Raw genomic sequence first — 72,089 nt, 5'->3', positions numbered from 1 at the left:
TTTTGAGTTCTCCCAAAAAGGTTGGCCTGTTTCTCATGTCAATTCATTGATCATCATAATATCTATGTGAATCTTATCAAAAAAAAAAAATTGTTGAATAATTAATTAGTTTGACTGCATATGTTTTCCAGTCAGCTTTACTTGCTCTAGCAGCTCATTCTTCTGATCCCAGTGAAGCAGATCGATTGAGACATCTTGCATCTCCTGCTGGAAAGGTTTTGAATCTTCTTCTGGAGCTTTCATATTAAACTATTCTTGTCTCATACTTCTTATGGTAATTTATCTTTTTCCTTCTACAGGATGAATATGCACAATGGGTTGTTGCAAGTCAGAGAAGCCTTCTTGAGGTCATGGCAGCATTCCCATCAGCGAAGCCCCCCATAGGAGTTTTCTTTGCGTCTGTTGCCCCACGCTTGCAGCCCAGATACTATTCAATTTCTTCCTCCCCAAAGTACTTCCTACTTCTTTCCTCATTCTTCATTGTACTTTCCCAGCAATATCTTGGAGCAAGAGGGGGTAAACCTCATTGTTCTTTTTCTACAATTTTGTTGTTCTTACTACCTGCAACTATGTTTGACAGGATGGCACCATCTAGAATTCATGTTACTTGTGCATTAGTTTATGAAAAAACACCAACGGGACGAATTCATAAAGGGGTGTGTTCAACTTGGATGAAGGTACTACTATATATGTATATTTATTCTTTTTCTAAATCTCGGTAATAAGGTCATATACTAAGAGGTAGGAAAATGCTGTGCTGTGGTCTTGGCATTATGGCAAAGAAATTGCACATTAGAAATAGAAAGTATTCCAGGACACTATTAGATACCCATTATTCCTGGAATTGCCATGATACATGGGTCATTTAGATTTTCTAATTCTATCTTGACTTCCTACATTAGATGAATGAGAAGGCCTTTTCTGCCTTTATATTCACATTTAATATTACCAGATTGTTATGAAGTTTCCATTGCTGTAGCTTGCACAACCTCTTATGTGTCGCGTGTTTCTTTGGTCATATTTCAGAGTGCTGTGCCATTAGAGGAAAGCCGTGATTGCAGCTGGGCACCCATTTTTGTCAGGCAATCTAACTTCAAACTTCCTGCTGATACTAAGGTGCCTATTATCATGATTGGCCCTGGTACCGGATTGGCTCCTTTTAGGGGTTTCCTGCAGGTTTGAACTGCATACTGTATTGTTCAAGGACTTGGTCATTGCCACACTTAATATTGTGTCAAGGACGTCAAATACCAAGCTAATAAATGTATATATCGTATTTCAGGAAAGATTAGCTCTGAAAGAAGCAGGAGCAGAACTGGGTACTGCTGTATTATTCTTTGGATGCAGGAACCGTAATATGGTAAGTGATTCACTAATCAGTGATCTTCTTTTTTTTTTTTTCCTTATCAGCGATCAGTTTATTTGAATTTTCTGTAAATATTATTATTCTTAAATGATAAACTATTTCATCAACGTGTTTTATATTTGTAGGATTTTATCTATGAGGATGAGCTTAACCACTTCGTTCAAACTGGTGCACTTTCTGAGCTGATTATTGCTTTCTCACGTGAGGGGCCCACGAAGGAATATGTGCAACACAAAATGACGGAGAAAGTATGGAACCCATTGCACAAACCACCATTTGTAGAAAATGAGGTTTTCTTTATAAGAAATTACTACATATTTCGGGATGCTAATCCTTTTTTCTTTATTTTATTGGTGCATCCAGGCTTCGGATATATGGAACATGATATCTCAAGGAGCATACCTATACGTTTGTGGTGATGCCAAAGGCATGGCCAGGGATGTCCACCGAACTCTCCACACCATTGCGCAGGAACAGGTATTGTTCATTGGTATTGGATCTGTGGCTAGAATCATTGAAACGTGCATGCAATGTCTGTGTCCACCTTACCTAATTACAAAACACAAGTGCAACCACCAATCACACCCTTTTTGTGATTTTGAATCAACCACGTAGGCCAGATTGCTTCCTGAACCAAGAGCTGTGCCAGTTAGGCTTGGCATTTGCATGTCCGCAACTTTTCTATGATTGTGATGTTGAACATAATGACAAAACATTATGGAATTGTCAACCTGTTAGGGCCACATTCCTAAACTAGAACTGTCAATTTCTTTTTAGTTGAGAAGAATTAGAAGCTATGTATTGAATGAAAATTTGGGAGACTTAACTAATGAAGTGCATCGACGTATTTTCAGGGATCTCTCGACAGCTCAAAAGCAGAGAGCATGGTGAAGAATCTGCAAATGACCAATAGGTACTTGCGGGACGTGTGGTGATCATTCTTTCAGTTTAGCCCTTGGTAAATACGAGAAGGAAGAAACTTATAATTATACTTTGCTGAGGCCAACTTTTTGGGATAAAAAAGTGGGAAGGCAAAGTGGGAAGACGGCCTTCCACTGCTAATCGTAAGAAGGGAAGTGTGAGTGTTGTCATTGTAATTGTTGGTTGTGTACTCGTGTAATTCTTTTTACTTGTCCTATTTAAAGGATTTTTTGGTCATGTAATTTTTATCTACACAATATTTAGAAATAATAGCGCAATAAGGTGAAATTGTTCTAATGAATTATTTTTATTGATTTATTTGTATGTGCGTGTGGATTAGCCGTGTCATGGACTCTTTCTTGTAAACTTACGCCGTGAACTTACTATGTTGATGTTTGCTTGGTGGTACAACTTTCTCTGCAGCGGACGCTACCAAATTTGAAGTTTCGTGCAGGTTTAATTAAATTTTTAAAGGTTGATCAACGGTTTTGGTGTGAATAAACGAACGTACTTAACCATTTTATTACGTAAGCAATTGGAGTGATCGCATCACTGCCATCCATTTGAAAGTGAAAATTGGTTATTGGAGTGATAACTGTTGCTGAAGTACCATTTGAAAGTGAAAAATGGTTGAACAATTGACTCATCTAATCTGTGTTTTGATTTGAACTTCAGATAACGAAAGAGCCTTCAATGAGGTACGAGGAAATAAGAAATTTCCAGAGTGAAAGCTTGACACGGTAAATCAGGGTTATATTTATATTTGGAGATTAGATGAGTACTAATTAAAAAAAAATTATCATTAATTGAGGGTACAGTTCAATCTATTGATAACTAATTCACTTTTCAACTCGATCTATGTAGGACAAAACTCATTTATAACATTCTCTTTTACCTAAACTTACAACGCCCTCCCCTCCCTATGAGACCAATGTTTCATTTAAATTGGAAATGAAAAAAAGTAAAGAAAATGTCTCTGTCTATGTGTAGTGTTTTTATTTATTTTTATTATTTATTTATTATTTATATATTTTTTATCGTAATCAATGAAAATTTAGTGTAGGTTGTCTCCTACATCACGCAGCTCATATAATATTTTTCTATGACTCGTGTATTGCATGCTTTTCTATTTTATTTTTAAAAAAGTAATAAAAAACGGAATGAGTAGCATAATTAACCAAAAAAAGATTGTCTAGGAATTCAAGATCTTAGTTGAAAACATTCTATAAAAATTAATTTGTAGATTATGGTAGGGTGGGTCACTTTTAAAAAAAAAAAAAAACAAAAATGGTTGTAGACTTGTATTTCTTTGCTTGAAGCAAGTAACAATTTCGTGAACCATCAAAAACAAGAAAACAGAAAAAAGGAAAGTCGCAGAGGTTGAGAGGTGGTTTTAATCTGTTACTGTCTGGAAAAGACACTGCAAATTTTCACATTCACTCATAAGACTTAATGAGGGAAAATTATGAAACAAACAACAAAGGAAGTTAATGTTCTTCAAAGACATTTAAAGCCAAAAAAAAAAAAAAAAACTATTACAGAACTTAGAACTTTCCATTGATGGGGTAGGAATAAATCACATTCACTTCTTATATAAGCAATTTGACACCACTACTCTGTGTTATGTTATTGTTGTTGTTGGATTTCATAGAACACCGCTAAAGTGGTTGAACAAAAGTTTCACACCAACCCGAATTCTTAACAGATTGACTTTTTGCTTCTCCACTCACTACCTATAATGTATACTTTCATTAAAATCAAACAACAAAGTAAGTTATTGCTGAAATAGTTGGGGGAATGTTTAAGGGCTCACAATTTTAGAAGCTTGGTTGGAATTGGGTTGGAAATTCTCAACCTGAGCCCAATTCGGGTTGGCCATGGATTAGAACTGTTTTAACCTGATCCCAACCCTTCCAATCCGAATTTAATTTTTAAACTCTTTTTTTTTTTTTTTTACAGTAGATTTGCAACCAAAAAAAAAAATCATTATGTTCAAACAAAAAGCCGTCACCAGTCCACCGTTGCCGCCTACCAAGTACCACCTCTGGCGCCGCCTTCCTCCATTGTTGCCGTTTTCTTCCTCCTCCATCTCTGCCTCCTGATGTGTTTGGGAGTGGGTGTTGGAAAAAAAAATGATGTAGAGAAACGGTGTTGTTTGGTTGTGATATATATTTTTTTAATTTAATTTTTCATTTTTTTATAACAGATCTTTAAATTGATTGATGCCGACGATAATTGAACGATGCAGAGAAGTGGTTGTGTTGTTTGGGGGTGGGTGGTGAAAAAATAAAAATTTTGATTTGGTCAATTGTTTTTGAAACCCAAATTGAAGATTTCAAGTCTTTTTATTTTTTTGGGAGAGAAGAAAGAGGGGCTTAATGTTTCTAGGGTTTGATGAGAACCTTTAGATGTTAGACTGGACAGTTAGGATTAAGCTATAATTTTATTTGAATGATCAATTGTGGTGGATAGGTAAATCTGCCAATATATATATATATATATAACACTGCCTTTCAATATTTAAAAAATATTAGTAATATATACATATTCAGCATTTGATGATATTTTAAAAATCTTTTTGAAATTAAATTCAAATAGTAAAAAAAGAAAAAAAAAAAAAATAGACCTATTGTTTTGAAAAAAAAAAAAAAAGAAAGAAAAAAAAACAACAAAGAAAGAAAGAAAACGGGTTGATCTGGATAATTCATCCAACCCGTGAATATTCGGGTTGAAATCCAAATTTGTGTTACTCGAGTAGGCCCAACCCAACCCGAAATCGGATTGAGGTTGAATTCGGTCTGGGTTTGGGCTAAGCCGGGCAGACCCAAGTTGCACCCCTAACTCTATTGACCCTCTCTTCAAACAAACACTAGAAGTACGTGTGAATTTGTCAAACCATATACAGTTCTGCATAAATACAATGGTAATATCTAACTTTGATTTTGCTATAAAAATATGGGAAAATATGCCCTGAGACTCACGTCTAACTTTGATTTTGCCTGGACAAATTTGGTATTGATAAAATTTTATTAAAAATATTAGTTTTTCCTTTCATTTCCTCCCATTTTTGGGAGGATAAAAAAATCAACTCATCAAATTTTTTTAATCTATCCTCCAAATCCTTCCATTTCCTTTCTTATAGTTCCAAAATTTTATACATCACTCCATTTCCTTTCTTTTCTTTTCCTTCCACTTCTTTCCAGCCAAACTGGGCCTAACAGAGAAATTCTCTTCAGGTTGTCTTTGCCATAAATAGTCTGAAGCTTGTATCCACCTTGGATGGAAATGAAACTTCTCCTCCTGCATCACCCAACGGGATTTCACCCTTCCACTGTCTGTAGACACCACATGAGTAACTGATGGATCGAGCTCTGTGCTGCATGTGGCTCCCAACTGCTCTGCCATCTTCCATAGGGGGTGATTTTCAGCTTGAAATTTAGTTGGGAAAAGCCAGGTGAAGACAACTTTACACCCCCCTAGAACTTCCTTCCGTAATGTTTTCAACACCTGCCAGGAATCATCAAACAATTTATGTGGTAAGATCACACAATTAGTTGGTCCTCAGCTTGATCACCAAGTCTTATATTTGAAGATTCACCATGCAAAAGATAATACTCACTTGTCAAAAGACAATTTGGCTCCATATCATGATAATTTTTGGCATACAACAAATTATCACCACGAACCATCAGAAAATTGGCTTTGCTCCATCTATTAGTGAACAGTAAGAAAACCTTCTGATATAAAAAATAAAACTTAAAACATTTCAAAAAAGCCAATAAATTTTGCGGAACTCCAACGGCGAATGGTGGGAATAGCTGAGAGAAACGGTTGGTGGAATACTGTGCCATGAAGGATAACAAATTTTCATTGAATTACAGTCTTATCCTATGGTCATATCACGTATGAAGTTCCAATACCTTCAAAGTGACCACAAAAATGGATGGTGAAGCAAGAGGAGCAAGAGACACATAGATAGTGCTTTGACTCTATGATACATGTATGTATCTATGTATCCATTCATGCAAACCATTAACAACCCAACCCTCAATGAATGGCAACACTGAAACTCAAACCTGCTCCCAACCAGATAAGCACCAAAAAATAAAAAAATTATGAAACTCTTGAACCAAAAGAAAAATGAAATAAAATAATAATAATAAAAATAAATAATGCAAGAGAGCAATTCTAGTTGTTGTAAGAAACATTTACCTGCCTTGCGTCTCTGTTCTCGAGATTGTCCCCAAGTTCCTACTAAGGGCTCCATCAGCCTCACTTTCATCCCTTTAGTCCCTTAAGCTCAGAAAGAGAATTATAATTGAGGCCAAATTGTCGAAAACTCGAAGCAAAGAAATGATATCTGTCCACCAGTTTCAGATTCTCCTTATGCTTCACCCAAACCTAAAATAAAGGACAGTGGCCAATATTTTTAGCTTTGTAATTGGTATAGATCAACTCCAAATGTGGGTCACTACCCACTGTAGTCCCCAATAATTGAGGACAGACCAAACATTTGGCATTATTTGCAAAAAAAGGCTGCTTTCAGGGTTTTGAACTCATATTCATATGCTTGAGAGCCTCAGTATTTACCAGTGAGTATGCAACGTATTTATATAATACTAACTACATGCATTGATACAGATTAAGAAGTCTGCGGATACTGGGGAAAGGAAATGTATATTTTGGATATATTCAACCAAAGTTCAGGCCATTTAAAGAGGTTAAAATGGACCATTACCCAGTAGTCCCCATTAATTGAGAGCACTGGGAGGGTGGACTGGGGTACAGACAGACATTGGTTTTATTTGTACAAAATGGCTGTTCTTAGAGTCAAACCCACAATTCTCATACTTACAGCCCAAGCTTTTATCACTCTCTAAGAAATCAGCCCTACTTATTTAAGGAGGTAAACGTCCACAACGAGTTGAAAAAACAGGAAATGATCTCCATAAAAACAGATATGACCTCCAAGTGATATGGAACGATGACAAACTACTAGATGAATCCTGTAGTGTACTGAATACCACTCAAAATGGCTAGTACTGAATGCCACTCAAAGGTTAATTGACGCAATAATGAACCAGACAAGTGTCGCATGTCATCTTGTTTAAAGCATTCCGTAGCATCCTTGCCAGGAAGTACAATTGCAGGCAAAGATAATAAACAATCAAAAATTCAAACACGGGGAAAAAGGAACAACTGACACAAGTGAATAATAGGATTCCAACTCAACATTCTTTGCTAATAACTACAAATGCATGAATATGAACCACATGATACAGGTACACAAGCCAACAACTAAATATTTAAGCATATATGAAGTTTAGCTGATAACAGATTTACTTACTGGCTCTGTATCATCAAGGATCAGCACAACGCTTTCTGGACCCAACACCACATCAAGACTTTTCTGATGTATCTGTGTGCAATCATCTTTTGCAATGACTCTAGAATGGAAGTACACATTTTCAGGGTCAAGCAGCTTTGCCATTTCCATTGCATAGGACCGGTCACCCATTGTGTATATGTACATCTCAAACAAGTTGCTTGCTTCTTTTAGGAAGGTGCGAACGAAATGCCGCAACTTGGTCAACATGTGCATGGAGTCTAATCTGAACAGGCTACCTTTTGAAACACCACCTGTTCCACATTTTGAATTCCATAAAGTAACATGTACACAGTCAAAATTGTGAGATTACAAGTGCTTACCATGAACACGACCAGATAAAATAAAAAAGAACCAGAACTCATTAGGCATTTCCCATATTAGCATGACAACACCAAGATAAAAGCTTAAACAAACTGATACGTAACTAATCATATGAAAACCCATAATAAGTACCAAAGATTCTCCAGGAAAAAAGAACTGCACTGAAAAGAACTACCCAAAAAAGAAATGAAAAAAATTACACATTTTCCATACTGGCGCAGCACCACGCAGATAAAAGTTTAAACAAATTGGTGGGAAATCAATCCATTGATAAAAAATTCGAACATGTAAATGGAGTCCCAATTCAATGGCATAGCTTTTACAACTCGCAATGAGGCAAATAATGCAGATCTAGCTCTATGAAGAGAGCCCAAAATACAGGTGTAGCATCTTATTAATTAAAAAAATTTGTCTCGGAAAGACATAGCCACTTATTATTCTTTTCTTAATTTTGTTGGGCGTCCATGGTTAGGAAGAGGGGAGAACACCAGCTACCAGCATTGAACGAGTGATGAATGCTCTACACAGCATATGCATCACTCCTTGCCTACTATCTTTTCCATTTAGCACTAATCAAGAAAACAAATGATTCCAAGTTTCACAATATACATTATGCCAATAATATATACACGACTCTAGCACAATGACATTCTACATTTTTTTCACTTCTGCCTAAATTTTGTTAAACCCAAATGCTATAAAGCAAAGGAGAAGGATTATCCAAGAATATTCCAAAAAGTTTCCATTCGCAGAAGATTATAAATATTTTTCACAAAACCATGCCTTGGTAGACGGTTTATAACATCTATAAAAGATTATGAAGATACCAGAATTTATCTCGTTTACAGCAGAGGTACTGTGCCTCACAAAATTTTCAACTTAAGCAAAAGCACATAACACATAAACATATCATACCTTGCAAAGGTACCATCTGGCTCTTTAAATATTCTTCTTCTGGTGTTACAGCAACAAATTGCAGAGGTACTGTGCCTCACAAAATTTTCAACTAAAGCAAAAGCACATAACACATGAACATATCATACCTTGCAAAGATACCATCTGGCTCTTCAAATATTCTTCTTCTGGTGTTACAGCAACGAATTGAGTTGAATTAAGTAGTGTGTGATCTAAATCAAGCACCAAACATAGCTTCTTACGACGTAATAAATTCTTCAGATATCTGCTGCGTAATCGAGCAATTTCATCATAATCGAGCATTAAACACTGCAAATACAAATGCACTTATAAAAAGTACAAATTAAATCAATAGGGAGTAGCTACGGAGAATATACTACTTATGCCCAGAGTAGTCACATTCTTGTGAAATACATTGTATTTTTAGATGATGTCCTGAAATCTCTAAAAGCTGATTTGAAACTCTCCTTTTTAACTAAAGAGTGTGTTCCAAAACTGGGTGGCACTATATAACTCAAATCCATTATTGGGTTATTGGAGGATTATTTCAATTTTACAATAAACTCTGAGATAGAGGAGACTTTAGGATATTTTGCCAGACAACATCCATGCATGTCTCCATTAAACACTGTTTTCAAAAAATTTGACATCCATGTTATTGTGCAAGCAAGCAAATTAAACTGTCTTAACCTTAGATTGTATTTAAAAATTATCTTGGTTTCTTTCATTAGTAAATTTTTTGTTTCAGAATTATAAATTTAGGTTCTATAAGCATAAGCAAATGGAAATGCCTGATTCAAACCTTGAACACCTCATGTACAAACTTGCAAACTGAAATGTTGAGCTACATACTCGAATTATCTGGGTGAAATTGTGGATACATACATGTTCCATATGTTAGTGATAATATCTCAACATTTTTATGTATTTTAAGCTCTTTGTCTACTTTAAAGAATTCTTTATTTATACATATACCTTCTTTATTTCTTCTTCCCTCATTTGTAGAATCCTATGATCCTCAAAACAATCATTTGTACCTTGCCCTGATTCTAGCAACTTTGGTTCAAGCCTAAATAGAGGAATAGGTATTTAGAGGAGCCCAGTCTATTGAAAAACTGTCCAGAAGAAATGAGATTTACATATTTAACAACATACACTATCATGTTAGTTCATTTATGATGCATGTTAGATCAATAGGACTCAAGTTGGCTAATTTAGTTACAAAAGCTTGTCTATAATTTTATTTAACTTTTAGATAGTTTTTAAAAGTTAGTTAAAATTAGTTGTGTTGTCCAAGGGCGTATTCAGTGGTTAAAGCTACAATCAAGAGCAAAATGGAAAATTCAATAATCATCCATGCACTCACCATTAGGTTTCATTTTTCAAGCATTAATTCAATAAGGGCTTAACATAAATCATATATTTTTTTTTTGGAATCATTTTATTAACCAAAAAAGAGCTGCAGCCCAAACCCAACAGCCCACAAGCCCAAAGGCAAACACAAACCCGAAGACAAAACAATGCCCAACAAACAACTCAAAATGTCACATGCATCAACAGAAATTCAGAAAGAACTGTTGAGGCAGCGGACATTAAGAACAGGGACGAGTTACTCATCTACTAATACTGTGCTTGGAAGACTCCAAGCAGCAGCGGTTGTTCTAGTATCCTCACAGTCACGAAGCTTACACGACATCAACCTACTACGAACACAATTGTAGATGATCTTCTTAACCGTAGCTGGGGAAGCTTGCTTGTTGGAAAAATGGAGCCTGTTTCTTTTACTCCACAGAAAGTATAAGCAACTAGCAGGGCAAAATTTGTACACATATGCCTATCGCTAGAAAGACAGGACATTTCAACTGATCAACAGGTCCATCAAAAACTATTGACCATGTGTCGATTGATACACACTTGGCTCAATCGATCATGAAAAATTCAATCCTAAATAGAATTGAATCTCTTTTTAATCTAGTCTCTATAAGCTTCTAAACTCTATTGAAAGACCAAGACCACCCATGTTTAGAAAACCTAACCATACATGTTTAGAGATTGCTTGCAATTATAGAGAATGTCAGAGTGCAATCTAACAATTCTCTGCTAGAATTTTTTTCTTTCATACTTCATCATTGCATAAGATGGCGAGCATATGTTCTTGGAGTGATGGTCATCAACCATCATTGTGCTAAAAGAAAATTCAACACCAAAATGTTTCTACACAAAAACACGTGGTCTGGATGTTACTTGTCATACGGATCAATGTGCTTATGGAGAAACAGATCGCGTGAGCAGATATATCGAATGCAGAATTTGGCGTTAGTCTGTGCCAAAAGGTAACTAAGAATTTTTTAGGATTTGAGAAACTGGTCAACCTAGTTGTGGTACCACTTTCTCATAATGGATTTGATCTGCTTGTACTAGGCCCAGTTGTGTTTACCATTGGGTTTTCCACATAAAAATTTGCATGTTCATCGAATCATCGCGTGATAGCTTATTTTATTTTACTTGTTTTTATATGCTTTTAAACATAATGAAAGATTCGATTTACATACTATTTAGTTAGTTTATTTTTTAATTTTTATTCATCATCAGCATTATCATCCTTGCCTTATTCCTATAAGAACAGTGTTGGCCACATGAATTTTCTATCTCCATTCTTTTTTATTAGCCGCCATTTCACCTAAAATGCTTAGCCTTTTAAAATCTTTTCTAATAAGTTCATCCCACGTTTGAATTTTCATTCTCTGTTAAAATTCAAAAATTAGTTACAATCAGTTAATTGGGAAATCAAAACCTATTCAAACCAATCTAGGGCTAGATTATGACCTCGCGCCTAGGATTACGGTCTGAATCACTCATCGCACAGAAATATAAACCAATAACCAAAAAAATTGAAAACAAGGAAAAAAAAATGATGTATTAACCAAAAGCAACATGGTCAAGTGGTCAACAACCAGAATACGGTATCTATCAACAGCCTGAAGTTATTATGCCGTCAAAATGAACTTAAAATTTTCATGGTAAATCTACAAGGCAATATTGAAGGAACAAGTACCCACCAGGCATGATGAGTGTAGTACCTCCTTCCTCAGCTGATGTGTCAAAAGTAGAATCTAACTCTGCATCAAGAAATGCAGGAAAGTCGTCATTGTCGTCCGAAAAATAGGCCACAAGACTCATCTGAAATGCCATCCATGCAATAAAAAACACACACCATATTACATATCAACGACCATGCACCAAATAAGATATACACTAAGGAGGTTGGGATAGAGTGCAGAAGGAAAGAAAAATACTATAATCACAGATTAACCAGATAAAAGAAGCATTTTCAACTCTCTTTTTTTTTTTTTTACTAAGAATTGACAAGAAAAGCAGCTGAGTTGCACCAATTTTTTTCGAATACTACCAAACTGACCATGGTAAAATCCCCGAGTTTTCATGGAGTTACTAATCCACGGTTACACCATGTTTAATTTTAAACGATCTAGTATCAATTTGGCCACACCCAAAACCTAATTGTTAAACAAGGCCACATGTGTATGAGAGAGAGCAATGACCGAGCCAGAATTTCATTTCAGGGGCACAGTGAACATCATTAAAAAACAAAAAAATATGAACTAACATGACAAACATAGGTTGTTCTGTCCACAAAACAAAAGGCAAACAAAAGATAACAAAATGCTAATCAAGGAGTAGTATAAGAAAAAACAATTAAACAAATGAAGACAAAAGAAATTAAAAAGTCGGGAAGAATGGGGATAGTATACTTAATTTAATTTCATATCAATACCCATCTACAGTAGAACAAAGAATTACCAATCCCTACTGAGATATTTATAAAAACAATGACTCCTGCTAAAGCAAGCATACTCTCTCAGAGAGCTTAGTGAATCTTGACAGCCAAAGCAAACAAGTATTTTTATTATTTCTATCTTAAACTGATAACTAAAAATAAAATCAACACCATATTTCACAGCCTTATAGAGTCACCATTCTCCTTCCTTTTCTATTATATGATATGAAAAATAAAATGTACTGTAGTAGAGTAGCTTGAAAAGGGTCCTCAAAAATCAAAGGATATAAGAAAAGTGAAAAAAACAGAAGAAAGTAGAGTGGACTAGAACACTTCCTCTTCTGCAACCATAGTTGAAGGCTTCTTATCCGTTGCTTGAAAAGAAAGAGGAAGGTTACTAACAATCTTTCAAGTTTTTAACAAGTTGTAGTCCTGCTACTTTGTTCTGATTTTCACTTTTGTCATAATGCTTAATTGGGTTAAACCAAACACAACTTTACTTAACAGGCCTCATTTATACAAAATTTTCAAATTATTAAAGCCAATTTGTTCAATTTTGAAAATTCACCAATTCTGTGCTATAAGCCATTGAATCTGTCCTTTTAGTTTCTGTTTGTAGCCCCAAATAAATAAATAAATAAATTACTTAAATTCGAAGCATGAAACCCAGCCAATTAATGCAATTTTACTTGACAGGCCACAATAATACCAAAGCACCTTGAAAACTACCCAATTCTGAAAATCTAATTTAGCGATATTACATAAACCGGAGAAAGAGGGGCTAAGTTCATACATACGATTAGGGTTTACATCATGTCTGACATTTTATTAAATCCTAGATCAATTAGAATGATAGAGAATTAGATGAAAGGAAGAACATTATCAGTTCGCAAGCAGAACCTTCACGTTTACGATCGCAAGCACAACCTTGGTAGCTTCTGATGTGGTGTGGTGGTTGAGTGAAAGAGAAGTAGAAGAGTGAGTGTCTGAGTAGAACGAGTGAGAGTCTGAGTGAGGGACACAAGAGGAAATCGATAATCTTAAAGGAGTCGGAGAGGGCGGGCCCCGAGCCAAACCCAAGGTTGTAAAAACAATTTGCATTGTAATCGTCCGGTCGATTTAAAAATATTTTATAAAATAATTCATTCAAATACAACTCATTTAATAATAATATCAAAATCGTCAATATTAACCCGATTTATTTACTAAACGAGTTACACAAGTAGCCCGTTTAATAACCTGTTTAATAAAATTAAATATTTTATTATTTAAATTATTAATAATACTCAATCAAACATTAAATACTAGAAAAATATAACTTTCATTCTAACTAAATTACTAAATAATCTCTAATTTACAAAAGAATAAATTATAAGATACAAATTTAGATAATTATTTTGAAACTTAAATAGAAATTTGCTCATGACACGTATAGCTAAACGGATATAAATGAGTTACTCAACTTGAACCCTTCAACTCAAACACGACACAGTTAACTAAATGGGTTAATCGTGTCGACACTTTTATAATCTGAACCCGTTTAAAGTCAATCCAAACCTGTTTAACTCGTGCCGTGTTCAAGTCGTATTGACAAATCATATCAAATTTTGCCACTCCTAGTAAAATGTACTAAGTTTTTTTTGGATATCTCCATAAGTCACATCATTCAAATGTCGATCTCACGCTTAAAGGTGCTTCAATTTTTATTTTGTGTAACTTCAAATTTATCGTTTTCATGCTTATATTCTCAAATTTGGTCTCACTCGCCCTTTGTGTGATTTAAATTTATCCACTCCTTTAAATTTTTAATAACTTAGTAATTAATAAACATCACAAAAAATAAAATGTAAAATATATAACTACATTCACTTTCACTTGAGAATCTATATCTATATATCTATATATTTATATATACTATTCTAAAAGTGTGGAGAATTTCTTAACATTTTTTATTTTTTTTCTCACATAAAAAAGTTCATTAAAGCATAATAATTCATGCCTCATTAGTAATATAGATTATATTAAAAGGATATTAAAAGTATTTTTAAATCAAATTAATTATACTTTTTATTCTTCATATTCTTCGGTATAAAAAGTAAAAAAACTTAAAATCTATTCAATACTGTTCTAAAAGTGTAAAGAGTTTCTTAACAATTTTTTTTTTTTTCTCACATAAAAAGTTCATTAAAGCATAATAATTCATGCCTCATTAATAATATAGATTATATTAAAAGGATATTAAAAGTATTTTAAAATCAAATTAATTATACTTTTTATTCTTCATATTCTTCGGCATAAAAAAGGAAAAAAAAAAACTTAAAAGGAAAACAAATTATAATATTCCCACTATTTAAAAGTAAACCCGTCCCTTTCCAAAAAATTTCTCCCCAAAAATTGTAGAGCCTAATTCACATTATTTCAAACAGGAAAAAAAATAAATAAATAAATTGTAAAAGGCAAAAAAAATCATACCAACTTTGTTTTAAAAAAAAAAACGCACACACACACACAACAAACAAAAAAAGTAAAAGTAAAAGGAAAAAGAAAAAATGTACCATTTTTTTGTTTTTAAAACACAAATCCAGCTAACTTAAGTCATTTTCTTTATTTCCAAATATTTTTTCTTATTTTAAATTTAGAAATTTTATTTACATAAACATTTTTTCTTATTTTAAATTCCTTTAGTTTTTTGTTATTAGTGTAATGATTATGTCTCTTTAAATGTTACGGTACAATGGTTCTTATCTAATATCTATAAAAAGTGTAATGACATCTCATTAAATTACATTATTTAACTCTCACAAATAAAATAAAAAGAAAAGTAAAGTAAAGAAAAAAAATAATACTATTTAAAAAGGAACGGTTCCTTCCGAAAATGTTTCTCCCTAAAAATTCTAGAGCTTAATTCACATTATTCCAAACAAATAAAAAAAATGTAAAAAGAAAAAAAAGAGTACTATTTTTGTTTAAAAATATTACTAATAGTATTTTTAAATTACGTGACTGTTCATTGTTCACAAAGTTTCTTAATAGATATTTTTAAATTATGTGATGGCCCATTGTCACAAGGTATGTCTTGTGAGCTACCCTAAATCTAAATAGTTATTTCAGCCCTTACTAAGGTGATGAAACACATCTATTTAATCCGATTAAAAGTGCAATGGTACCCTTGAAATTTTCAACCTTAAATTTTATTAAAACTGTATTATTTTTATTTTGATTCTTGAAATCTCCAACCAAGGTATTTCATAACTCTTTTTTTTTTCTCACTTTAAATTAAATCCAATTTCATTAAAAGTATTGGTGGACATTAATTACTTGAATTTCATTTCCTTTTTTTTTAATAGTAGACAACCTTTGGGATTTTCAATCTAAAAAAATGTCATTAAAAGTGGACTACAAAACGTATATAACCACTTAGAATTCTAAACCTTAAAATTTCATTAAAAGTTTATTATTTTTATGTTTAATACAAAACTTTTGTAAGTCTTGAAATTTCCAACCTTTAATAGTATTTGATGTTTCTTAAAATTTTGAAAAATAACATAAAGATCTATTATATAAAATAGAGATAAAAATTATAAGATCAAGCACCAATATTGAGGGAGCAGAAAGATTAGAGGTCAACAAGAGCATTACAAGTAGGGATCCCAGGAAGAAGTAGTATCAAGGAGCATTTTTCATCAATTGGCTTTGGTAGTGAGGATAAGAATTCATGTGCAACAAGTCAGGAGCATCAATTAGCTTTATTAAGTTATTTGCTTGTTTTGAATCCTCTACTCAGTTTAACTCATAGTGATGAATTCATATTAAATTGTTTTAATATTAGGTGTAGTAAAGATTGTTAGATTTCATTCAACAAATTAATAATTATTGAGTTTTCTTGTACTCATATTGAAGTACTTATTTGAACAAGTATTTTGTTGTATTCTTCCTTTGAATTAACCACTATTTATTTTTTTTTATTTTTATTTTTCCTAATGAGGACTTGAGTTTGGTTGTTTATGTTATCCAGCCTTTAGTTATTTTGGTTTTCATTTGATTTGCATTTGTTAATTCAATTTTTTAAACTTTTTTGCTTAATTTTCCTTGGTTCCGTTTCTTGAAAAATTTAGATGGTATTTGTATGTCAACTTGTTTATATGAGTTTTGGATTGTTATTTTTTCTTTTTTCTTTCTCCATTGTATTTATTTTTTGAAAGTTTGGATATCTCGAGAAACTTGAGTCCATGAAAGAAAAGTCTTAATAAAATTTTTATAATGCTATAGAAAGAGGAAGTGTCTTCCTTCTTACAATGCAAAATGCTAGAAGATTATTCCTTTTGTGTTTGATCCATGTGAGTTACAAATGATAATTATATATATGATTGAATAGAATCTATATTTTAGAATATATCTTAATATACATGGTTTTGAGTTTAAAGTTTAAGAAGCGAAATAAAATATCTTTTGTTTGGCATGATGATCACTTAAAATATTTGAAAGTGAAAATATATGAGAATTGCTCTACTAAGATATTGAGAGTTATCTATATAGAATGATTATAGATAGAAGTGTGATAAAACTAAAAAAATATTTAATCCAAGTAACAAAAACGCAAATTAAAAATAGAAGCTCTTTGTGAAATAGATGACATATGAAAATATATTTTCATATTCCTTGCTTCACATTGAAAAGTATCAAATCAAATAAATTACAATTTATCAAAGTTTTCTTAATTACTGATCAAATAAATTTTTTTTTTTTTATAATTTATTATAATCTTATTAATCTCTTGGATTTACTTTTTTTTTATAATTTATTATAATCTTATTAATCTCTTGGATTTACACCACGTGCATTTGCACGTGCTCTTTTGCTAGTAAATAAAAAAAACACCTATAATTTTTTATTTAATTTTTTTAAAAGAAGCTAGTTTGTTCAAGTTAGAATAATACCTAGGTCAAAAAAAAAAAAACAAAAACAAAAAATACTAGAAAACATCTGATTTTAAGTTTGTTTTAGGTAAACAACGTATAATATTTAAAAATAATATAAAAAATACGTACAAAAATTACAATTTTTTCTTCCATTTTGGGTTGCTTGGGTTAGTAAAGCTTTGCCCAAATTCCACCCAAAATAAATTTGGACTCAAAAATTTAAATTTAGCCATAGTCTCACGGTCTCAAATACCTTGTTCAAGCTTGTAAAATTTTCGGACGTGACTTGGGTTGTTTCGGCTAGACCCACCCAAGTCCCATCCCTATATGAAGTCGGTTTTTGGATTAAATTACTATTTTGTCCTTTAGAATTGAGGGATGATCCAACAATTGTGATGCGTTCATTCAGTGTCCATATCATTAGTGGAGAGGCTATGGACACTAAATCCTATCTTTTTGAAGGTTCTGTATAATGACATGACATGCGTGACCCTAGTGTGCTAGTATTTTTTTGTTTTTTTGGGTAAAATGTGCTAGTATTTTTTTTTTTTTTTTTGGGTAAAATTTATTTAAACCTTTGAAGTTTGTCTATAACACTATAACACCACGCTAGCTCACGTATCTTGTATCTTCAGTCAGACCATTTGTTAGAGGTTGTGTGTTAACAAAAAGAATGAAATGACTAATCTAAACTCAATGAACAGTTAGGGTTGTTTTACTCATATGAACAGTCTACACTCTCTTTTGTCACATCAACCGAACAACTTAGGGTTGTTTAGAGTGCAACACATAAAACAGAGAAATTGAGCTAGACCACAAACCCTACACAAAAAATCCAAACAGACCAAGCTAATCAAGTGTATCTTCAAGTTAATTGTCACATGCCCGGGCATCACGCAACGCTCCATTAGTAACCTCAATCTTGACATATAACCCCAACTCCTACCAGGTGTTGCCTCCACTGCCTTCTCCTTCATTTTTCTTCTCATTCTCTGGGCTTCTAATGGAGTAACAATGATTTTTTTAATCAAATTTAAAGCCGCTATGCCTACGCTTGAGGATAGCAAAGCAAGAAATGTATTCAGCTTGAATCCCAAATCTTGGAAATAGGTGTATGATGCTTTCCACCATTGCTTGTGCTTTTAGCCTTAAAAGACCCATCTTCCATTTCCGATAAACAGCCAATAATTGAATAAAATGTTAGATGTGTTTGGTGTCCTAACATTGATACATTCAAACAACTGCAAAGCCTTGGACAAATCATTAGAATGGGTGTAAAGCGAAGACAAGGAACTCCACACAACATCATTTCTCTCAGGCATTTCATCGAACTGTTTGTGTGCCAGTGAAAGCAAGCTGCATTTACCAAACATGTCAACAAGAGCACAGACGACAAATGGATTTGAGAGCAGAGAATCTTTGGTTGCGTGTTCATGAATGGCTGTGCCGAGTTGAAGGCGGTGGCAAGACTTGAGAGCGAGAGGGAAACCCATGGTAGCTTTTGGCCGTTGGAGTTCAAAGGATCATTATTTAATGGTACCATCTACAACCTTGATAAGGCTTGCGATCTGGGTCTCCTCGTCTTTGGTGGTTACCACCATTGATTTTGCAAGAAAATGCCAGTGGATGACATGGAAAAACAACGTACTCTTATATTCCATTCAATCTATGTATGTGCATACTTATTGGGTAAATAAACACGAGATAGTCCCACGAAACCATCTTTTTCAAACATTTGATCAGGTAAAAACATGATTATCCCAACATCAATTTTTTACCCCACCAAAATAGTTGGTTAGGGTAGTTTTGCATATTTTTTGAGATCCTGGTAGCTTCTGCTCATAAAACTGCAACGGCCTCATATCCACAGTCCACACACTAATTTTGAATGAATTTTTTTATCTCCGTGTTCACAATAAGACACACACACACACATGCATGTACATAGTTTTATAGGATGTGAAGCAGAATCTTACTGGCTTACTGCACCAAAGCTACTTCGAGCGTGCAACTCGAGTGTGTGTGTGGGCGCGCGCGCGCGAGCGAGAGACAGAGAGAGAGAGTTTTACGCCAAACCCATGTCTCTGGTGTACAATCTCTGTTTCTCCTCCCTCGCCCTCCTACTAGCATTCATAAAAAGCTTTAGGAAAATGTCAAGCTGGCTATCTACCCATTATATCCTCCTTTCTATAGGCTTTGAATCAAACCATGTAAAGATAAGACTATTAGCAAGGCAAGGCAGATTTATTGCAATCTAATAAATCTATCATAATCTAAAATCATGCTAGAAGAGAAAAAAACACATTTGATCACTAATCATTAAAATGAAATTCCAGCCTGCAATAGAAAAAGGATTTCCAGGTACCATATAAATCCCCAAAATTTTAGTTAAACAATGGAACCTCCAGAAGACTACTTCAAGATTTTACCAACACAAAGCAGGGCAAAGTTGAAGATTACTTGATTCTAATTCAACAGGAAAAAGGTTTATCAGTGGCACTTCAAAAGAAAATCAGCTGCATCTCTTTAACTGTAAAACATCATTGTAGCCTATAGAGAAACAGAAAGCAGCAAGAAAACACAATAATTGAGAGATAAAATCCGAGACTAGTCAAGCAATTTCATATATAGCAGAGCATCATGACCAGCATTATCCTTCAAAAGAAAATCAGCCGCACCTCTTTAAAGGTAAAACATCATTCTAGCCTATAGAGAAACAAAAAGCAATTTCATAAATAGCATAGCAGCAAGAAAACACAATAATTGAGGGAAAAATCTGAGACTAGTCAAGCAATTTCATAAATAGCATAGCATCATGACCAGCATTATTCTGGAGCTTTAAAGATGAAGTGGGAGTATAACTATACTACGTCAACCAAAAAAAAAAAATTGGCATGCACACGCACTACCACCAGTTATCGCTCTTATAACTACGACATGTCTACCACACTCTATTGGATAACATAAGAGCAACTGTGAAAACTTGATGCAAATTTGACCTTGACATCTACTCAAAAGTTCCAACTGGGAGCCGCAATGTTGAGGTTTAGGAGTGCGAATTACACTCAGTACCTATAAAATTTTATGCAGAAATGTATGGTAATACTCAGACGAAAATGCCACAATATGCAAAAACAAGTGATGGAATATTCATCGAAATTAAAACAAGGTGATAACTTTAAACACATAGGGCAACAATGGCAGGAAGTTTCACTACATATATGATGGTAACTTGAAAAATAATAATAATAGAAAGAAAAAAAATTGACACAATCATTAAAAGTTCTATTCTGTCATGTTGGTTAAGATCAGTGCTACTACACTAAATTGGATATCAAATATCCACTGTTACATAAATGGGCAAGTAGTAATATAAAGAAAATGCAAAATGTAATCCTCCAGGAAACCATCAGAAACCGTCCACGATTTATCCAACTAATTTACGTTATAAATTAAAGTAATTATTAAATAGATAGAGATCCTAATCTAATAATTAAATTATAGTCATAGAATTATCAATCAAAAGAATAGTAACAGAATCATAATTTTTGACACAGAGAAATATATTGGGGTAACACTACAAATTTTCTGTCATCTATGTCTCATTTATGTGCTTGGCAACATTTATTGGCATCAACAACAAGTATCAAAATTTGATTTGACACTTGAGAGTTGAGACAAGTCATACGGAATTCTTTGCATCTTAAATCTGGATCTAGCCCTGCACCAGTACGTGTAGCGTCCAGCAATAAATCTGAGCATCAAATAATGATGGAATTGAGGTGCCAAATTTGGTGATTGAAAATATCTGCGTTCAGCCCTCTCTACCCCCGCAACAAACCCCCTCCCCTCCCTTCTTTTTTTACCTTTGATAATGAACTACCAAAAGAAGTTAAACTAACCAAAAAAGTAGAAAATTTGCAACCAAACAAACTGAACACATTACTTAAATGCCTCAACAGAGAATGAAATGATATACAACAATACCTTCCCAATTCACAATATAAAAAGAACTTGCCATTTGATTATTGACGAATAATTTTTCAGATTTCCAAAATTATATTAAATTTTGTTAAGGGAAGAAGCCTTGAGAAAAGAACCAAAAAACCAAAAAAAAAACAGAGTAAGATCTTAACAGTTAGCGGCCCATTCATATTCATTTATGGAATTATTTTGAGTAGCATTGATCACATTTGCAACTTTTACAGGTTTGATACAATGGCCCTTCAACTATTGTACTCTCAATTTATCACATGAAGCACAAAATATACTTATTTTTTTTCCCTTTTCTCCAAGCTATGAAGCACAGAATGTAAAGTTTAAAAGATAATGACCCGAGCAGAATTGCATTTTCACTAAAAGTTAACAGAACAATGAATCCAAGTTGAAAGCCGCAGTACAAGAATGCTATAAGCATTTCCAAACACATCATCCATTGAAAAGAAAGAGAACAAAAAACAAACACAAGCTGTAACCAGTGGATCATATTTATCATGGTCAATTGCACATATAAACCCCACTTTCATACCTGTGGTTAACCTCATAAAAGTCTGTCTTACCCTCAGAAGCAGGCAATAATGAAACCCCAGATAATGATTTAGTCCCTTGGGCAGAAAATTTCACATAGCAGACAACATCAATTTCTTCCCCGTCTTCTTCATTTCTATCCACAGGCATCCTTGCCCTCAACCGACCCGGATTTCCCATGAGAGGAATCTCTTGAACATGCCATTTTAATTCTTTCTCAGACCTGTTCAAGATGGCTTTGGGCGAAACCTTCAACAAAGATGGGTCAACAGGCAGTTTCAGAACAAATGTCACATCGTTCAAGGGTGCAGGCAAATCTGGGTTTGAAACATATTGTATCATCACAGAAAGTAAAGTCCCACTGTGACGTTTAATCAGGCGAACCCTCAGAGGCAGTGGAGTTACACGGGGTAACAAACTGTACTTTAAAATTGGTATAGGCTCTTCCGAGGATGAAGTCCTCACATGAAACATCCCATTTCCAAGGCTGCTAACACGAGAGCTTTGCATAACCACTCTCTTAATGCCATTTGTACCTTCAATTCTGAAGGAAAACTCAGTTTCTTTATCACCAGAAGATTTCGGGGGTAATGTTTTTAAGTAGACCATGCCCTGTAAGCCAGCTCTAGCAAGCAAAGATTCCCTGAATTCTGCCCTAATCTCTTCTAAAATGAACATCTCAGGGCCCTTCATTTCAGTTTTCTGCACCAAAAGGTTTTCAAGAGGAGTGCCAGCTCCCTTAGCAGCAGTTGGCGGAGGCTCACTTGTCTGTAACAATTCAAGCCCACCAAGCCCTTGGGATTTCGGAACTTTCTTTGAACCCACAAACTCTGATGCATCCAACCCCCCACCCCAAGCTTGATTGAGCCCTTCAAAATCTTCAGGCAAAGTAGACCCATCATTACTAAACTCTATACCACCATAGTCCCCTTCGAACCCCTCAACCCCAATGTGTGTTGATTCTGTAGCTGCCGCAGGTGGTAGAGTAGTAACCTCAAGACCTGCTAATGCCTTTGTCAAATCATTAGAAGAACCCTTATCTTTCTTAAATCCGCCCACAAGCTCCTCAGGCTTGTTAATGGCGTCACTTGCTGCAAATGGATCCTTCTCCACCTCTTCCTCTCCTGGCTTTTGCTGATCCTGTTGTTCACTCAACGAGCCCTGCCCCGTGGGGACAAGCGTTACAGCAACCTCATCACCTGCCTGCAATGCCTCCGCAGGCATCTCAAAAGTGGCATTCGAAAATGCCACCACACCAGCCTGGTGCTCAAGTGAATTAATTTCTACATTTTTCCAACTATCAGCTCCCCTAATCTTATTCTCCGTAGCAATTGCTGAATGCACCATCTTGGCAATTCCATCACCATGCATCGAAGCAAGCATTGCCGCAAGCCTAATATTGCTAATGCCCCTTAAAACTATATCCAACGCCATGTATATCTCAGCATACTTCCTACCTAACTTCTCCGGTGTGACGTCAACACCCCGGCACGCAGTGACAACTACACTGACGGCCTGATTAACAATACTAATACATTCAAACACATTGTTGACACCATCATCTTGGTCCACTGTGGTGATCCCCAGAACATAAATCGAATTTACCAAACGGTACACAACACGGTATCGGCTCTCAACGCCGACAATGACTTGCCCGCTCGACGCAGCAAGTGGATCGTCACCGAGCGACGTATCGCCGTCCTCGGCGGATTGATGTTTGCCGGAGGCAAAAGCGAGACGGGTTTGTCGAAAAGCTGAGAGCGCCACGAGGGCTCGAGCAGGAGGGAACCATTCACGGGTCTGGAGCAGAATGTCGGATCCATTGGCGGGTTGAAGAGATAGAGCTAAACAAGACATAGTTGCGAATTTCTGGATCTGAAGTTTGGTGTCTTCAGATCTTTACTTCTGGGTTTCTTTGATCTTGAGTTTAATTGTGAATTGTGATATGTAAGAGTGTCAAGGAGGTCTAATTCTTTGTCCTAGGGTTTGTTTTGAAGTGATGATGCAGATTGTGAGAATTTGAATTATGAAGGAATTTATAGGAACATGAGAGTGACTACTTAATTGTTAAACATCGATGAAGATATGTAGAGAGAAAGAGGGATTACTTACTTCTGCATATGCGATCTTCGTGGAGGAAGCTCAATTCTTGCTTGAATTTCGTTGTTGCCCAGACGAAATCTTGAGGGAGAGAGAGAAGGTGAAGGAGATTGGTAAATTGCAGACTATGATGAATAATAAGGTAGCTATTGGGACGGGCTGGGCCAGGCTCTATCTCCTCAAGGCCCAGTTCGAGAAGCAAATGCCCAAACTGGGTTCACTTTAAATTCAGTTTGTGGACTCTAGGATTAACCCACCAAAGCCTCTACTGTGCCAGAGACAGAGTATCGATACGGATATTGATTATTGCGTAGAGTATTGAATGACTGAAAATTTGAACACACATTATAGGATCTCAACTCCTTCTTAGTCTAATTGACTAGGATTAGTTCAACTCTATTCGACCTCCTTCATTAAATGAACAAATCATGTTTGAACTCGATACCAGCTCGAATGAATTTATTATTAAATAAGTCTGAGACCAAATTTCATGGTGAAGGAATTAAAGTGTTGTTTAATACTTGTTTGAATGAATTTCGTTATTAAACAAGTCAGACCAAAGTTTTTAAAATGATATAAGTTAAGACCGAGTTCATCACCTCAACCTTAGCTTTTGAAATTTTTTACAATTCCGAGTTGAGTACACAGTAAAGAACCCAAGATTAAATATTTGGAAACTTCGATTCTCGGTGTGTTTAGAAATATTGAATTTGAATCCAAATTTTCTATATATATATGTCGCCAAACATGCCATACTCATTTTTACTAAGGATGGTACCGGAGTCAACCCAACTCAAGTTAGCGTGGAGTGGCCAAGATAGTTAAAATAATAAAATTGAAATTGATTAAAATTATTATAATTCAAATTTATTTTGGATGAGATTTGGACAAAAAAAATTTATTCGAAATAAAAGAAAAAATTATAATTTTATATTTTTAAGGCGTTATTTATATAAAATAAGATTAAAGTCGAATGACTTCTTATGTTTTACAGTATTTTTTATTTTTGTAAGTTGCTTTAGAATGTTTGAAGTAATAGTAATTGAAATTAAAAAATAAAGCTTTTGAGTCCTTTCCAAAATTCGAATATGAAAAATATTCTTGCTTCCTGCAAATTTGAAAAAAAAAAAAAAAAAAAGGAGTCACTAAGTGAAAGCCAAATTGTTACCCATTTTTTGAGTCTATATTAGGGTTTGCAAAAAAATAGAGAACAATCCAAACACCCACTAAAACTTGAAAGAAGAAAATTGAATTTGCATAAATCTCAATAGTCCTCTTCATTTCTTTCCATTCATGAAATTAATTACATCATTGAAAAGGAAAAATTTCGATTCGAGCTAAACATCAAACCCTAGCCCTAACTAACCACCGAAACCGTAGAGGGTACGGCCCTGCCTCTTGAGAGCATAAACGACGTCCATGGCGGTGACAGTCTTGCGACGGGCGTGCTCTGTGTAGGTGACAGCATCACGAATGACGTTCTCGAGGAAGATCTTGAGTACGCCTCTGGTCTCCTCGTAGATCAGACCGCTGATACGCTTGACTCCACCACGCCTCGCCAGCCGTCTGATTGCAGGCTTCGTGATCCCCTGGATGTTGTCTCTCAACACCTTCCGATGTCTCTTCGCTCCTCCTTTGCCCAGCCCTTTCCCTCCCTTTCCTCTTCCCGACATCTTATCTTCTGCTTCTTCTTCAACACCTCTCTCTATCTCTAACCTTTCAACGCTTTGAATGAGGTGATTGAATGATATACATACGTATATATATATTATTTACACACACACAGCACAGTTTTGCGCGGTGGCCGTCGGATTGTTGGCGATCCGTATTTGGTTTTCACATCTCGTTTTAACCGTTGGATTTGGAGGTGCGAAACTATTGGTGGAAATGAAGTGTTTCGGATTGATGACATGTCAGGTTCTTGTATTTGTCTTTCCATATCTCTAATAAATAAAAATTAAAAATTAAAGACGACACCAAAGCTTCGAGTGCCACACTAGTCAGGCCCTTGCGGGAATGGCCTGTTACGGGGTTCGAGTTGCGGTATCGTAAAACCCCCAATACTCTTCTTCCTCTATCTAAAAGAGGTATTTTTAAATACCTCTCTTTTTCGGTAATATACATTATAATTTTAGAATCTCTTTCGTGAAAATTTCAAACTCTTTACAAATTATTATTAATTTTTCTTATATTTTTCATCGACAAGAATTTAAAGCATCTATTTGATTTTAACTTTTACCATTAGACCACCACCTTTGAAAGATATTATTTAATGGAGTGATGTCAATAATTTTGAGACAACTTGTTATGGTGTAAGAGAGATCAAAGAAGGTTCTTTTCTATCACACTATCTCTTTCACCATTAACAAATATGTATTATCATTTGGAAAATGCTGAACACTGGTGATGTTTTATACAACTTCGAGGCAAATGGGGCAGAAGAGGGGTATCTCATAATCAAAATCCACAAAAGGTCAAGGTAATTGTCAGCATTCCAACCCGAATTTTTTAAAAGAAAAGAAGAAAAACAACCATAAATGGTAATTGAAGACCTCGCAAGATGCATAACTTGTGTAATTTAGAATTCAGAATATTTGTGTCCAGTGCTCATATGAAGCTTTTTTTTGGTACTTGTCTTTCGTATTCAATAAATTACAATTCAAAGTGCAATTTGATACCATGGTTACGAGTGCCGCAGTTGGCAGGGTCTTTGTCGATCTTTGTCGGTTGTGCGGGTTCGAACTTTGGTATCAGCAAACCCAACCAAACCAAACCTCTCTCTTCTCTCTATAAGAGGTATTCTAAAATACCTCTCTTTTTATATTAAAAGAAAAACATCACAAGATAAGGTTCTTATAACTTGTCATTAGCAATATAATATAAAACTTACATTAATTGGAATCTAATAAATGAAATCCAAAGACCACCAACCATTCCCATTAGCAATTGATTCATACTAATTAAAATCTCTCCATTCCCTGCACCTTAAAATTTCTCTCCGTTTCCTACACCTTAAAATTTATTTATTTTGTAGCTTGGCCAGAATAATATCAGACTTCAACTTTGTCCCTACCTATAGGGACTTAGCATTCGACCATCTACTTAAGTACATTTTCATTTTAACTTATCATTGTGATTGATTAGAATCATGTAAATATTTTTTAATTCAAGAAATTATTAGATAATTTTGGGCCACTAGACACTTGGTGGTCCAATTCAATCTAAATTCTTTGGTGTAAAAACTTGAAAGATATATAATATATTATAAAGAAATCTTATCATTGGTTTTGATTGGACTAAACTACTAAGTATCAAGGGTCTCTAATAATTTAGAATTCAAGTACTTCTAAAAATTGCTTCATTTTGTGGTTTGTTGTGCACGGTAAATTATAAGTCAAGGTTAATCCTGCTCTGATTTTCTTGTCTCAACTTAGTGTTTGTCTTCTGCGCCTTAGGGTCGTAGCCCAGTTGTTTTTTCTCGCCTTTCAAAGTAGAAGATCTAAGAGTTCAGTCCCCGCGGGACATATAGGTGAGTAGGTGTAGAGTAAAAAAATATATATATATATACACTTCCAATTTTAATTGGTCTCATTTTTTTTTTCAATAACTGGGATTTCCGGGATTTTGTCTGGACTAATCCACGAAACCCGTGCAAGGCGACCCTTCCACACAAATCGGGTAAAATTCGAACTATTTCCGTGATCGTGGCCCCTAAGAATTGATCGCACTTGAAAAGATTCGAATATGAAACTTAATCCTTGATAAGGTATTTAAGTCCTATAACTTCACCATTGGAGCTAATCAGTTGGGGTCTAATTGGTGTCATTTTCTCATTTGGACATCCTCCAACTTGAGCTATGCAGCCTATGCTATACAAACTTATTATCTCAAGTTGTATTTACCATCATTGGAGGGAATGAAATTGTAGGATCTTTGAAAAATAGTAGTTCAACCCCATCACGTGCGTTATTAATTCCATTAGAAACATAGCCTAAATTCTCTATAATTAAAGTTAGCCAGAATAACAGTCCCCACAGTGCTCATATGAAGCTTTTTAGTACTTGTCTTTCTTTATTCAATAAATTAAAATTCAAAGCACAACTTGTCACCATGGTTCCGAGTACCGCAGTTGGCAGAGTCCTTATGAATCTTTGTTTGTTGTATGGGTTCGAACCATGGTATCAACAAACCAAACCTTTTCTTCTCTATAAGAGGTATTCTAAAATACCTCTCTTTTTATATTATTTATTTCTTTAAAAAAGAACAGTTATAGCATATGTGTTCCTTCTCTCACCATTTTCTACTTTCAAGTTTTAAAATGCTATGCATTTCATGAATAGTGCAAATATAAATAAGTTACATTATTTATAGTGAAAAAGTTGAATTGACATGTTATGATATTTAAATGAGTTTAAATTTATTGACTATCAGAAATCGTGTTGTTTAATTATATTGTGTCGAGTTTGTAACATCACTCTTATCATTTTTAATAATTAATAACAATTATAATATAATTTAAATAGTTAAATATAATATTATGATCCAATTCCAACCTCAAAAGATAAAGTTCTTATAACTTGTCATTAGTAATATTATATAAATTTACATTAATTGGAAATCTAATAAATGAAATCCAAAGACCACCTACAATTCCCATAGCAATTGATTAATACTAATTAGAATCTCTCCATTCGGTGCACCCATCAATTTTTTAAATTTTTATTTATTTATTTGGGCAAGAATAATTTCACATACGCACCCACTTTGTCTTTATCTATAGGGATGTGTGAACATTTGACTATCTACTTTTAGTACACCTTCATTTTAACTTTGTTAAATATTTCAAAATTGAAGAGTTTTCTGAGAAATAATTAGATCCATGACCAATGCAGCAATATCTCATGCATATAATTATTCCCATCATTGTACCTTAGTGATTTCTCCTCAATCTCCAAAGTAAATGATGAGAGTTCAAGTTCTAGTAACCACAAAATGAGTGAATGACTGAATTTCTTGTTAGAAAAAATAAAAAATAAAAAAAATAAAATTATTCCCATCAGGCCTTTAATGGACCGACCATTACCCAAACCGAAAATTAACAAATTTGGCTGGGCTGAACATGCTGGGATGGGCTGGGCTAGCAACTCTTTGCCTGTAAGCATTCTTCTGTGTGACTGTGTGTCATCTCGAAGTGTTGGTAATTGCATGATTTTTTTTTTTTAGTTCTTTTCGATTCTTGGTTGTAGCAAGTGTGACCCACGAGAATCTCCTGCGGCTCACACCTTTCCTATGATAAAAACTTAAAAGCTTTCGACATAGCAATCACATTGTATCACGCACTAATTAAATAAACAATGACATACAAATAAAAATGTATCTATTTTTGTAGACATGTGTCTGTGTTTAAATAGTACATGTTACTATGTAACCATTAAACCCTCTCTTGCCTCCTCACAATCGCTTGACAATCGTCACGTCGAGACCTTCCTCTGTCTGGCCACTCCAAGGGATATGTTTCTATCCACACCCCCAAGTTCGGGCAAGAACTTTGGCACGTCCAAGAACCCCATGCTAACCCAGAAAATGTAGGAACAAATATATGCACCAAATTCATCAATTTCCTAATTTAAGTACAAACTGTAAATATATTGAGCTACATCTATTTAGCTGTGGTATTCACTCTCTCATGTAGATTCCTAAACATTGGGTTAGGATGGCCTTTAGTTCTAGTCCCCTTACTCAAATGGGTTTTTGTAGTTTAATTTGGGCTGTGAGTGAATCCCAGGCCTAGTTGCATCAAGGATATACAAAATGCTGTTCAAGACATGTTCCATTCACGTAATTTCACACATTCTACACACACAAATACATATATATATATATATAGAGAGAGAGAGAGAGAGAGACATGCACATTATTGCCATTGTTAGGGCAATGCAGAATCTTTCAACCTGATGGAACCAAGCAAAGGTTAGATATGCGCCAAGATGCTGTCTAGTTCAATCCTTTTCTTTTGGTGGCCAAATGATTCAATCTTTGACAATCAAGCCTAACTAATGGGCAAGTGGAGATTTTGAATTACCATGAACTTAAAACTCATATGGTAGATCCAAAATATGCTAGAAATCTTAATAAAATTTTTTATTTTTTATTTTATTTAAAAAATAAGTGGTATTTAGAAGTTTGTGATATCTTTCTTCATAAATATGAAAAAGTACTTGAGAACTAGTAGAAGAAAAGTTTGTTATTGCACCAACAATGACTAGCCTTACTATTTATGCTTTTCCTAATTGTTATCTTTGCATATGCGAACAGAAATATATCTCCTTTGTAAATAAGAAATTTATATATACAAAGTATGATAATTTGAATATGCATTGTTATTATTATTATTTTTTGATAATTACCTTTTTTATACTTATAAAAAAAAATTGTTTATTAGTAGGGCGCTTGTCCATTTACCCAAAAGTAAGCTTATGCTAGACTCTCATTATATTTTCTCCCACCAAAACTTGCAATGCGGTCGGGTCACCCTGTCTACCCGAACGCCTTCCGGGGGTCGGACTCTTGGTATGACATCGGATTAAGGTTTGAGTTTGACTCTGATATCAACTGTAATGGTTGACGCTTGTCCATTTACTCAAAAGTTTAAACTATTGGATAGTATTGTATACTCATTTATTTATACTCTATCACTTTCCTATTCAGATTCGATGCGGGACAAATGACCCTTATTACACTAAGTGAACAAGAAAAGATCATTACTTCATATATATATATATATATATATATATATATATATATATTGCACATAGACATATTTGTTTTCTCCTTCATAAGTCAAGCTAATATGCGAACGCCTTCGTAAAGCAATAGTTAGGTTGCTTTTCATTATCATCGAGAGTCCGATTTTGAATCTTCGTAACCCTAACTTCTAATTTAATATATATAATATTTTTATTAAAATAACAATTTAAGAATTGAATTTGATAATTACTGAGGTTAATTTATGTGAGCATAGTAATGAATTCCATCACATCATATTATGTAACTGTAAATTTGGCCTCTGAATAACTACTCTTATAATTAATCAAGTGTTTCGTGATCTTTTGTATCTTGAAATGAAAAGGGCCGTGGATTAATGTAGACTCATTCAACGGCTGAAAGAAGAAAGCATAGAATGGATTAAAAGATGAGAATCTTAGAACTTTTTAAATTGGACAATATTTTGCATAGAATTGAATGAGCACCATCTGTTTAGCTTTACTAAATTTTAATTTTCAGAACTTTTTTTCATATTCACAAAAGAAAAACATTGTTGTTGACAATTAGGGTCGGTCCATTAGCCACCATTTGTTCTTTATTTTAACACGTCTCAAGATTATCATCTTTAGAAAGTACTGTAATTACTATATTATTATTATTATTGTTGTTGTTGTTCATGTTGGATGGTTTAAAGCAGCGACATTTTGTTTTCTTCTTGTTGTAAATATGAGAATTCAAAATTGAAAACAACTACTCCATCCAAATAATGTCAAAAGTCTTTGCATTTGTTGTGCACGATTCTTAACATGCCAATTTTGTGAAACAAACATGGCATGCCATAGAGAAAATTCTACTAGCACGGAAGTCAATAATACCACCTACAAGAAAGTGACATGATGTTACTTACCCTATATATATATATATATATATATATATATATATATATATATATAGGCATATGATTTAACTTGAAATAAAATGACAAAATGATATCTCCACCGTATCTGCGTGGGTGATATTTTTTTTGGTTTGTGTTAGCTTACTATAACAAAACAAAAACACGAATGTTTGAAATTTTTGTTCCCAGTTGAATAATATTGAAATACATTTAAAAAAAAGATGTCAAAACTAGAAACACTAAATTGATATTTCTTTTCACTCCTGCAATATATATAAAAAAACTATTCACAAAAAAAAAATAAAAACTTTAACTAATCATTTAAATTTACAAACTTACAGAACTTTTTCATCAAATATGTTTTTATATTTTTACTTTTAAAATTTCTACTATATTTTACCGAAAAGACTTCCAAATAATATAAGAAAACATTTCAAAGCAGATACCTGTACAAAGCAATGTCAAACCGCCCTACCTGCGTCAAAACTTTGAAATTGATAGCTTGTGTTTAGCGGCACCAACTACCAAATTACGAAATTGGGCAGCATAAATGAAAGTGAAATACCATTTTTCACTTCACACCAGATGAAAAAGGTTTGAAAGACATGTTTTACATGGACAAAATAAAAATGATATATTTATGTGAAAGGTTGTGTAGACCACGTAGGTCAAAATCCACTCCAGGCTTGAGATGAAAAAAAAACGCGAGTTTGCCTTTCCAACTCAGGAACAAAATCATAAACAAAAGGTGTCAACTTTTCTCATCATAGGAGGGGACTTTTCCTTCTCAATCTTCCTTTCCCCAACATAAAATCTTGGGATTTGTTCACATGTTTTCTATCTTTCTCCAAATTGCCCCTCTAAATCTTATCCACAACTTCTTTGCGGAAAGCATTAGTGGACCAACCCATCTAACTTGGTTTTTGTTTTCCTAGCTACTCTCATTACACCTAAACGATTAAGAAAACTTTTCACAAAAAAAAAATAATTAATTACTATTTTGTGGGACTAAATTGGCTTTAGTGCTAATTCAAACAAGCTTGATAAAGACATACTCATTTAAAAACAATTCAGTTTGTAAGAAAAAACAAAGTTATGTATGACAAGAGATTACAATACCATAAGAATGACACATATAGCTCTTTCCTTCAACCCTATTGTTTCTTATTACACCAATGTGACTCATCTTTATACCCATTGTGGAAACCCTCAACCACCCATTTTTTTTTTTTTTTTTTTTTTTTTTATTTTATAATAAAAAACTCTCTCTTATTAGTATTATATGATTATGAGAAACATTGCACATAAGTAAAAAAATGTTAAATAAAGCTGAACAAGTTATTATGTGATAGATAAGTAATTGTAAAGAAAATATGTAAGTTTTATTTAAATTTTTTTAATTTACGTGTCTAATGGTAATTGGCAGCGACTAATAACAACCCTTGAACAATTTAACCCGGCCATAGAATGAGTTGAATGCTAATGTTCCTAATACCCATGTCTCTGTCTTTTGTTAATATTAATTTGGAATTGTTGCCAATAGCCACAACCATATATATATATATATATATATATGCTACAAAAAAATTGAAGATGATGTGCTTTCGAAATTGTCCCTACTTTAATAATTGCAAAATGTTAGCCCAACTTATATGTAGTAAATTCCCAACATATTCCATCAAGAAATATAGGTGCCCATGTGCGGTTTGTGTAATCCATCGCCGAGCCAGCTAACAATGTGTGTTACAAACTTGTATATTCCGTAATAGGAACTTGTGATCAGGTAAGAGGTAACATGTGAAGGAGATATGATATGATCATCATCACATGAAACCAAATATACTCTAACATCACATTACAAATGCATATAGCCCGACACATCCACATGAACTTCGGTTTTTGTTTTCTTTGACAAAATGAATGCCCTACCCATTTGGATGTGACTAATATCATCATCCTCCAAAACTTATGAAAACCACTTTTATTTCTTTATTATTTTTTATTTTTTTAACTTTTTGAACTCTTACGCTAGCAAATAAAAAAAAAAAATGGAATTAGAAACCTCTAATCAATCCAGACGATATAATCTCTTCTTACCCAATGGGAAGTGTAGATACTATTTCACGAGGGACGTGGTTAATGGGTATATGTTTGATTTAATGTGGCGACACACGTCGGGTCCGGAGTGGTGACATGGTACCAACCCAATAATTTCTCTTTATCCGTGGGGGAGTGGGTAAAATCAGCATCTGTATGGGTCATATCATGTTTGATTTTCATTATTTGAGCTAAAACAAGACACCTAAATAATTAAACATGATAAAAATGAAGAGCATGGTTGAGCCTTACAGTTTTCCTTTTCCCAATTCGCAGTGTCCATTTCCTCCCTACTACACAAATTCTCATTCTGTCCTCTCTCTCCCTCTTCCTCTCCCTCTCCCTCTCCCTCCCAAAAACATGCAAGAAAAATAACCCATTTCCCATTTCCCATTTCTGTACCATCGATCAGTCAGTTAAGCTTCTTCTCATCATCATCTTCCTCTTTTTCTCCTTTCTTGCAACTTTCATCCTCCACCATCTGATCACCACGCCCCTCTTTTGGACTCTCCAAAGCCCTCTTCTCTTGCTCTTCTTCCTCTTCCACCTCTGTCAATTTCCTTTCCCTCGAACCCCCATTCACTCTATTCCTCTCCGCTTTCCCCTTCAATGCCTCCAACAATTCCCTCACTGCCTTCTCCCTATCTCGCCGGTTCTTGATCAAAACCTCACTGATATCCGCCGGAGTCATCTCCGCCTCATCAATCACCTCCTCAAATTTGTTCAACATTTGCTCATCCAAATCACCAACATCATAGCCCAAGTAATTCTTCAGCAGAATCTTCAATGCCGGGAACGAACAGTAACTCATATATATGTGCATGTCCATCCGACCACTTCTCAGCAATGCCGGATCAAGCTTCTCAATGTGGTTCGTCGTAAACACGAATATCCTCTCACTCCCACAACACGACCACAATCCATCTGTGAAATTCAGCAACCCAGATAGCGTAATCGTATTCCCACCCTCCTCGTCGCCGCCACTTCCACCGCCCGGCAACGCCGCAGAATCATACGATGATCTTCCCTGGGAGTTGCTATTCTTCTTCCGGTTAGTCAAATTGATTGAGCAATCAATGTCCTCAATCACAATGATCGACTTCGAGCTCGTCTTCATCAACAGCTTCCTCAGTTCAGAATTGGTGTGCACTTCTGTCAATTCCAAATCATATATATCATATCCCAAGTAATTCGCCATGGCCGCGATCATACTGGACTTTCCGGTCCCCGGAGGTCCGTACAGAAGATAGCCTCTCTTCCAAGCCCTCCCAGTCTTCTGATAAAACGATTGCCCATTTGCGAAGTCGAGAAGATCCTCCATGATTTCCGACTTCTTGAGAGGATCCATCGCCAGAGTATCGAACGTGCTCGGATGCTTGAACGGAACAGACTCCCATGGATGACCTCTGGAATCCAGAGACCCACCTCGCGAATTTGTGTATAGAAATCTATCTTGATTTTTTCTTCTGATTTCGTTGGCTCTGTCCATGATGTAATCGAGATAGGATTCGAGAATGAGTGTTTTGTGTTTCTTGTTGATGCGTAGTGTGAACCCTCTCTTCTCTTCCGGCAATGGACGCCACGAGAAGGTCTGGGATTGGCGTTGCGTGACGATGTGTTCCCAGAGGACGGAGACGCCGTTGTAGACGTCGATGAGGCGGTCGTTGTTGGAGAGGCCGAAGGTGACGGCGCTGGAGTTGAGGCCGCGGGTGAGGCTGAGGCGGCTGCCGGCGATGGAGGCGGAGCTGCTAAGGTAGAGCTGGACGGCGTTGTAGAGCTCGTTGGTGTTGACGCCGTCGATCTCGGTGATGTCGAAGTAGCAGTAGGAGGAGAACCAGCTGAAGAAGCGGCCGAAGAGCTTGACGAATGCGAAGCGGAACTCCGGAGGGAAGACTGTGTGGAGGAGGCTTTGGCAGAAGGCCCAGACGCCCATGACTGAAGCCATGGTAGTCCAGAACTCCTTCATCTTCAATGTGTTAAAAGAGATAGAAACTAGAGAGAGAAAAGTGGGCAAGGAAGGATTTTGAGGGGAGAAGAAGAGAATTGTTGGGGTTGTGTGAAATGGGTATCGGTTGATTTATAGTGGAGCTGAATGGGTTTTTGTAATTTGTCAGTGGGAAATTGAGAAGTTTAGAGAGAGAAAGTAAGGGGAGAATAAAGCAAAGCAAAAAGCTCAGAAAGGAGGGTAAAAGGGGTTTTGGGTTTGTGGGAGTTTGGCTGGCCATGGGATATAAGTACAAGGAAAACAGCAAATGGTTTGGCTAAAAGACAAAAAGGTTTTTTGGATTGTTGAGTTGGGAAAGAGAGAAAGGGGTCTATCCCCTATTTTGGGTGATTTACAGTGGTAAAACACTGTCATTTACTTTTACATGGGGTACCTTATTATGAGTGATTTGAATGAGTTTGCTACCATGAAGGAAGGAACTGGACTGTGAATTGAAAGGCCTGATGTATCCAAGATTTGGGAAAGAGATGTTGACAGAGACTTCAAAAAAATATACTAATCTATAAAATTTGTTTGGTTGGTAACTCTAAATTAGTTACGAAAAAAAAAAAATTTATTTTTATAATTAAGTTTTTAAAAATTAATTTTAAAAAAATTAAATCAATTTTTTTTTTCTTTTCTTCTTGTTGTATAGTAACTAAAAATATAAATCTTTTTCCAGAGTTACAAATTAAAACAAGACCTATCATTTTTAAAATAATAGTCATGCCTAATAGACTCACTTGGTTTTCTATTTCATGAGAAGGGAACTTCTTTTTTTTTCATTTTTTTTTAGTACATTTTTTTGATAATCTTTTCAACTAGAAGTAGTAAAAGATATATAAAATATTCACATCCAAACACACTATTTGATCTTTTAAAAACAATATATTTTGTAAATAATAATGTGATTAAGAGAGTTTTCTCATTAGAATAAATTATGAACTCTTTACATTTAATCATTGAATGAAAATTCTTTTTATAATATATAAAAAGTCAAATAAATAATTTAATATACTTTTCAATCTATTAATTAAATAAAAAGAGCTCCTAAGAGTGTTATTATTTTTAATGTTTTTACATTATAAAAGCGAAAAACAAGTACATGTCTCCTCTCTGATAACACTGTTAAATTGAGAATGTAAACTAGCAATATAAAAATCTCCATTCTCCATTAAATGGATTGGTGTGTATTTTACAATGTTACCCTCGCACTTGTTTCTCTGGCTTTGTTTATTTTCTCTCAGAATTGTATAGAATGCAAAACTTTGATTTGTTTTCTTCTCCACTTTCTCTCAGTAACCAACCAAACAACAAGAAACAAGTTGCACCAATGCAGTGGACGAATCCAGATATATTACTGATCCAAATTATAATTTGAAAAAAACGTATCATACTCCTATTATCTCATATCATTATATAAGGAAAAAAAACATAAAATCTTAAAAACAGAACCAAAAAAGATTTTAAAAAAATTAAATACTTTCCAAAATAATGTCTAGATTCTTTTTTTTGGCAGATGACTTTAGCATAAAGTCTAAACTCTTGAGAGGCTTCCAATGACTTTAGATACATGGGACAACTTTGTCAAAATAAAATATTGGTATTCAATGAACCTAATCTACCTATAGTTACAATCTACACAATCTGCACGTAAAATTAATTTTCATAAAATTGGGGTTTTAAATTTGAAGATTGAATTCATTCCATGACACTGAAACAATTTATTGAACTTGGATTGGATTAGAATCAGTCAATTGAACAAAGATCAACCATACACCAGAGTTGAGTTTTGAAAAACATTCATTAGACCATTGACATATGGGACATGATTGAGTTCAAGTCAACACAACCCAATTAAACCAAACAAAATAAAATCTTACCCAGGGTCCATTATTGAAAATCAATTTAAATCTTTTTTAATAATTTTAAGATCCAATTACACACTTTTATGATTAAATTGATTATATCGATTTATATTAATATTCGTCTGAAGCTGTTATTGCAATTATCAATTTATCTAAGTATGTACCTAAAGAAGATTAATAGTCGGTTATGATGGGCTGCACAGGGCTGTGTGCAGAGGCATATGTAAACACTAGTCACTGGATAATGATATTTTAACAGGGTAGGTATTTATGTCTATTAAATATTAAGTTTCAACCACTACTGTTTATCATGGACAACATATAAACTCACGTGCTCTTATCACACGTACGTGGATAACATTCCCAAACCCAACAGACAAAGGCCAATCAAACTAGTTGTTTTTTGGCATATCCCCAATTTGTAGACCTAATTTTTTTAAATACATTTCAACAAATGATCAAATTTGAATAGTAGTAAATTGTTTTTGAGCCAATCAGCTTCAGTGCCATCAGGTTCCACCATGGAACCGTGTGGATTCCACCACAAGACTCTGCTCGGACAGCTTACAGCCAGATCCGCTTGACAACATCGTCTGATTTGAAATTATTCGTGACTATAGCTAGTATTTCTTGCAACGGTGAAATTTCATTTATTTATATTTCACTGTTATAATGATGAAATATATTAATAAGAAATGAAATTGGCACGCATTCCCTGTATGGTTAATTGTGGATTAAAAAATGTCAAATGTAGGTATATATCAATCAGTGAATGTTTTTGCATGATTAAAATTGAGAACCAGTTTTGACAAGTTAGTAGTGTACTTGAGTGTTAAGTGGAGCAAGATCAGAAGAAAATAAAATGGAACATGTGAAAGACGAAAAGCAAAAAAGTGTAACGAGACATGAGTTGAGAAAGTGGGGCTCGTGTTTTCTGTAGCCCAATGTGATGGTATGTTTATGTGACACGGAAGAGATATAGGACCAGACCAGACACGGATGTGATAAGAAGTGATATGAATCGATCTCTCTGTTTCTCTCTCTCTCTCTCACTATATATGCATATATATATATATATATATATATATATATTTCTGCTTTGGTTTTGGAAGTGACCACAAAGCAACACCAATCCCTTTGCGTCGGTTTTACTTACGGTGAAGAGAATCCTTTTGGGTTTTGTTCCTCTGTCTGATCTCTTTTTTCATCATTTCATCTTCTGCCATGCAAACAGCTCTCCCCCACAACACACACTTGCAAGTTAAGCTCTCCCACCAAGCAACCCCACAACTCTCTCTCTCTCTCTCTATATGTATATATCTGTATCTATATATATTCTGTTTCGGTCCGGCCGTACAAATTACGTAAACCAAACATTGGGTTACAGTAGTACACTGTGTGGATCAGAGGTGCCTGACTTTACAAATTCGGGCTTACGTTAACCAAACATTTGTTACAATATTAAGCACTAAACACCCAGCTAATTGGCCCACCAACAGAGTTGGCATATAAAAATATTAATTATTTTATGTGGTTAAGAAAAAGACTAGTCATTATCCACAAGCATGATGGTCTTTTCAGATGAGGCAGAAAAAACTTTCGTGGATTCAGTTTGATGTTCTGTATTCTTCCATGTCTACCTCCTAATGCGTTATCTATGTTAAAATTGTCTAATTGTAGAATAAAATAGAAAAAGAAAATCATATCAAAATATCGAAAAATTCAACTTCATTTAATTGGTCAAGAGTCAGAAGATAGAAGGCTCTTGAACTTGAGACATTCTAGGATTAAAATATACCTCGACAAATGATGGCAGTTCATAGTCCCAATTTTTTCAATTTAAAAAAATAAAAAATTACTATTTAGATCTATTTCTCAAATCGATGTGTGAAAAGTGCCATCCCCTACTACTAAAACCGATTTATAATTATAAATTATTCATTTGATGAACTTTTAACTTGGTATTTTACTTCAATATATTCAACGACCAAAATGGTCTGATATTTGGGCTTCAAACTGGATGTTATATCATATGTGACCCTCCACAAGTAAGTACGGCCTGTAACTAAAAAGAACATCAGAGACGTACAAAACAGCTACAACACACTAAGACAATCTTTTGTGCAATTTGAGTTTGCACTTTGCAGATGATTTAGCTTAAATTATTGTTTGGTAGCTTAGGGAGGAAAGAGGAGGAATCACTTCCCTTCCCCTCATTTGCTCTACCCCTTTTTTTTATTATTATTATTTTTTTTCCCCCCACCTCTTAAAAGTTCCAAACTAGAGATGAACTACTCTTCATCAAATCTTTTCCCTTCCTTTCCTTCCACCTCCTTTCAACCAAACTATGTGTCAACATCAAGAGTTCAACTTCAAAATTTCTGACTTTTTTTTTAGTTTAAATAAATAATTTTTCCTTGAAACGAACTATCTCATACAACTAACACTGATCAAAACGTAATAAAAATACCAAGAAAAAATTTAAGCTGAAACAATCTAACAGTCCAATCCTGCATAAGATGGCCAAAAAAGTGGTCAGCATATACTTACTAGAGGTAAAAAATAAAATGCCAATGATTCATGAACTGGTTAGCATATGCAAAGGCCTTTACTTGTAACATCCTTAATAAGAATCACAACTCTGTGGAAAACAAAAGAAAATGTCCGACATATTTGCTGTCCTCCAGTAAGAGCAACAAGTACAGGAGGCAAAGATTACTCTGCAATTACTACTACCATACAAATGATTCTTTTGACTGCACATATTCTACAATTACGTAAATTAAAGTCTATTGCATTAGAACCATAAGCTCTTAAAAAGTAGGGGAGCAGGAATTTGCAGTGGGCATATATTATCTAATAGATACTGATTAAAGCAAGACTAACGCATTTCAAAGTGTAACTAACGGTCAAAATTTAAAAAGAATCATAGGCATTGAAAAGAACATTTATTCAAAAGTAACATATTCTTTGGGTTGAATATCCCAACCTTCAAAAGAAGAACTAGTAAGAACCCGAAAATCTAATGGTACACATCTCACACAGTTAATATCACATCAAAATATGGTGTACAGCTAAGTTTATATGCTGTGCTATTATATTCTGATACTACTGCAGTGACCAGCTAAAGTCTGTTGAAAATAAATCTTACCTGTACTACCTTCAAGACAAATTATCAGATTTGAGAGAGATCCAATTCTTGGAAGCAAGTGTTGCTTAAACATCAAAAACAAAATTCAAATTCGGATCCCAATGTCAGTAAACCCTCCGGAAAATTGACAGATTGAGTTATATTTATGTTGGATATAGTAGTTTCATGTAAAAATATTCATACGAAAACCCTCCAGAAAATTGGGACAGATTTGAGTAACATTAATGTTGGATAGGGTTTCATGTAAAAATTTCATACAACTAGCATAGAATATTGGCAGACCGAGTTCCACATGTACTAAATCAGAACCAGAGCAGGGAAAAAATTTAAGGAAATCCCACAAGAACCAAAACGACCACCACACAAAACTTGCCTATACTAATGGCTTGCGAGTTTGATCAGCCTATAAGAATTTCTGTAATAATCACTGCTGATGCCTTAATCAATGGCAATGATGAGAAAACCAACAGAGACATACATGAGTAACACAGGGTAGAGTGCGAGGGCTTTTCTTCTTGGGTTGACAGCTGTACTCATGAATGGATATGCAGCCCAGGAGCTCCAAGCCAATGTCACACACACCACAACCAGCTTCACTATCACATTGTCCTTTAACATGCAAATTAGGGCACCAACATCCAGAGGGAATAGACAGTAACCCAGGAGACTGAGACTTTGGAAGAAGATTATGTGACCGCCCTGAAACACAATACATGGAAAACTTGTCAGTCCAAAGCGAACAATTGAATTATGGAAGTAGTTATCAAATTCAAAAATTTCCTGGGAGACCTAAGGTTTCTCTCTCTATACAGAACAGTATCAACAAAACTGGAACATTCTAACTTCCAGCAGAAATTGATTTCTAAATTATAATCTGAAACCTCGAGAGAGGGTGATTACCAGTAGTAGTACATTCAATGTCAGAATCACAGCACCAGCTGCCAGCAGTGCAAATGCAACAGCAAAGACTTCAGACTGGAAGATAAGCAAAGGCACAAAAGGCTGTTAGTAGTGAACTCATTCCAATAACTAGCTCCATTTTTAACAAATGAAAAGTAACGAGAATAATATGATGTCTAAGGAAAGAAAACCAGCCTCTTCAGGAAGAGAATTAATATAAAGTGAAGATTCTGGATCTCTTATATCAAATAATGATGGTCCTTGCATACAAAAGATTTACAGTATTCAATCATGTAGCTTCTGTCTCTATAGAAAACGCCATGTCTATAGCAGAATTATCAAACAAGTTATTCAAAACATTGGAAAAAAAAAAAAAAGGACATGGACAATAAAAATTGGATGGCCAACCACAAACTCCTCCTCCTCCTGCTGAAAATGGAATGGAAGTATATATAATTGAAAACCGACAAATAAAATTTCTTGACAATCATTTCATCTTATAATTTCCACCTTAGTGGTATCATAAAGTCGTAATTTTACTAGCATATAGAATGAATCCCTGGTATGGTTAGAAAAATAAAGAATAAGTATGATTCAAATGTGTTTCACTTAAAATGTGAAGTAAATTTTTTTTCAACTATATAAAAATACGAAATCAGTTTTCAGTCATTCAATGAATGATTAATCATCATAAAAGATGGAAATACACAATTCAAAGGGTATATTGCAAACCACCCCACGCCCCGCCCCTCCTATCCCCACACCAAAACCCCTAAACACATTTTTGACACAGAACACTTAAAACTATAGCGATTTTTGCAAACGCCCCCTTGCCATTGTTGTGCCGTTGAAAAACTAATGTTATTGCATGACCATGTCACCTGACCCATAATATTATTTAATTCTAAACTTACCCTTATCAACCAGAATGTATGTATGTTCAGGTGTATGTAAATGTGTGTATACACACACGCGCGCACAAAAAGCCCACATAGTCCACGTTCTCTCTCATCATTTGGCATCCCATCTTCCTTCCTCTTTCACCTCAAAATGAATCTCCTCTCTAACACTTCTCCTCCTCATTCTTTATCTTCCTCTTCTACATTTATTTTCTATTTCAGCTATGAATCCATCATATGATTGTATTTCTCCAGATTTTCTCTAAAACCACTGTATATGCAAACAAATCAAACGGAACTCTTGTATACACACAAACATAAGCATTTGACCAGATTCATTATGTTTTTGTATGGGTATGCTGCAGTTCAAGTGGGTTATTAGCTAATCACTGATGGTTTGAGAGGGGTTTATTGCGATTAACCCCAATTTAAATGATAGAAATTCCAACAAAAAATTGTATCTAAAATGACAGGGAAAGTGTAAAAAGGACAAAATAACATACGAATGTTAAAATTTAAAAACAATCAAAAACTTCGTAGACACATCACTGATTACCAACAATGTGGGGCAAAAGAAATCCAATACATAGATTAGTTAATGTAGAATTGAAAAAGATTGTATTATCTAAATTAAGTTATATAGGAATTCCTAAGTCCAAAAGTTAAGAGTTATATAGGAACGCCATCGTCAGTGGAGAAGAGTTGTCTCGTGTCGTTTTGGTGAGGAGAGTGGGGGCTGGTCCCCTCTCCCAGTCACTATTTTGGGAGGCGTGGTGTGTGGAAATTCATTCGGAAGGGCTGGGATGTTTTCTCCTCACACATTAGATTCAAAGTTTGTGATGGCAGACATGTTCGTTTTTGGGAGGACCTTTGGTGCGGAGATCAATTGCTGTCTCACTCCTTTCCTAGACTCTACAGTATTGCAGTCAATAAGCATGTCTACGTAATTGATTGTTTTCAACTTGATAACAATGGAGTTACGTGGGATGTGCGTTTTAGGCGCCCCTTTCAGGATTGGGAAATGGAGGAAGCTTGTGTTTTTTTGGATGCATTGTATAGGCGGAACGATATTGGCAGAGGGTGAGATGATATTTTGTGGGTTCCTTTAGCTCATGGTAGGTATGGTGTCCGATACATGTTCTTGTGTTTGTCCAATTTCATTGGTCACGAGTTCCTATGGAAGTCTGTTTGGCATTTCAAAGCTCCTCTTCGAATCGGATTCTTTGTTCGGACTGCCACATTGGGAAAGATTTTGACATTGGACAATTTGAGAAAGAGAGACAACATCATTGTTAATTGGTGTTGTTTATGTAAAGCAGATAGTGAATCAGTGGATCATATTCTTTTACATTGTCCTGTGGCATATGATTGTTGGAGTTTTATTTTTTACATGTTTGGCCTTTTTTGGGTAATGCCTAAGCACTCCTCACAATTGATTAACGCTTGGAGAAGTTGTCCTGTTAAAAAAACAAGCTTGTGATTATTGGAGGATTGTTCCACATTGTGTTTGGTGGTGTTTATGGCGTGAGAGAAATAACAGATCCTTTAAAGGAAAAGAATCGTCTTTAGCTAATTTAAAAATTCATATTCTTCGTTCTTTGTTCTGTTATGTAAGAGGAAACGCATGCTCCTCGATTGATGATTTCTTTGATCTCTTGGATCCTATTGGTCCACAGATCGTTTTTTCTTCTTGCATTAGGGATGTGTTCCCCTTTTGAACGTTTTTCTAATATATTTTTACTTATAAAAATAAAAAATAAAAAAAAAGTTAAGAGATAAAATAGCAAGTAGAATGACAACTAAAAATAATGAAACAAACTACATATGTTGAAAAGTGTGGAATTGTAAAACGAGATTGTCATTCTTGATCATAATTGTTCTTTGTGGATTCTTAAATGGAGTTTGTGTAGATATGTTTAAAAGTACTCCTTTATTATTTCCTCCAAGAGGAGTTCTTTTAATTCTATGAATTTTTCGAATATCCTTTTTCTTTAAGTATCATCAAAAAAGTTTTAGATTGCCCAGCACTCCACCAATTTGTAACTCAAAGCTTAGGATTTATATTAAATAAAATAAAAATCAACAAGGGGAAAAATACTATATAGATTCAAGATATAATAAAAGAGTGAATGATTTTTATTTATTTTTATTTTATTTTCATTTTCCACCTACAAATTATTAATGAACACCTTTTTGTTGACTCTATGAGATTTAATATTTCTACAAAGCATGAGTTCAATTACAAGTAACTGAATGTAAGAATCTACAGAATTTTGTGTATAAATATTGAGTCTGTCCCTCCACCCGCATTATCTCTCTCTCACTAGTCTTACTCCACTTACCCTTACAAAGAGACAATTAATAAATTTTCCACCACAAAAGTACCAATTCTAGTTGCCACTCCCATATATATATATATATATAGATTTATAAGTAACTGAAGTGGGAGGTCATAAAAAAAATGTGAATCATATTTTACCTAATTTCCCCTTCTTTTTTTTTTTTTTTTGGCAGGTGAATTGATTTCTCCTCGAGAACCACTATTTTAATTCAGGAATCCATCATATATTTTCGGGTAAAGTGCATAAAACCCCCCTGAACTATACTCTATTTTCCTAAAAGCCCACCTAAACTTCTATTTTTACAGTTAACCCCCTAAACTATTAAAAGTTTTGCAAAAAGCATCCACCGGTGAGGTTCTGTTTGATTTCTCCGGCTAAATAGGCGCGTGATGATCACATGCCATGGCTATAATTTTAAAATGACAAACATACCCTTATAAAGTATTAATTAATAAAAACCAATATTCTCAACCCATCTTTTCTCTCTCCTTGGAATCCAGACCATCAATCTCTCTATTTGTATATATATATTTGTGTGTGTCATATATATATATATATATCTGTCATTGCACTCTAAACTGTCGCCCTACGCTCAAGCTGATATGGATTGCGAGAGTTTTAAGTCTGTTCCAATCGAATCGGCCCCAATTTGTTGGCCGAATGTGGTCAAGAATTGTCAACAAAACATGGGTCTAAAAGAGCGAAAAGCGACCGGCGATGGCAAGATGAGAATGAGAATGGGTTGTGGGGAATGTCTTCACCTTCGTTGAATGGTATCACTATAAATGGTGACGGGGTTTCAATTTGGGGGTTAGGGTTGAATGAGGAAGTTTGGGTTTCAAGCTGGTGTTCTGAGGAAGTTTGGGTTTCGACAAATTGAGAAGCCGATGGGATTCAGTAAAACAAAACAATCTGATGGGAAGCGTGGGCGTGGAAGGTAAAAGCGAGACGGTGGATCTACCTCGCGTTGAATGATTTTGTGGCTCTTTTTGAAAAGATTTTTCACCTATTCTTCGTTCACTGATCTTAGTTGCTGGAGTTGGAGGTCGAGAAAGAAAAAAAAAATTGAGACAAAGAGAGAGGGAGGTAGATCGGAGGGTGTCGGCCGTGAATGGTAGAGGTGGTTGGGTGGAGAACAATGGTGGCGGCCATGGACGAACGTGGAAGGAGTTGGGCAAAGATGAATCAGAGTTGTTGAGGAGTTATTGACAATGCGGTGGTCATCGTCCTCGCCGCCGATGCTACACGACTGTTCCTAGAGGAAGACATCAAATAGACATCGTGTTTGGCGGTGCTAAAATGAGGTGGGTGTTTCGCGTTACAGTGAGGTGGGGTAGGTGATGTGTTGTCCAATTCTTATTGGTTATTGAGGTTTTGCTAACACATCAGCAGCACAAGTGTATAAAGCATTAAAACGGCGGGTTTCACTGAAGGATAATTTCATAATCTTCTTTTTCCGGTACCAGAAAACTCACTAGTTTAGGGGGACACTTGTTAATTCAGAGGGGTTTTGTTCAAATGCCTTATAGTTTATGGGGGTTTTATGCACTTTACCCTATATTTTCACCACAACAAAGATTGTAAGGAATTTGTCTCTTGCCTTCAGACCCCTTCACAGCATGCATCTCAAGGGTAAGGAATAGCCTCAAAGAAATATCTGTTATCAAAATCCAAACTAGTCTTCAAAATTATATCCCGTCATACTCGTAACCTCATCTATCCTCGAAGTAATATCTGTGGTCAAAATCCAAACCAGTCTTCAAAATTATATCTCATCATAATCCTAACCTCATTATAAATAATAAGAATTTATGTTCTTTTATTGATAAGGAAAAAATATTCAATCCAGTGGTGACTGGCTGTGTTACTTAGATTCTCCCTCAACTGAACATACTTGTGTCGACATAACACGACACGACTTGGGTATGGGTATGGGTATGTAGTATGTCCCTTACAAATGTACCTAAATAGGACACCTAGATCCTCTAATTGTGAAGAACTCAAATCTGATAGCCAAGAAGATTTTCCTAATTCTGAGATAGGTGGAATCTCTCCCTTTTTCACCATTTCCATTTAATATAAATTAATATTGAGTATATTTTGAAGAATAATAGTACGATCTTATACTTTTATGTATCGTATAATGTTAAGTGTGCAAGAAGTGTTCATGCACCCGTATGCAGGTTTTGGACACATTCAAACTGAATCCCCATATCCTAAATTGACAAGTCTGACATTTGCACTAGATTTCACAGAATCATTCATTCATAATTTCATCTTTCTCTTAATCTTGTCATACATCCATCACAACAGTTGCAATTCCTGCTACACTCATCTTATGAATATGTTACTTCTTAAATACCCAACATTCTCTCATGTAGAATATGGTTGGTCAACCCCAAGGGTATAGCTTATGGTCTATGTTACATGGACTCGGGTACGTGTGTCATGTACGGATATGTATCCATGCATCGGACGTGTCAAATCTCTAAACCAAAGGACACGTGCACACTACTAAATATTCATTTTATTTAGTTAATTTATTTTATTTTCTACAAGAAAGTAATGTTTTTATCTAATATAGTGTTCAATATAGGTTTTAAACTAATTTTAAAGTAATAATACAATATAATTGAATGATTGGATATGTTTTTTAGGTACATGTCCAACCAAAAGTGTCGGACACATCATATGCCCATGTCTAAGCAATATGTGTCCAACACGGGTGTTTTACTACATTTGAAGAGTCCATGTAACATAGTTTATGGTAAGGCTCTTACTTCACAGTTCACATCCTAGAGGTTGGGGGTTCGAATCCCCTTGGGGCCCGGCCACCCCCAAGAAATTTTCTCAACAATTGCCAGAGCATATAGGATTGGGGAACTGCATGTGGCCGGTGGTGGATTATGAGGTGCTTGAAGAAGCACGACACCACCAATGTCGACCAAAAATAAAGAAAATAATATATATAAAAAAAAATGGTTGGTCAAGTGGTTATATGTTTTATAAGATTAAGAATTACTTTTCAAGTTTAGATGTATATGCAGCATTCCTCCATTACATATCTTGCTTCAAGTCTACGATTAACATTGTCTGTAATTTCTCCCTCTATATACACAATTGAGCTTAGGTAACAAAAATCTTTGCTTTTTGGTATGTATTGACCTTGATCTTCACTACATTCCTTCTTGTGTATCTAGTTTTACTAAAGTTACATTTTACATATTCACTTTTAGTCATACTTATCTTAAACCCTCTTCATTCTAGTATTTCTTGTCAAACCTTTAATTTAGCATCATTCTGAAAGTATTCTATTAGTTCATCTATGACGAGGATAAAAAGATATCTGTTTAATATCTATTCATATTGAGAAATTACATAATATCTACCCGCTGATCAAGCAGAGACGCTGCTAGTGAACCCCCTTTTCAGAAATTCCCTCGTCACCTACTAGTGAGCCGGAAAGTTTAGGGAAGCCTCTTGGAAGCTCAGCTCATTAGTGCATTATTGCCAAAAGCAACAAGTTCAGTAATGAGCATAATGGCCCCTTCTCTTCGCAACAGAAGCGCTAGAAGCAAAGCCCCTTTTTTGCTCCTCTATTGGATAGCTATGGCTTATTATGACAGGGCGATAACTTCACCCGGATCGGGAGAAAAAAAAGATGAATGATATTCAAAGAAGATGAAGGTAAGTCAGATTAAATCTAAAAATTAAAAAAATACGAACTATGTCTAAATACTGAGAACAAAATGGAAGCAAACGAATGAGATCTTAATCTAGGGATTTTAGTCTTCAAATGATTGATAAAAAAACAGCCACATGGGTAGCAGACTTCTTAGTTATAATCTATTCTAGTGTGTGTAGCTTACATGTTATTTGTTATTAGACGAATGATCTGATGTCCTTTTATCACTATTCACAATGAGTTGGATATAGTGTGTGCTTTAAACATCAAGAAAGCCCCAGCTTATTATAATCAAAGTGCCTAATTGTCAGGCCATGAAACGAAGAGCTAGGTCCCAGCTGCATTTCAGTTCCGAACCTCTAAAAGGTTCGCAAGAAGCACTGAACCTAAGCACTTGTAGAAAGCCATTGCTATAATTTGACATCACTAATAGATAGTCTTAGAAGTCTAGTCTACTAACTCATACCCAACAATTTCTTTCTGTTAAAGAACAAAAGTGAAACTTAAATGCTTATTGGGAGATGTAATAGCTCAATTGCTCCTGTATTTTGACTGTGGTACTTTGATGGATTTATTGTTGTTCAGTTGGTTTAGTGATGTCATTTGCTGTTTGTTTGTTTTGTAGGGCTCAGCTCTCTGTTTTAGGGTTTGTTCTCCCCTTGTCTTGTACTATATTTTTGTATCAATATGATTATTTTGTTTAGCAAAAAATAAATAAGAAATAAATAGCTCAATTGGATAACATGTTGATGGAAGAACTGTGATTGGTATTCAATATATTATTTCTAATCATCCTATCAGTTTTAACATTTTCTTTTTGCTTGGTAAACTATCAGTTTGACATTTCTATTCATGGATGACACAAACATATAGTGATTAAAAAAGAACCGTTACAATTACCTACCTCATCAGCTATTATTTTAGCATTTATTGCATATTTTAGCCACACCTCTAAGCTCTGAAACATTATGTACCATATGTAACCCTAAAATACATTGTGTATTAGTTTGCTTCTTGTCTTGCTTAGTGCACCTATCCCGCTAGTTAAGAACTTAAAAATCCCATGTCTTTCATAATCAAACCTCTATCCTTGACTAGAGTAGGTTAGGACAACACCTCTCACTTGATCAATCGAATATTGACTGCATTATGAACCAGGACTATTGAGTATCCAACAAGGGACCACTACAAACACAATCTTCCGTCTTAAACATGCTTGTAATTCTTAAAAATGAAGCTCCTAACACAGATCCCCTACCAATCTATATTGAACAAATGTGTGATTCTTAAATCATCCAGCTGCAATATTTCAAATTTACCTTAAACCAAAATTGGTACTAACATGTAAAATACAAACGAAGTTTACCTGACAATCCCAAAAAATAATAATAATAATAATAAACCTACAATATGAACTAGTCATCCAATATAACAAAAAACATTTGCCCATATTCTTAGAAGTATGCAGATCCATCAATGCAATTATCAGCAATTGTCGTATAATGAATAAAGGTTAACAATAAGCACGATACCCAAAAGGAAATGCGTAAATACATAGAATAATGGGTTTGTAAGATTTAGTTATAACCTACCTAAGAACGTAAGTGTATGAATCAATACATGTATACAAAATTTCTAGGGCTCACCTTCTTGACGGAAGCTGACCATGACAAGGTGAGACCGAGGAACACAATGAAGAAGAATGGCCCCCAAAGATCCCAATCCCTCAACGCTTTCCCCGGGTCATCACGATACGGGTTCGGAAACACCACAAGCTTCAAGTTGCTGACAATCCTGGACAGATCCCTCTTCACCGTGTCCCACACCGGCTCCGTCAGCGTGTTCGGGGGCGACCCGAACCCGGTGGGACCATTGTTCTGCCGAGAATTGGATTGACCGCCGGTGGAGCTCGGCAGCGGCGGTGGGGCAGGGACAGCTGCCGGCTTGGTTGGCAGTGGAGGCAGATTGGAGGACATGAACGGTGATGGCGAGACCGGGATTGAGGCTCTAGGAGGGCTGGGAGGACGCGCGGGTAGGACAGTGGCGGGGCCCGCTTGGACGCTGGCATTGATGAGGTTCTCGATCTCGTCGATATCGGATTGGGAAGAGGGGTGGAGCGGTACGGTGTCGCCGTGTGACATTTTTTTTTCCCGGAAAGTGAATTGCGATTTTCTTGAGAAAACTACTGAGATCTGACGGAAATTGTAGAGATCTGAGGGAAATAAAGGGTGGACGAGAGAGGAGTGAGAGAGTTCTATGGAGAATTGACAGAGAGAACGGAGGTAGGTGTCGGTGGAGAGAGATAGTGATCGGACAACGAGCACATCTTCCTGGGCTTGGGATTAGTTTGTTTTTGTGCAATGCTTTTTTTGCCAAGACGTCGCTGCTAAAAGTAATGTTACAACTTACAGGTAAACGGTCTGCAAATCAACAAATTAATTAATTAATACAAAGCTCGGATCCTTTGGACTTGGATCCTATTCGAATTTATCTATCCGACCCTTTAAGAGAAAAAATATAAATGCAAGATATTTTCGTGAGTTAAATAATTTAACACTATACTTCTAAATTGCATTCTCCAAATAAATGTGCTGCCAATTTAATACTTTAGAATTTAACATGTGGTTCTAAATCGCATTCCCTGAAATAAATCTGCTACATGGACATCAAAATGGTAAAAGTTCTAAATTACTAAGATTCAGAAAGATTCTAATGTAATTAATCTCTTTAGTGGACTTGAATTTATTTTATTTTATTTTTTTGAGGGGTTCATGCCAACCTATATTTAGATTTCATTATTATTTAAAAAAAAAAAAAAAAACAAAGACTTGAAGAAGATCTTTTCTTAATTAAAGAGGATAATATCCCTAACCCTTTTCTTAATTGGTGAATATTTCAAGATGGTATATAAGGGTACAATTTGGGCAAGTCAATTCAATTTGGATTCATTTATTTATATTTTATAATAAGAATCTTACACACTTATTTTATCATACAAGGTCTTAAGAAATTCAGCGCTCAAGTTTAGTTTGTCATTAAAATTTTAATCCAACCAAAACTCAAATTGAGCTTGAATCGTTTAATCTCAATCCAAACTTTGTGTTAAAACGTTAATAACAAGAGCGAAACCTAGCTGAGTTGACTAATCCAGCCAATCAACCCAATCTAACCGGACCAACAAAGTTTAATTTGAAAATAAAAAAATACATTCAACTTGAACTCGACCACACATTTTAGTTTGAGAATTATATTCCGGGAGTTGACTCAGATTTGGGTTAAGCCCTCAACTTACCGCTCAAGTTCCACTGTTCCACCTAGTGATGCACAAGAATCTTCTCCTCTTTCAATACCAATAATCCAACTCCATTGTTACTTTTAAGAAGTACACATCTTATAAATTCTTACCTATACTTTAAAACAAAAAAGAAAAAATCGGACGTTCTCAATCCTTCTACTTTCTCTTTGTAATTTAGTGGGCCCGTGCACGGGGCCATCAAAGCAGAGCCGTCCGTGTTTCCATGTGTGCCCGGTGCAGTCCATTCTCATGTGTGCACCGAGCACAACGAATATACTCTTCTTGACCCTCAGGAGATTACACAATTGGACCGACATTAGTAAGCATTATTAAGGCATCGAAGCATGCTTAGATGTGACTTATCTCATACAGTTAAATGTAACTGAACCCCAGTTAACTAAGGCAATCCACCATTCAGCAAATTAAAAGATTAAATGATTTCTAAACAACAAATATAAAAAATCAAATGAATGGTCAAATTAAATTATCCCATTATGATCTCACATAATCATAAACCTAGACAAAACTTGAAAAAAGATCGATCATTAAGCCAAAAAAAACTGCGATATCTTCAAACTCCAGTAACAATGATAGGATTTCAAATTCCAGTAACAATGTCACGATCATTATCATCTTTGCCTCAGTAAATATCTTCAAAACTGGGTTCAATTTCCCAATCAGTGCTCCGGAACAAATTCATCAATGAACCAGCTACATCCTACATCTTAGTTTTACAAAGACATGGGTAACACGTAAACCTCCTTGGGGTTTTAAAAAATGTAGATAAAACTATTACATCCAAGATATTAAGATTTGTAAATGATAAGAGGCATCTGCATTTTTTTTTTTTCATAAGTGATGAAGGCATCTGCATTTTAGGGCGCAAGAGCAAGAGCAAGACCCAACTTTGCCGGTGCCGCGTTGTTGGCCTTTGAGTCATACTCTGCTGAAAAAGTTAAGAAGGACTTGGTCCTCCATTCCCTCTGGCACAGCATAGCAACCTTTCCATCATCAGAAAACCTTGCTTTTAGTTTGGTGTAAGGATCGACTGCATGGGAGCTTCCAATGGTATAACTGTTCCTGTAAGTGGAAAACCTGTGTGTCATTTCAGCAGCAACCTCAGTTCCATTTAAGGGATTCACAGTGTGGATGTACGATGCCTTCAGCGTCTGTCCCTTGTCCGCCCTACACAGACGAGTCCAGTTGTTTTATTAGAAATGAATTGATAAAGCAAAACAAATCACATGTAACAGGGTGAACAATGAAATGACTATTATAAGCACAACTTTATATATCTTATGCTTTCTTTCTAGGACTGCTACAGTGCCCAATCAAGTCCAATGCAACAGAAAGTGAATCATGGATTGCCTAGGGGAGCCCAATCATGTCAAATTGGAAGCTAATTTAACTTTTGCTTCTAATAATAACATATGCAGGAGCCCTTGTGAAGGTATAGTTTCACAACTTTTTAATCTAAAATATTAGTCAAGTACCAAATGATCATGAGTTCCCCCATCAAAGTAACAAAATAGTAGCTAATTAAGGATAAAATTTTAATTTTGGACGCATTACCAAAACGTCCAAGGCACTTTTAGAATGGAGGGGGAAAAAAATTATAGGAAAAAAACTAATTAAAGGTCAGTATAAAATTTACAAAGTTTGATCATATAAACAAGAGATATAGAATGGTTAAGTAGAGAATTGACCATGAGAGTAGGAGAGTAATCAAATTGTGTATAGATAGCTATCTATATACATACACAAACAGGCTTATCATTGGTACATATTTGCCTATATAAAAGGCTGATTGTCATAATATAGTTTGTATAATTTAAATTTATTAAATTGCATACTATCAAAAATAACACACCCCCACCATGTCTGTATCCTACCTTTGGAAGATTTTCATCTCATTTGTGAAAAATATGGACTAATTAGGAGGAGGGGAGTGTGTCAAAGTATCTTTTTCTTCGTGACCATACTTTTATTCACACCCCCCATCCCCAACCCCCCCCCCCCCCCCCCCCCCACACCAAAATTGAGTCTATAGAGAAACTATTTTTGTAAACCACTCTAAAACTTTTGGATGTCACGGTATTCAGCCAGGCATGACTGCTCAAGAAAACACCCTAGTTTTTGACAATTGAAGGAAATGATGGATTTTTTTTTTCGATAAATTGAAGGATGGATAAAAGCCAATACCCAATATTTTGGAAGTGGTGGGAGGGGCATACCAGATACATTATAACTTTTAGCAGTATTTGCACAACTGATGGCCCCAAACTTCAGTCCACGTTCTCAGGCTGGTAACCCTAACTTCTACCACCACACCAAGAAATAGGTCAACAGATTTATAAGAAAAGACAGAGATAGAAAAGCAGAGTGAGAGGACTGAAGAGGGGTGTGGTGTTGGAGTCTGGAGATCTTCCTGCAAATAATTCAATGCTAGTCTAGTTGAATATTTTAAAGCGCACGTAGTGTACAGCTATGCATACTCTGAATAAAGTAAAGCACCTTAAGGCCATAAGGTCTTCTATAAAGGGCATTAAAGGCACGATGGCGACCCAAGCTTCTATCACTACACCAAGAAATAGGTCAAAGAAAAACCTCAACAGATTCATCAAAGAAAAAAGAAAAGAAAAGAAAGAAATATGGAGTGCCGGGGGGGAGGGGGGTGGGGTGTTGGAGTCTGGAGATATCCCCAAAAATAATTCAAAGCTAATCTAATTGAATATTTTGAGACACAGTTAGTGTACAGCTATGCATACTCCGATTTAACGTAAAAGCAGCTAAAGGCACCATAAAGGTCTTCTATAACAGGTAGAGGCCGCCTTTGGTTTGACAGTGGCTCTTGGGAATGCTGGACAATTTGAGGAAGAGTTGACAGATTGTTATTAATTGGTGTTGTATGTGTAAGAGGGATAGGGAGTCAGTGAGTCATCTTCTCTTACATTGGCCAGTGGTGAGGAATGTATAGGCTATGTTTTTTAGATTGCTGAAGTGCATTGGGTTTTGCTGAAGTCCACGATCTGTGTGCCCGAGGCTTGGAGGGGGTGCACAGTGAGAAGTCAAGTTCGAGACACATGGAGGGTCAAGCCCCTTTGAATTTGATGGGAGCTTTGGCAATAAAGACATAGGTCTTTTGATGGTGTTAAGACTCTGATATGGTTGTTAAAGCACCATATCCTGAGCTATCTCTTCTTTTGGGTTACAGGGAGGGTTTGTAAATCCTTGGAGGACTAGCTTCACAGTTAGAAAAGGACCAATAACACCACTGAGAATCAGATGACCCTCAGAGCCCTCCGCATAACATGTACAAGTTTATTAATAATTATGTGGTAAAGCGCACTGCAACACCGATTACAAAACACAGGTATCTGAGGACCTCAACAACCCGAACCATAAAGATCCCAAACCAGGCAACATAAGCACTCCTATTTTGTAATTCTGTCACATCAACCTCACTGACACATGCATGTTGGACATATTTGATTATTGGCATTGATAAAAGGTCATTCCTTTATGTGATATTCGTGATGGACATCTCTTATGTGTTGCCGGGTTGGACAGCAGTAGATTTCCTTCCAGAGGTTTTAATCAGGCTATGATTGCAGAAAAGTTCATTATTTCCACATGCACGTGCTAGACATCAAACATACCCATTATATATACATATATATGTTTGTAGACATGTTGTACAGTTAATTTCATACTCTTTCCTGAGGCAGACACTAGTAAACGTCCTTGTAGAGGTCTCAATCATGCTTTAGTACCAGAATAGTCACTTAACTATTGCACATGCATATTAACATACATCAAACATATTTTATATGTATGCATTTGAAAATTGAAAATTGAAAATAGAAAAAGGATATCCTTTCCAAGGAAAATAATTAAGATTTGGTGATACATACAGCATAAGCGCCACTGAAAAATCTGTCTTGTTAAAGCTGATACCAGTATTGTACTTGGTGAATGAAGAAGAAGCAGTATCAAATCCAACCTCGCCACCAAAAGTTAGATCCTTGGTCCCAAGTGCCGCAGAAAGCTCCAAAAGAGGGGCAGGATTCAAGCCAATACTGGAACTGATGGCTGCATGGTGATGAAGGTATTGCACATCCAGCTGAGAGGATACACAATAATCAGAAATTCGTCTAATAAGACTTCAAGAAATATTGATTCCCGCCTTAATATTCAAAACTTACACCGAAAATAAAAATTATTCCTGGCTTGCAAGCATTTTACACTATTAAACAAAATGAAAACCCAGGAAACTTTTTTAGTTCAATCTTTCATTTCATTATCATAAAAGAAAAGCCGACTTCCAAAGATCAAGCCCCATTGGTAACTTCCTTTTCTCAAGGAGACCATTTGATGACCTATGGCCAACATAGCTAAACCAACTGAGCTGCAATGCGTTATCACCTCAAAAGTTGTTGGACTTGATTATTATCCTGAAAAATCAAGTTCAACGAGTACAAACTGATAAGAATACACCCATGTAGAGCTGCAATGGATTTAGCTGTTTGTGAACAGCTTGAATTTGGCTCAAATTCAACCTTGTTCATTTAACAAATGAGTTGAGCTAATCCTGGTTTTAAGTCTCGTTTAGTTAATTAACTGTGTCCAAACAAGTCCAAGTCCTTTCATGGGGCTTGCGAACATGGGGCAGAGGCAACCATGGTAATTTACACATTAAATGTAGCTAGTTGTAAGTGAATATATATTATGTCCATTTATCATATCTAAAGCTATGGTAATTTTAATTGCAACGATCAGCTGAAGAATCAGATTAGAACATGTTATCCTGTGTAAAAATAATGCGGAAAATCTAGGCTAATATGCACAGGTTATGGTATCAAACATAAATATGTCATATGTAAGCTATCCCAATTACAACTTTGACTCATTGCATTTTGTATTAGGGTACATCACATTTATATCCCCTGATGTTCGTCAAAATAATATAGACCTATCTTCACCATATTTTATTTTGTAATAGGGTAAATTACATTTATATCCAATGATGTTCGTAAAAATCATATAGACCTATCCTTTTGTTTGAAAAATCACACTAACTTCACTAATCAGACATATTTACTTTGTAACAGATTCTCATATCAGTTAACAGTTAACATCAGTCAAAAACGATTTTTATTGACGTCAATACACACAAAATTTGCACTTATAAAACCAATCTCATGTAAATTTGTATTAAAAAATATTAAAATAATTTAATGGCAAAATAGAGAAATAAAATCTCACCCAGCAAGATTTAACAAAAGTTTCTGACAAGAGAATAAGTGTAATTTTTCAAAAAAAAATGGGGAAGACGATGTAATTTCGATAGAACTCAGATAGGTCAGCGTAATTTGCCCTTTGTATTAAAATTAACAAATGGTAGAATATGAAGCTACAAATGGTCAATTGAAATTCCCTCAATTCTGAATATATTTAAACATGAGCCAAGCTAGATCAGTAGCTTGTTGAGCACACACAGCTGGGATCAAGCAGCCAAATACTTGGCTCAGTACTTTTGCAACTTTAAACACATGTTCCCAGCTGGTTTGAACCTGATTTTACACCAGTCCAACCCTCCAAGATCACACAGCACCGATCAACCAAATTTCTAAGAATTAACATGATAATTCAAGATACTGGCCAATCCATTCATATATGCTAGGTTAGGTCAAATCTGCACTCAAATATAGGACAACATTCTTCCCAACCTCCATTAGAAGTTACCAAAAACCTAGTGAAACCGAGTGAATATGCTGGACAAATAAAAAAGACTTCAAAAATGAGATCTGCAGGGGACCTGAACTCCCAGTTGTTTTCATAAATTTTAAAATAATGTGCCATGTAAATGCTAGCATAGTAAAATACACACAAATGCAGACGAATTCGGTGTTGGACTACCACCAATTACATTCAACCTAAAGGTCCTTGTGGTGAACGGGATCTATTACAAGGTTCTTAGTAATTTTTCCTCCACAATACCGCTCCATCTGTCAGCAATATGATATTATCAGTATCATAGATCTTATCCAACCAGGGGAGAGCAAGGAACCACTCATTTTCTGAGTTTAGTTTCCTCTTCTCTTCATCTTCTCAATTTCTCCCTCCCACCTAAAATAATAATTTGCAATAGATATAAACATGCATTTATATGTCTTTTTCCAACTTAAGAGCCATTGTGGGCTGCATGGAATAGGAGATTAATAAATTTCGGCTGTCAAATCACATTGTGATAACTATACTGATATTCTTTTTCAAGGAAAAAGATGTATAGAACATATGCATATCCCTATGGTTCACACGCAGCAGACCATCATCAAAATTTCCCACTATAAGTTGTGAAGCACTGACCTTACTAGACTTGTCATCAGGTATGCTGAAGCTGAATGCTGTTTTGGTAAGTGGTAACATATCATTTACAGTCACTTTTGTAGAGACCTGCAATAAGTAAAAGAAAATGTAGTGATGCAGTTTGGGTCCTTTAATACATAAAGAGGATGCACAAAAATGTACTTGGAAAAACAAAAATTGTTGGTTTTAATGTAGAACTACTCTCTTCTTACATTACTATAGGTATCAACTTTCAAATCCACAGTAGCATTTCCACTCTTGTACTGGGTGCTTATGTCACCAACAAAAATTTGATCCCTCTTCAAACCAGTAGCCGTAAGTCCCTGCAATACAGAATTATTGTCCAAACAGGAAAATTATACAACTCCATGATATAGTTTGTAAAATCAACAGGAAAACAAATATCACAACTTTGTTTCATACGGCATAATTTATAAGCATCTTTCCTGTACACTAATGCAGTCCCAGGGCTGCTGTCAAAAACCCTGTTACAACAAGAAATAGAAAAAGATATATTTCCTTTTCAAATATTTAACTTTTCCTTTTGCTTCTTTAGTAAATAGAGGGCCTTCATTACAAAAAAATAACACATCTGCGGACATATGCTCAATCTAGATTGCCCCTACTAAATTGGTCATTTTTCTTTATTTTTGAAAATTCTGTTGCATTTGACTATATTTTGTACCAACTCTTCATGGAAATGAAAATGGAGTCAGAGGGTACACCTGTTATTAATCAAACTAAATTTTATTAAAAATGCATTATGCTTAAAATGTCAAATAATTTCATGCACATAAACCAAAAACAAATAATAAATAAATAAATATAAAATCCTTTCCTTTCAACCAAAGGCCTCGTAACATGAACATATTTGATTGATTCTTTTATAGAATGTTTGAAAGAGACGAGGGTATTACTTTTGTACACATAGACTATTGTATACATGTATTAGATATGTTGGTCCTCTATAGTGCCTTCAAAGTTCTAGCATTGACCACTTATCTATCAAATGTTTATAGATATAGAAATGCGCATATATATTTATAATAAGAATATAAAATTCATTAACACTTCACCTAGAACCTTTCATGAAAATGCCCCAATAGCAGAAACCTTCCTCATAAATTTTCTATACAAAATGATTAGTGACACAAATTCTTCTTCCATGAACAAACATAATAGTGAGTTATTTGTGTCCAAAAGGCAGGTACTTCACAACGCCTAAGAGTCAAATTCTAGACATGTCTGTAGAACTACACTTGTAATATATGCCAATGTACCAACTCTTCAACCAGAGGTGGATTTAAGTGCAAAATTTACCATATATTATCCTTTGAGATGTATGGCAGTAGCACACTATCATTTATTTATTTATTTATTTTTGATAAGTATCGCACACTATCATTTATAATATCCATACATGTAGTAAAAAGCCAGCATAAGTGATTATAATGTGGAACTAACTACTATCTGGGACAGGCAAGCACTGAGGGGGGGGAGGGGGAGGGGGAGGGCGCTAAGGTTTGTTTAAGCTCTCCAAAAAACTCAAACCTAATCATGTAGCATCACCATCTACACAGTACAGCTAAGCTATATGGCATCTCCAATGTGACGCTAACTATTCCTAGCGCATCTTCATAAATGGTTTAAAAAAAAAAAAGTGCAACAATTAAGGGGGAATAAAGGTGGTAATAAATTGATTTTTTTTTTTTTTTTTTTTTTTTTTTACAGTTATGTGACACCAAAATTGTTCTGGTGAAGATTGTGTCATATTTATCAATTTCATTATATGGTAATGTTCTTTAGTCATCAAAAAATGCATAGACTGAACTGACAACAGATAGTGGTCTGTTCTCCAATCATCAAGATGAAATGGGACAATGAACCAAAAATCTTTCAATGTTTTAGGGACCAAAACTTCTAGCAGTTCTAAGAAAACATGCCACCAATTTTTCTTTTTTTAAATTCAAATATTCAATATGATTGTATTCAGTCAACACTATAGTTTTTCTACTACATATACAATTAACATTGTAAACATATGGACCATTTGTTTTGATCTCATTTCATCAGAGAGCCTACTATTACGAGATCTTCAATTTGACCATGTAAATGTATTTGGTAGGAGGATTTGAGGTCCAATTCATAATATTGAGCAGAAAATCCATCACATTGGATTATTATTATTCCTAGTTCAATTTGTTATAATCCAGCATTTTTTGGAGGAATCTAACTACTGTAGTAACAGTATTATCCTAGAATAAATTTCAAAAACATTGCCTCTTAAAAACTTTGAAAGTGATAGTTTAAACCAACTCCAAAAAATTTTGAGTCCCAACTAATTGTGATTGGTAACAAAATATAATTTCTCAACATTTATCTATATCAAGAGCCAAATCCTCATTCTCGCATTCTTTTGGCATTTCTCTTTTCCTTGCAGGATATTCAACTAGTCGTACTATTTTGTAGGTGCAGTCATTACTCTTCATTGCAGATAATTTAACATATTGGCCAACTTTGACTCGTTGTATCCTTGATTAATGCCACCCCTGGCTTCTCACAACTGCGTTTATTTCTTATTCAATCTTTTTCTCATATTGACAATCATGCATCCAAAATTTCACATCTAACACACAATATTGTTTTTTATAATTGTTTCTTAATTGCTTAACGCTCTGAACCAAGCACACCCTTTCTTTTCTTTCTATGACTTGATTGTTACACTTTTTATTTTTTTATTTTGATAAATATGGCTTGATTGTTTCACTTAATTATACAGAACTCCAAAAGCATTAATCCGCTCCTAGTTTTACTCAAGTTACACCTATTTGAAGCTTCAGTTGTTTTAGGGATGAAAACTAAAGCCTTACATCTTACCCATTACCATATTGGATATTATGATATGTTAAAGGGCATCACCATTACCATGTTGGATATGATATGTCAAAGGGCGTCACCATTTGTTTCTAGGGTTTAAACCTATGAAAAGGCCTTATGGATGTAAAATAGAGTTCACCCTCCTCCCAACAAGACGGATGAATTTTTTTCAGAAATTCACCTTGTGTAGACAGTTCTCTTTCCTCTTTTATAATCTCTCTCTCTCTCTCTCTCTCTCTCTCTCTCTCTCTCATATGTGTCTCTTATATATCCTTCATCTTTCTCCACATAATACGTCTTTTGCTTAGTTTTTCATTGACCTTCACTTTCTTAATCTCCCATCCTCTTTCCTATAACTCCCTCCTTTCCTTCTTTTCTCTCCTTTCATGTTTTAAAGAGCCCATAAAGAATTTACCTCAGATTTATAAAAAAGTGGGGTGGTAGGTGATGTTCACTTCCATTGGCAACCTTCAAAAGGGGCATCAAAAAGCTTCCTAAAGATTTTGATACCTGAGGTAAATTCTTTATGGGCACTTTTTTATAAATCTAAGTAAAGTTGCCACAATAGCCAGCTTGACAACTACAATCTCGAGAAGACCAGGAAAGGTACCAAAGAGAAGGCCTTCACCACTCCAATGATCGATCAGAAACCGAAACAGAAGCACATCCACAGCAAACCTTTAACAACTCTTCTGACTCCTAGATCCCTTTCCATACACACAGCACCATTCGTGATCCATACCTCATTAATATACCAATTATTTTCGGGAATGTTAATCAATATGGTATAGACGAAGTCGATGACTAAATACCCAAAAATTTCAATGGCAGGAATCTACCCCATGGAACAATAAATTGGATGTAAAAGTAAATCAGCAGAAAATATATTAGCTCCAAAGTATATCAGATGAATTTTCTGGTGGGCTGCATGCTTGGACAATTCAAAATTTTCTTTTGAGAAGTGACAAATAAAGCAAAATGGCAAATGAATAGAAATTAGATCATACCAATCCAGTAGAGCTTGGAACTGACAAAGTAAACTTGTTATCAAAATTGTAATCTTTGGTCAAGAGGTCTGCAAGAATGCAAACAAAATTTTATGAATTCTGACACTTAGTAGCCACTAGGGCGTAGAATAGAAAAGCTTCTGGTCTATGGAATTTCAAATTCAATAACAAAATAATTGAAGAAATTTAATGACTAAAATTATTTGTAATTGTATATGGAAAACATTACTTCATGGTAATAAAATCTCAGATTCTATGGCTGTCACAAGGTTCTTGTACACAGTAATCATATCAATAATAACAATTACTTCTATCATGTTGAGGAAGACATAAAAAGGACACAACATATATGAGCGTAGAAGTTTTTATGTGTGTGTGAGTGTTTATATGGTATGTAAATGCATAATTTTGACTCTTTCCTATTCTAATATCCACTATAAACCATTATTTTGATTTTTTTTCCTTACAATTATATTTATTTCGTGATTAAAAGAAGTCTTACTCAATGAAAAAGGGTCATTGGTTACACAACCATGAAGCGTTGGCCATGTGTGCGCAATTAAGAAATTTATTTCAAATTATAGACACATCTTCAGAAGTGTCCAGTAAGTATCATGTGCAACACAACCATAGCTCCTCCCTAGGAGTGTCCGTGCTTCTTTAGAATAAATCTAATAATCTCTCAAACTTATATTTGGAACCCTTGGGAGAAAAAATTTCAAAATAAGAAATACCTTTCGCTCGTTTACCAATATCTGAAAATGGTGCCGGGCCGTTGCCCATCTCTAATCAAAATGATAAAGGTATTCCACCACACCCTAAGGATAAATTATTAGAATAGCATAGATTAGCGTTTACACAATAAGCATCTGACTTTAAAGGAAATGCAAAGATAAGTAAAAACATTCTTCAAGATATAAGAGCACAATATATTAACAAGTATAATACTGTGAATGCACTAACATACATGGAAGTGGGGGAATAAGGAGTCACACAATCTTTATAAGCATTTACGCCTCCTAAAAATTTGAGATACTCTGGTGACTTTAAGATAGAAAGCGGCGTCTTAGCAATTTATGCTGTTTAGATGCATTCCCTATTTTGTTTTCCCCACTACATGACTCCTAAGCAACTTGATGGCCAGATGCATTCAAGTTGTTAGTTGAATTAGCACGTACTTGTAAAGTCTTGATATTAAGATAATGGTAATTTGTTTTCTTTCCTGAAACAAGGAGGAAGAAAAAAAAAAAAATTTGACAACAACCAACCGATGAATAGTTAGTTGGATTAGCAAATATGCCATATATTTTGCCGTTCTCCAACAATACATTGCTAACTTACCATACCACCATTAAGAAACTTCACAACTATTAGCATATGATTAGTGTTATTCAAGCCAAAAAACTAGGACAAGTAAATAATGCAAGAGGCAAATAACCGATTGCTACATCCATGTGGATCCCACATAATTTCATTTCGTAGATTTTTTTTTTGTTGTTTTCCTTTCTTGTTGATTTGCCGGCTTCTGTTTTCATATTGAAAAGCATTTCCTTAATACACTTATCTATTCTTGAAAAAGCCCTTCCGTTTTTTTTCCTTGAACTATATTTTTCTATAACTTTTTCCTTTTATAAAAGAAAGTCCTCTCACCAAGATATAGGATAATGTAGGAAAGGTTACAGTGAATGTGGCATCCAAATAGTATATTTTTGTGAGCAAAACTAACTCTTCTTCACTCAAGACAGCCAAAATTTTGGGAAAAGAAAAAAAAAAAAGGCTTATTGAAGAGGATGTGTCTAATTTAATTTTTGGTACAGTGTGTCTAATATTATGGACAGACATTTCAAGGTAATCTGTGTATAAAAGTCACCTTCACTATTCTCAACACAAACTCCCAAAGCACCAAAAAATTAAGAAGACAAGTAATCAACGAATAAAACCACTTTATAGCCACCGCAAGAAGTATTTCACTATCTCCAATCCATATTTGAACCACCAAATCAATCGGTTAATAGAAATGCACAGATTCACTATAATCATATCAATCAACCAATTAAAACATATTACATCAAACTATGATTCTTATTGTTTCCAAGTAAGAACTGCAAAGAATCAAACGCGGCGTTCAAGTCGCTACTAAGCTTAAAGGTAGAAAATAAAATCTAAACCTTAATCTATAGAGAGAGAAAAATGTAGCACTATACAAACATATAGAGATATTTATCGAGAAGTTCTTACAGAGGATAGCGAAGAAGACGATGATCGCCGAGACACCTTGGAGATGCCTCTGCGACGGCTTCAGGAGAGGCCTATATGTTACTGTGTTCGTGTTTTTATGGAAAAAGCGAGAGGGGGGGAGGAAGAGAGAGAGAGTCCTATAAAGAAAGCAGAGGTAGCAAGACGAGCTGATCGAGGATTGATAAAATACCCTGTAGGTGAGTTCATTGTTTCGCTCTTGAGCCAAGGAGAGTGGAAAGGTAAGACAAAAGGCAACTCTCTATTGGCCGGTGAAATGATTGTGTCACGAGCAGGTGACGAGATTGTCTTAGTTAAAATGACATTTGTACCCAGGAGTTGATGGATCATAGAATGATTCTAAAATGGACCAAATCCAGAGTGTTGATGTTCGTATCTTTGGTGTCATGGTTCATATTTGGATTGTGAGGCTTATTTGATTATGTGGCCCAATTTATATCAACCTATATAAATTACGAAATTACTTACAATTAAGACAATTCTTTTTAAAGGAAATTCATACTCATTCTACTTTTAAAATTTATAGACTCAAGCATTAATCATTGTAGATTCAAAATTGTATTTCAAATAGGACCAATGGGTTAAACCTATTTCATACCCCATTCTGTATTTGCCGTTTGAGTTTAAGGACAAAATGACAAATACTTGGGGGCAAATGAGGTGAAAAATCAGGTAATTTTAATTAATTAATCACTCATACACTGGTGTCATCGACACTAAAAACTGATGTTTCAAGGTATTAACCCACTAAAGTTTTGATAATACTTCGTTGTGTATACACTCATGCCTACTAAATTTTAGGTGTAATTTGGTTGGCAAGAGAGAAGAATATTCTAATCCAATTAAACCCATTTGATAATAACTTTCTTATGATTTTTGCCATAATTTGAGACATAAATCAAATAATTCACGACTTATTCATCAAGGTGATTGGGGGAACTCATATACAGAATTGTTTTTTATTTTATTTATTTATTTTATCAAATTAGGGGAAGGAGACAAGAAATAATTGTCAAAATTGAACCCACTTCAAATTTTTAAATTTTTTTTTTTTTTTTTTTGGTCATAACCCACTTCAACTTCTAAAAGTCAAAGAGACAAGTAATGTATTTTTCTCCAGACAGTAAAATATCTTAAATTCTGGTTTTGTAGGTATCAATCTTCAAAAGAAGTCCAAATGTGTCCATGATCTTACGAAAATGAAAATTATTTCAATATGTTCCTTTTTTTCTCTTTTTCTTTTTGCCCTTTTTTCTCAACACTTTAAACTCAAGGAGTTCCATCTCTTAAAACAAGTCACTGCCAGAAATGGTCTCCCTAAAACCCATATGAGACCCTTTTAAATTAAAGAAGTGAATAAAATGCAAGTTTGTAAAAACTCAGTCTTCAATCGAGATCAAATGTAGTATCGATTCTCATTAATATAAAGAGAATATAATAAGTCAACTATGTTACAATTGGAAGCACCCTACCAAAAAAAGAAAAAAGTGACAATTCAAAGAACTTATGTCAAATGCAATGAAATTATCCTGTATAATTGTAAAATTTATTTGAATACTCCATCCAAAAGAATAATCATACCATAAAATATTACCTAAGGTATATGATACAATTTAGACGGTTTCAAATCCCGAGTAACATTGAAATACTGGAGTGTATGAATCCACTTCTCCTGAGTCTTCAACAGATGCACTGCAATGGTGTCCGGCCAAAGCTCATGCGTACACCTCGTCGGCGGCTCCGGATAATTATACATAGACCACTTAGCATTAAACCTGTTCTTAGCTCGGTGCCCGTTCCGAATCCAATCCCCGAAAACCTTATCCTCAGGCCCTTCCAAATGCTCTTTCGGAATCTCCGAAACCCTAATCCATTCCACAATGTCCCACGAAATCAAGTACCCCATGCCAGACATGTAATGAACAAAAGGGTCCATACTAGGGCATGGAATAACATAACCGAAGTACAAGTCCTCTCTAGGCAAAGGCCTCAAGGACTCGACCAACTTGTCCAACCTAAAATAAGCATCATCATCACCTTTCATCACATAATGGTAGGGCGGGTATGGTCCACTTCCATCATCAGTGTCGTTGAATATCTCCGGTAAGCTCGAAAAGTAAGTGTAGGTCTTACCCTTGTTCATGTTCTCTTTGCAGTTGAGAATTATGATATCATTGTAACGCATTATCTCGAGTGCTACCAACACTTTCTGGTCCTCCTTTGTGAGGTTGCAGAAGACGAACCTGACGTCCACTTTGGCGCCCACCGGAGACTGTGTGCCGTAGATGAGGCGGAGGAAGTGGCGGCGGCTGTATTGGTCCGGGAGTGTTAGAATGCCGAGGAGAATTCGGATTTCGTCGGGAGAGGTTGAATTTGAAACAAGGACATTGTTTGAAGATGATGAGTTAGAGAGAGCACATCCACCGAACTTTAAGAGAGCTTCGAATCGGACTTCGTTGATGGATGCTAAGATGCAAAGGAAGAGGATGAAGAAGAAACAGATGACGATGAAACGCCGGCCGTCCGGTTTCGAGGTCTTCATGGCATAAAATTGTTGAGAATGAGGTTGAGATTTAAGAATTTGGTTATGGCGAGGAAGAGAATTTGAATATAAGTGAGCCAAAATAAATTGTAATGTTTCTTAGATGTAAAGTTTTTGGCTGGCCATATCGTGCCATTGAATCTACCATTTTTGACTGACTTTTGATCCTTGAAGAAAGGCAAGTAGTGGAAAAAGCACTAAGTGGATGATTAGACGAATTTGCCCTTAACTCGGCTGAGTCTTTCTTTTTATTTATAACATACAAGAATGGGACACAAAATGGTTTCGTGGTGTAGTTGGTTATCACGTCAGTCTAACACACTGAAGGTCTCCGGTTCGAACCCGGGCGAAGCCATCTGTCTTAACCTTTTTTGTGCTTAATTTTTTTATCACCCAAAAAAAACAATCACAATATGTGAATCATTTTGTGATTGAGGGGGTTTTTGGTCTTTTCAGTACATGGACGGTTCTACAGCTCTCGCATGTTACATATATGCTTGTTTCTTTCTGTAATTCGTGAAATAAGGGCGGAAAAAGGTGGTGGAATTGAGCCTAAAAGTAGGCTTTTTCTTAATTGAGACTTTGAATGGGAACATTGCTTAGGAAGTGTCAATCGGTCAACTTTTTGTGATTAGGTATTTATGCAACAACATGTATTGCTTCCAGTGACGTAGTATTCACCACACTTCAATTAAAAGCCTTTGACCAAAGGAAAGTGCTTTAGAGGAGATTCCACAAGAAGACTCTCGTATATTTTATGCAAGCAGAGATATATTGAATGACAGACACGTGTATATATATATATACGTATGTATATATAGAGTAGTGTTCAATTGTTTCCTAATAAGGAAAAAGCAATATTCATAGATCTAATCCTGCTACCACGGGAGAATAATTATTTTAGAAAATTAATATTATTTTAATTAGTCATTAATTATTAAATAATTATATTAAGAAAAAAAATAATAATAATTTAACTATGAACTGCCATCACCCACCATCACAGTCACCTCTACCCCACCACCACCACCACCACCACCACCACCACCACCTACACCACACCACCTCTACCCAGACAGATTTGATGGCTACTTTTGATTAAGAATTACTAAATCTACAAATTAATTCTCGTCCTTATAATTATTGGTGTATGTGGTGGTGGTGAGTGGCAGTATGGTGGTGATGGAGGTGGCAATGTTGTGGTGCGGTTGGGAGAGGTGGTCGTGGCAGTGGGGGAGGAGGTGGGTGGTGGTGACGGACGGACAGTGGTAGTAAGGGGCGTAGTTAAAAAAATATCCAATATAATCATTTCATAATTAATAATTAATTAAAAGAAAGACAATTACCTAAAATATTGTTCCTTACTTATTGGGAAGCAATTGAACACTAATGTGTGTGTGTGTATATATATATATGCATGCATATATACATATAATATTCATAGAGCAAGGTTATTTGGATCGAATAGTAAAATCAAGAATGGAAGCGGATGAAATTTTCATCCCTTAAATACATTCTACCTGAACATTTTTGGTTTTAACTTTTGATTTTAGAATGGTAGAAAAATAATATATTCTTCAAAGTTGAAAGATTTTTACTCATCTAAATTATCATTTAGTATTCTCGGAATTCGAATAATATATAATTGCTGTTATTGATAATACATAAAGCAAGAAAACAGGGTTTGAAACACCAAATTCAGCTGTCATCCCTCTCATACAATATCGAGGCTACATTCTGGACCCTATAAATTAATCATCTTGGACTGATGAATTATATTGGCCCACTACCTTCTTTCATTATGGGAATAATCATTTTTTAAGTCTCGTTCGTCTGGACGTAAAATATTTTTTAAAAAATATTTTTTTGTTTTTTTTAGTGTTAGGTTGTTGTAAAATATTTACAAAACAAAAATAATTTATTCATTAATTTTCGACAAGTTATTTTACATATCCCGCCGATGGATTCGATCTTAACCTTGACGTTGACTTTTGTCAAACACTGACAAAGTAAATGTAAAAGAATATTATACTTGAAATTTTTTTTTTTTTAAAAATATTTTACGTCGAAACAAACGGAGCTTAAGTACCGTTACTTTAAAACGCAACTGTTCCACAAAAATATGTAATTCAAAAGGGAGCCCTGTATAGTTTTTTTTTTTTTTTTTTTTTTTTTTTTTTATGGTTGTGGACCTTGTCAGTAAGATTGAACCACTACCTGAGGCCCAAAGACCCATAATCTTTAATGGGCCTCTTCTATAAAAGAGAATATATATATTTTTTTGCTTCTTAGCATGCATTATTTGGAACGAAATTGTAATAGCTGAGTTGGGCTTCAAAAGGGAGCCCCGTATAGGTTTTTTTATGGTTGTGGACCTTGTGACTAAGATTGAACCACCCAAAGGCCCATAATCTTTAATGGGCCTCTTCTATAAAACAGAATATATATATATATATATATATGCTACATTTTCTTCGCATGCATTTTTCCCTATTATCCCTTGCAGACTTGTAGTTAAAACTTAAAACATATTTTTATCTTATAATATTAATATAGTATCCAAATTTTAAAACAGAGCTAAACACAATTACAACCTAATCTGCAATACTTCAAAAACTCTGTACATATATCTGTTTACTCCCGAAAATGTCACCCACGTGCATTATAAAATAGTTCGTTGGTAAATATTGACATTGTATACACATAATACACCCAAGTATATGTAAACCAGAAACATCAAATTGTCATTTAAATATTGAGGTAAATCCGTGGGATATATAGCCAAAGGATCTATACCTACTCGACTTTTCAACATTTCATTTGATCGCAACATATTATGAATTTTTAAATAGTTTGCAACAACTTCATATATATTATATATACACATAGATTTAAATTTGATTTATAATATATAGATTTAAAATGATAATTTAAAGATAACAAAGTGAAGAATTCATGTCGGAAGCAATGACATATCTAGTCAACTTTTTCTTTTCGCCATCGTCATAATTACAATAGAGTTTTACTTCCGCCTTACATTGAGAGGCTATTTTTCTTTTTGTTTCGACCGTCGATCTTCAATTCTCAATAAAAACAACTTTGATCTTCAGTTTAATGAATCACAAATTGACAAATAAATAAATAAAAAGTTACAGCATATAGAATTGACACATTCATTTGCGTGTTGAAAAAAATAATAGAATCCAGAATAATATATGGAGTAATAATTTTTCCAATTTTAGGGTCTATTCCTACGTCAGCTCCATGGGTCTAGCTGACGCAACATTAGTAGTGTCCAATAGATAATCTTCTTGATAAAGCAGCACATCCTGTATTCCTCTGGAGCAAGAGGAATATAATGGTGGAATTCGCTTATTGACTTGACTTGTGCCAAATACTTGCAGGCCAAGTCTATATAATGCAATTATGAATGTAAATTGTTGCGGTTAACATTCGAATTGACCACGTGGTCAGCTCTAATTTGGCAGGGTAAGTAGTTTCCAACACTCAATAAAAAGGCGGTGTGATTGGGTCAAGAAAAGGATTATGGAATAAGATTTAGAGAATAACTAGGTAAACAATCTTTATCAAATGTCAATTTGGAGAATATAAACTGTCGCGCAATTCTTTTTATTTTATGAACAAGCTTGGATGCTAGCTAGTGAACTCATCTACCAACCAAACCATAACAAATCTTGGGGCAGGTGAAGTGCAAGATAAGCCTGCCGGGAATTAATTTTGTCAACTCTACCTAATGCCCCCCTTTACTCCCTTCATCTTTCTTCTTGATTGTCATGTTGAGGCTGCGGGGGAGCGCACGAAAGCCAAAATTTAACAAAATTCAACGACAATTAATAAAACAATCACACACAAAACACAATACATTAACCTACATTGACAGTTAAAGATAATTAATTCAATTATTTAAATATGAAATAAAAAAAATAATCGTTTACTTGATAATGATTTGAATCTAATAACATGTTATCTTAATAAATCGAATAGATTAAAGGTGATCTGATTTGATCGGACCAATATATATATAATCTATTCGATTTATTAAGATAACATGTTATTAGATTATATATATATTGGTCCGATCAAATCAGATCACCTTTAATCTATTCGATTTATTAAGATAACATATTATTAGATTCAAATCATTATCAAGTAATCGATTATTTTTTTTTTATATAATACAGGCTCTCATGCAGTTTAAAATAATGGACTTTTCAACGGACCAAAACTCAATTAGTCAATTGTACTTTATTACTTTATCAGACTTAATCATAGTTAATAATGTTAACTTTAATAGTCAATTTACCATATTCAATCAATACCTTTATTCAATCTCTTTCCTTTTTAAACTCTTCCATCTCTCTTACAATCTCAATAACTACCGTCATATCCACACCATCACAGCCACCATCTTCACCATTACAGCCACAACACAACTACCATATATATATATATATAGAGAGAGAGAGAGAAAGAGAGCTCACGAGAAAGCAGACAAGTTCTTGTCCCACAATAATTCATCCCACACATAGAAATACCTTAATTTTCTTAAACCAACCATAAGTTAGCTAGCTATATTAATTTATCAGAAAAAATAAAAAAACCATAGTACCATTCCAAGAATTTGTCATCAACTTGAAAGTAGAAATATGAAAAGTTTTAATATCCCATAATCAATTGAATTCTAAAATCCACGCCATTCCAAACATCAAAATGTACAAAATTTTTGCAACCTTGTAAAATTATCACTAAATATATATACTCTATATAAATAAATTGTAATACCTGAATTTTTAAATTAGGTCTTTTTATGCTTAGGTGGATGTATTAGCCTTGCATTTATTTAATTCCTTCTATGTGAATTTTATTTCGTCTTTGATAA

The 72,089-nt window shown here is 34.8% G+C and overlaps 7 protein-coding genes, 1 non-coding gene and 1 pseudogene across 9 annotated transcripts in view; 2 read left to right on the top strand and 7 right to left on the bottom strand.

Annotated features, from left to right (window-relative positions):
• The window catches only part of LOC132279352 (NADPH--cytochrome P450 reductase 1-like), a 5,585-nt gene extending 2,980 nt beyond the window's left edge, over positions 1–2,605 (top strand). Inside the window, exons 10-18 of the mRNA XM_059781313.1 lie at positions 1–20; positions 132–215; positions 300–451; positions 581–677; positions 1,027–1,176; positions 1,283–1,360; positions 1,492–1,614; positions 1,730–1,843; positions 2,221–2,605. The exon at positions 1–20 is cut by the window's left edge and continues 206 nt beyond it. Of these exons, the coding sequence (XP_059637296.1) occupies positions 1–20; positions 132–215; positions 300–451; positions 581–677; positions 1,027–1,176; positions 1,283–1,360; positions 1,492–1,614; positions 1,730–1,843; positions 2,221–2,301 (899 nt within the window). The 3' untranslated portion in view covers positions 2,302–2,605. The remainder of the gene's footprint in view (positions 21–131; positions 216–299; positions 452–580; positions 678–1,026; positions 1,177–1,282; positions 1,361–1,491; positions 1,615–1,729; positions 1,844–2,220) is intronic.
• Positions 2,606–5,237: 2,632 nt separating this feature from the next.
• On the bottom strand, positions 5,238–12,025 carry LOC132279353 (RNA polymerase II C-terminal domain phosphatase-like 4; annotated as a pseudogene).
• Positions 12,026–21,940: 9,915 nt separating this feature from the next.
• On the bottom strand, positions 21,941–24,378 carry LOC132279349 (uncharacterized). The gene has a single exon (XM_059781310.1). It carries the CDS (start codon positions 24,009–24,011, stop codon positions 22,125–22,127), a length of 1,887 nt encoding a protein of 628 aa, XP_059637293.1. The 5' UTR covers positions 24,012–24,378; the 3' UTR covers positions 21,941–22,124.
• A 1,128-nt stretch (positions 24,379–25,506) lies between these two features.
• LOC132279351 (histone H4) lies at positions 25,507–25,985 on the bottom strand. The gene has a single exon (XM_059781312.1). It carries the CDS (start codon positions 25,925–25,927, stop codon positions 25,616–25,618), a length of 312 nt encoding a protein of 103 aa, XP_059637295.1. The 5' UTR covers positions 25,928–25,985; the 3' UTR covers positions 25,507–25,615.
• An 8,184-nt stretch (positions 25,986–34,169) lies between these two features.
• LOC132279350 (AAA-ATPase At5g57480) lies at positions 34,170–36,244 on the bottom strand. The gene has a single exon (XM_059781311.1). It carries the CDS (start codon positions 35,978–35,980, stop codon positions 34,427–34,429), a length of 1,554 nt encoding a protein of 517 aa, XP_059637294.1. The 5' UTR covers positions 35,981–36,244; the 3' UTR covers positions 34,170–34,426.
• Positions 36,245–41,178: 4,934 nt separating this feature from the next.
• On the bottom strand, positions 41,179–51,256 carry LOC132279345 (protein YIP4b-like). Its single transcript, XM_059781307.1, has 3 exons — positions 50,490–51,256; positions 41,918–41,992; positions 41,179–41,716 (listed from the first exon to the last, which is right to left on the bottom strand). The coding sequence occupies exons 1-3, from the start codon at positions 50,982–50,984 to the stop codon at positions 41,456–41,458; spliced, it is 831 nt and encodes a 276-aa protein (XP_059637290.1). The 5' UTR covers positions 50,985–51,256; the 3' UTR covers positions 41,179–41,455.
• A 1,317-nt stretch (positions 51,257–52,573) lies between these two features.
• On the bottom strand, positions 52,574–64,766 carry LOC132279343 (mitochondrial outer membrane protein porin 4). 2 transcript variants are annotated; one of them, XM_059781301.1, is made up of 8 exons: positions 64,630–64,758; positions 63,359–63,613; positions 63,126–63,209; positions 62,392–62,459; positions 58,720–58,830; positions 58,508–58,594; positions 56,053–56,261; positions 52,574–53,323 (listed from the first exon to the last, which is right to left on the bottom strand). In XM_059781301.1, the coding sequence occupies exons 3-8, from the start codon at positions 63,172–63,174 to the stop codon at positions 53,014–53,016; spliced, it is 834 nt and encodes a 277-aa protein (XP_059637284.1). In that variant the 5' UTR covers positions 63,175–63,209; positions 63,359–63,613; positions 64,630–64,758; the 3' UTR covers positions 52,574–53,013. The 2 variants fall into 2 exon arrangements, with proteins under 2 accessions (XP_059637284.1, XP_059637283.1); XM_059781300.1 differs by lacking the exon at positions 63,359–63,613 and having other exon boundaries at positions 64,630–64,766.
• A 1,395-nt stretch (positions 64,767–66,161) lies between these two features.
• Positions 66,162–67,283, bottom strand: LOC132279009 (uncharacterized). The gene has a single exon (XM_059780926.1). The coding sequence runs from the start codon at positions 67,187–67,189 to the stop codon at positions 66,242–66,244; it is 948 nt and encodes a 315-aa protein (XP_059636909.1). The 5' UTR covers positions 67,190–67,283; the 3' UTR covers positions 66,162–66,241.
• A 187-nt stretch (positions 67,284–67,470) lies between these two features.
• On the top strand, positions 67,471–67,544 carry TRNAV-AAC (transfer RNA valine (anticodon AAC)). Its single transcript has one exon. It is a non-coding gene; the product is annotated as a tRNA-Val (tRNA).
• Positions 67,545–72,089: the final 4,545 nt, after the last annotated feature.

Source organism: Cornus florida, unplaced genomic scaffold (assembly GCF_030987335.1).
Source record: "Cornus florida cultivar Cherokee Brave unplaced genomic scaffold, ASM3098733v1 CherokeeBrave_3.0.0_Hap2_Chr10, whole genome shotgun sequence".
Taxonomy (NCBI): domain Eukaryota; kingdom Viridiplantae; phylum Streptophyta; class Magnoliopsida; order Cornales; family Cornaceae; genus Cornus; species Cornus florida.
The sequence above is the reverse complement of the archived record's forward strand: the minus strand, read 5'-3'. Positions and strand labels throughout refer to the sequence as shown.

Excerpts from the sequence above, each read along its gene's own strand:
- LOC132279349 (XM_059781310.1), bottom strand. The coding sequence starts at position 24,011 with ATGTCTTGTTTAGCTCTATCTCTTCAACCCGCCAATGGATCCGACATT.
- LOC132279350 (XM_059781311.1), bottom strand. The coding sequence starts at position 35,980 with ATGAAGGAGTTCTGGACTACCATGGCTTCAGTCATGGGCGTCTGGGCC.
- LOC132279009 (XM_059780926.1), bottom strand. The coding sequence starts at position 67,189 with ATGAAGACCTCGAAACCGGACGGCCGGCGTTTCATCGTCATCTGTTTC.
- LOC132279345 (XM_059781307.1), bottom strand. The coding sequence starts at position 50,984 with ATGTCACACGGCGACACCGTACCGCTCCACCCCTCTTCCCAATCCGAT. Across the intron at positions 41,993-50,489 it reads GGTCAGCTTCCGTCAAGAAG|TCTGAAGTCTTTGCTGTTGC; the intron begins GTGAGCCCTAGA and ends CTTATCTTCCAG. Across the intron at positions 41,717-41,917 it reads CATTGAATGTACTACTACTG|GGCGGTCACATAATCTTCTT; the intron begins GTAATCACCCTC and ends ATTGTGTTTCAG.
- LOC132279343 (XM_059781300.1), bottom strand. The coding sequence starts at position 63,174 with ATGGGCAACGGCCCGGCACCATTTTCAGATATTGGTAAACGAGCGAAA. Across the intron at positions 58,831-62,391 it reads TTCCAAGCTCTACTGGATTG|GGACTTACGGCTACTGGTTT; the intron begins GTATGATCTAAT and ends TCTGTATTGCAG. Across the intron at positions 58,595-58,719 it reads AAGTTGATACCTATAGTAAT|GTCTCTACAAAAGTGACTGT; the intron begins GTAAGAAGAGAG and ends TACTTATTGCAG.
- LOC132279351 (XM_059781312.1), bottom strand. The coding sequence starts at position 25,927 with ATGTCGGGAAGAGGAAAGGGAGGGAAAGGGCTGGGCAAAGGAGGAGCG.